Source organism: Scomber scombrus, chromosome 13, assembly GCF_963691925.1.
Source record: "Scomber scombrus chromosome 13, fScoSco1.1, whole genome shotgun sequence".
NCBI lineage: Eukaryota > Metazoa > Chordata > Actinopteri > Scombriformes > Scombridae > Scomber > Scomber scombrus.
The window spans coordinates 24,643,720-24,708,550 of record NC_084982.1 but is presented as its reverse complement, the minus strand read 5'-3'; the positions used below and the strand labels follow the sequence as shown (position 1 = coordinate 24,708,550).

Here is a 64,831-nt window from a genome sequence, read left to right as displayed (position 1 = left end):
GCAGTAGTGTTGACACTGGATATGACTGTATTTGAACACAGAGATAGGGTCAGATTTTAGTGTTGGAATTGTGTAATTCTTCCCCTTTCCGCTTTGATAAATTCAGAACGCTTTTGTGACAACACTAAACATCTCTTCATCATGCTGATTGCTGCATTATGTCCCAAATCCACAGGGGCTCCTGTGAGACAGTTGTGGCTATTCCAGAGTAAAATTGGCTTTGGCAGGGAAACAAGAGCCAAAGGGCAGTAAAAATGCTCAACTTGAGCTTTGTTCATACTCAGATTGTATCTTTTTTTTTTTTTTTATTCCCTTCCAGCAACCCCCTGCTGTCTGGAGATAACAGTGAAACAGTTCAGTTTTTGAAACGGCTATGTCACCGGGACAGGGGGAGGTGAGGGAGAAAAAAAATCCAGGGTTGCAAAATTTACTTCAGTACAGTCAGCATATATCAGTGACTATTTTGTCTGAACAATATATAGATGTATATATGTGTGCGTGTGTGTGTGTGTTTGTGTGTGTGTGTGTGTGTGCGTGTGTGTGCGCACGCATGTGTGTATGTGTGTGCGTGTGAGAGACTGTCTTTTGAAATTCAGGGTACTTTCAGTGACACTGCATTGAAGCTGCATTGAGAAAAAGGCTGAATGAGATCATTAGGAGGGTGACATGCTTTATGACCATAGACAATTGGCTAACATTACAGTTACATAAGAACAACCATTTCTACACCAAGTGTTTCAATGATGACACCAGACAGGACAGGAGAGGGGAGTCAGATTGTGAAATGAGCGAGGAAGCCAGGCCAACAACTCACGACATCACCTCTTGTCATTGGGGAACAAAACATTTGGGAAAGGGGAGGAGGGGTAGAGAGGGGACTCACAAACAACGTACACTTTTTTTTTTTTTTAAATTGCCGCATCGTATTCAGTTCCATACAGAGATTCTGTCAAGTGCCATTATTGCCTCCAGCCTTGTAACATAAATGGACTGTGCTTTTGGTGCTCATGCTTGATTCAAGGGCTTCTACTTTAGACATCCATTACACACACACACACACACACACACACACACACACACACACACACACACACACACACACACACACACACACACACACACACATACACACACACAAATGTCTTTTCCAAGTAGTCTAACTTTGAAATAAACACAAAATATGACATTAAAAGGCTACATGCACTTCCCATAGGAGCAATGGGCTTCAACATGAATGGTGCCACTGAATGAATACATAGTTTGAATAAACTCTACATTTAGCAACCTGGACAACTTGACAGTTGATCTTCATGGTTTATATGCCAAACATGCAGGACTGCAGGCAGCTATGTCAAAAGTGCCCTGTACTAATTCATTATGTAGAAAACTATTCAGTATTAAATGTCTCAGATGGGCACAAGTATATATATAAAATAAGAGAATCATATGTGTTTTCCTGCCACTCTATCTCATAATACTTACAATCCTATGAATATACCATGTCATCAAAAGGAAAAATACCTTGAAATCTTAATAATGATACAGTGTCAATTCAGGAAAGTAAAAAAAAAAACCCAGCATAATCAATCCTGAGGTGCACACGCTAGGATCATTAAACATAATTTTTAGTGCCTTAAGACCCAAATGATTGCATAAGTCAACTAAACCTTAATGCTCCATGATTAATCAGAGACCAATCTACATTAAATGAGGAGAAACAGACACAGTCCTGCAGAGAGGGACCATGCACTTAATCCACAAATTGAAATGATTGCCATCTAACATTATTTATGCCTTGTGGCCTCATACAGTACATCAAAAGGTCAATATTCTACTGTACAAGTGAGGTCACCAATAAAGCATTTAATCCTATCCCATCCTCCACATGGGCATATTGCTATAGATAGCCTCATCTTCCTGACCGCTCAGTGCAACCCCTAACAACATTTGGCTCAATTAAACTGACATTTGAAACTTTGCCCCAGTCTCATATTATCCCATTTTGAGCCAGGGCTGCACGTACACACAATCATCTGTGTGCAGCCACCAATTTGCAATTTAGCCCCTTTTCTGTAGCTAGAAGGAATGATTTATTTTCATCATTTTCAAAGCCAAATGCTGCCTGTCTGCTTATTGTTTTGCTGATAAAACAGGGCTGGCTTGTCCTCAAAAGACTGTTTAATGTTCAAGCAATTTTATTTAAGCTTTAATCATTGGTGCTATATCATTTCTGTCTATCGTTACAGAAAGAGTCATAAAGCAGATGTGTTAAGAGTTTACATCCAGGAACCAAGCACGGCTCATATTATCAAACCCTCTTCTTTTCTGAGCCTTATCTTACTCCATACAGGTGTCAGACCACAAACATGGCAACTCAAACACATTATTCCAGCATGGAACCTGCTTCCTTTTATTTGTACAGCTGAAGCTTTCGTCACCTTGCTTGAAAGGCATTGATGATGCACTTGCATTACCAAACAGACCTTTGCAGCCAGACAACCATGAGAAAGTCTAGTAAAATAAACATGTGTGTCCTTGGCCTGACCTGTTTTGTTTTTCTGCTATTATATCTCTTACAAAGAGCTCTGGACTGTTTGACTTTCAGGCTCTGCTCATGATGCCCACACATACAGTAACATTTCCCATGACTCACAAGTCACCTGTCTCAGAGTAAGTTGATTTTTCCTTTTTTGTCAAGCAGCCAAGAACCTGACCTGAAAAGGACATAAATAATTATTAAAATGTGCAAACAAGTAGTCAAAGAAATTCAAAAATTCAAATTGAAGATAATCTTCACTTCTCCAACAAACATATTTTAACTCTGGTAATAGATTTGAGTTCGTACTTTTTGGGTGAATCTACCTAACATTCAAAGATGATCAAGCACACAAATAAACACATAGTCAACAGCCATCTGTCAAATGTGTGACTGAAACGAAGCGGGACATGAAAAACAAGCGAATGTCAAGAAACATCCTCATCATCAAAGCTAATCTCACATAACAGAAGGTCTGTGAAGCATTAAACCACAACAGACCACAGACTGAGTGAAACCCAGGATCCTTACTGAGCAGTTCTTGTGACATACATTGGACCCAGAACAGCATGAGAAACAGCTGCTCTGCATTTGTTCCCCAACCCGGAAAAATATTGAAAGACATTCCAGCTAAACTTTATAAGCAACGCTGGCGTTCTCTTCGCACAAGGGCGAGTGTTTGTATGCAATTTAGTCAGATGCAACAGGCTGAAACAGAAAGTTCCCGGTCATAAATCAATTTGTCGCTTTTTGAGGCTTTGAAACTATCAACAGCCACCTTTGATCTACCCAGTCTGCAGAGCACATGTCTTTTTCTTTGTTCACATCAAATCCTAATCCCTTTGTCTTTTGAAATTAGGATGTTTAAAACATCTCTTATGAAAGCAGGAGTTGTGCAATTACATAAATATTTAATTGTTATAGATGTTCTGTCATGCTGTACACATTTTCAGCCATGCTAGCAGTGGTTGTCTTGGGACAGCAGTGGTTGTCTGTTAAAATATCTCAACATCTAAGTGGCCTGATACAAAATCAGGTACGGACATTCATGTTTTTCACAGAATGTGTTGTAATAACTTTGATCCCTTAACCTTTCGTCACGAACCATCATCAGGACAAAATGTATGTTTTATACCAAGTACCTGCCGAATAATTACATATCCGCCTAATTGAGGTGTGAGGTGCTTCCACTGTGCTGAACTAAGATGGTGAACACTGCAAATGTCACCTGCTAAACACCAGCATGCTGACGGGCTCACAGGGCTAACATGCTGGTGTTGATGTTAGTTTTTAACTGTGCTAAAGTGCAACCCAATTAAAGCTTGTTGCTTGGCTGTAGATTGATAGTCTTATTCAAATGTTTGGTTTTTATTGTGAGCTAAGAACAAAACATCTATTTTGAGGGTCTCTAGCAATGAGGAGCTTATACAATATGTGTTATGACTATTGTCTTCCTGAAGTATAGAAAACACAACCTTTGTGTAGGAGAAGAGAAATGTCGGTCAAACATTTTTAATATAATACTCCAGCTATCCAACAGATGTCTTCTTGGATCTGGTGAACTTGGTTTTACTTTTTCATACTGTTGCTTTTACTTCTTGGGAGTTTGAGATTTTTCTTTATCAGTTGCTGCAGAGTTTGTCAGGTTGCTCCCTATATTTGGCCTGACTTCCTGCACATGTATGTCACTGGACTGTCTTCGAGACAGTGACCTCAGATTCCAGCATCTTGACCCCAAACCCTTATCACACATTAAACTAAGCCAACTGTAGCATAAAGTGTGCTGAATAACATCCAAAAAGTTGATCTTTTTCCTAATATGAATTATTTACTGTGTGCAATAGGGTTTCTTTTTTCCTGATAATATGATGTTAATGTAAAAAATAACTGCTTAGTTTTATATTATGAAAAGGCTTCAGGTTTGATCCTACGACTTGCTTACATTTCATTTCTGTCTGTGCAGGAAGGCATGAGCAGAAATTGTGATTCAGTACAACACTGCATGACTGAAGAGGACACGTCTGACCTTCCTCTACAAATATGTAAAATAAGGACAACACATTTTATCTCTTACTGTACAGAGATACACACTTCTGTCAGTGTACAGGCAAGTTTTGAGACATCGGTTTAGATTATTTATTTGTACAAGTTTGCATTAACAAATATACAAGAACTTGGCTTAGATCGATTTTCAGCCCTTCACATTTACTTTACATGCTTAAACATACAGCCTTGAGGTTATTGTTGCAGTGGAAAGAAATCACAGCACTTATAGACACATGCAGCACCAGTTTATGGACTGTGAGAGAATGAGAACCTATGGGTATATACAGTATGTGTTTAACACGTATGTGTGACACTAACAAAATGTAGGAAGTGAGATGACACTTGACACCGAGCAATCTCTCAGGGTATCCATGTCTACCTCTTTTTAACTCCAGGCTATTTCTGAACCCATTTACGCTAAGCGCTGCTATTTTGGGCAACTGGGGGACAGTTGTGCAAAGGGAGGGGGGTTGTGTTAGGGTGAAAAACAACGTGCTCCAGATTAAATGAGAAAATGGCATTTGTAACTGCCCTCTAGATTGAAATATAGAAGCATTTCGTGATCTGGGACCTGTATGGACAAGATATCACCATTTACCTTTGCTTCCAAAACCTCTACAAATCACTTGTGGAAAATAAATGAATATTCTGATATGACATATCTATGGATGAGGTTTGATTAGCTTCAGGGAATGATGATTGTTTGGATCAAAATTACAAAAGTGAAGTGGATTTTGAATTTATTTAGCTTCTGCACTGTGGCATATTTTCCAGTAAAACAGTGAGTACAGTGACAAGAGGGATTTATGTCATAGTCTTAAAGTGTGTGTGGCTTCGTGAATAAAGCGCAATGCAGAGCAGGAGAGGATGTTGGCCTCCACACACACACACACACACACACACACACACACACACACACACACACACACACACACACACACACACACACACACACACACACACACACACACACACACACACACACACACACACACACACACACTTCCCTCACCTGCTGTTAGATCAAGATGGGAAGGACTGAGGATAAATTAATGAATTGACCACATTCTTTAGGAAATGAAAACTGATATCCAAGCACACTCCTCAAGTGTGGTTCCATATGATGGATGCATTTCGCTTGTCACTAGTTTCTAAAAATGACTGTGCCCAGCTTTTTTTAAAGAAACTATATACTGTATTTAGAACTTATTTTTAAAGATTTACATCTTCAGTATTTTCAATAGGAACAACTTTCGGTCTCAGTGTTAAGACAGGATAGGGATGTTGGAAAGCATTGAGCAAACACATAAAAGGTGGAAATATTATTAATACGATTTAATATTTGACAAAGTGTGTACTACAAAATGTTCTCAGAATCATAAAATATTTTCTACGGCCCTGAGGCTCAGTGATGTATGAATGAAATTAAACAGAAGTCGAGATCAGCAAGCACAAAAATATGACATAATCATGGCTGTTATGCAGGTGTGTTAATAATACTACAGACAACCTTTAATAAAAGTTCATACCCTGCCGTACTGAGCTTGTCTAAAATTACTACGGATGTTATGACTTATGACCTTTGTGTGTGTGTGTGTGTGTGTGTGTGTGTGTGTGTGTGTGTGTGTGTGTGTGTACGCACATACTTGGGTTTGAGTAAGGTTAGGGTTGAGTATTGGCAGTGGTGGTTATGATACCTGCAAGCGTTAACATAACATTGACATATCATCTTATAAAGTTAATTGAGTGAAGGAGTTAGCAAACCGTTGCTTATTGACACATCAAGCAGGCACGGAACAATATCTGAGTCAAACCTGTGTCCACCTGATAAATGTAGCTCCAGTACTCACCTTTCTTTTAGCTCTGCTTGGTGATATCTGGCTAATCAGCAGCTCTGCTAAATGCACCAGCTAGTTGTGTACAGTGGGTTTATCAGAGCATTATCTCTGAAGGTAGCAACTAAAGCAATAAACATATTGCAACGTCATTGTGTGTGTATACTTTCTTATGCTTGGAGAAAATACCCCATACCTTACAAAAAGACAGGCTAACTTTTAACCCTCATCCTACTAACATATTTAACATAAAAGGACTATTAACTGGTGTCCCTGGGGGCCCCGATACATTGGTATTTTTTAAAAAGCACTAAATTAAACAATGATATAAAGTCATTTGGAACACATTGATTGCCTATGACAAGAAATATATCTCCAGGTTCTGCGGGGAACCCCGGTTGGTAGATTAATTTCACTAATCCAAAGAGTGAGGACAAACTACGGCTCACTTATAAATGCCAAAACATTCATTCTGACTTTCTCTTTCCAAAAGGCCTGTGGCTTCTCACCTTAACACAAGACACCTCCTAGTTTGTCAGTAACTGTACTAACAGTAGTAACATACTTGTATCAGTATGCTTCTTCCTACAGTGGTCCTTGAAGACATCAAACAAGGTTTTACGTTTACATGAAAATGTCTAAACACTTTTACCATGGCTCTCAGCACTGTGAGCTTCGGTCTTGATAACATACAGTCTGAATGAATTGAAAATCCAACCCTTTATCTCTACTACATTGGAAGATTTTTGACATGAATGGAAAGACTTGTACAATACACAAGACAAGTATGCCTGCTAAAAGCCTGCTGTTAAAACAAATAGCATTGAGCTGGCCTCTTGCCTGTTGTAACAGATACCCCCTTTTTCATCGACGGGTTGCATTCAATGTCTGGCCTAGCGGGGGTTCACGTTTCGAAAGCTTGGCAGTGCAGCGGCATGTGAAAAATGTCCCCCATGTTGTGATGGCAGGAGAAAAGTAGAACAATAGGGCATGCTAATGTATTCTGATGTTTGGTGCTGTGTTATCCAGCCTGTAATGCCACCGAATTCCATCAGTACATCATGACAGAGTGCTTCATTCATCAGTAGGTTGACTGATTGTTTTAACACATTTTGGTAGTTGTGTTTTTTAGAGTGTCATTAGAAATCCACAAGTGTGTGTATAATGTACGACAGTTAAGTTATTGTACTCTCTTAATCTTAAAGGCAACTCAAAACAGCCTTTGGTACATCTTAAAAACATGTTTTAAACTTTTTCTTCTTGATATTCATCTGTCTACATTTGGAGCTTGTGTTGTGATATTTCTTCATGTCAGATGATGAAGTGCTGTCAATAAATATAAACCTAAACCTGAAGCCTTGCTGTTACTTTAAATGTGTTTTGTGTCATTTTTGACAAATTCAGGAGTCCCAAAGCTTGATATAATTATGCCCCAGGCACTGTAAATTCTTCACGTATTAAACTCAAGTCTCATAACATAGACAGTGTACAAAAAACCCCAAAAGACTGAATCACTGTACCCCGTTTGGGCGCAGGCAACATACCAAGGTACTTAAAAACGCAGTTTTCCATGTGAATCTAACACAGCTCCCCCAACAAATATTTCACAGTTGGGTGATTTTGCACAGTTGGTTGATCCATAAAAATGCTTGAGAGATATATGGAAGTTAGGCAATCACACATTTCACTTCAGACGAGGTGTAAGAATGTGTTTGTCATTCACTGTCCCCCATAGACCAGCGTTAATCCTGCTGGCGTTTTATGATCTACCAAGTGCGTCAGACTGTTTCCATTCTGAACGGATCCTACGGCCACTTTACTTCTGCACTCTTACTCCACACATCCAAAGTTCCTTGGTCCAAAGCCAGGTACCCAAGGCCACATCCTAGGGTAGACAGCCAAGGGTGTTACTGCGAGTAAGTCAAGATTCATATTCACCTGCTAGTATTTCACTGTACCATCGTAGAGCACTTACATCTCATCACAATGAATGGTCATCCATTGTGAGTGCAAATCAACTCAGTTTTATTTGTATAACCTAATATCACAAATGACAAGTTTGCTTCCAGGGGCTTTAAAATCTGTACAGCAATACAACAAGCAATACTTATCCTTAGACCCAGTGATTAGTCAATTAACTGTATGGAAACTGAAGGCTTTCATTGGGTAACCTGACCCTGGTGGATCGGTGTTCAATTAAAGGTGATGACAGCTAATTTTTACAATGAAATCTAATATCCACACTTTTTTTTCTCTTCTTTTTTTTTACATTCAATATTTTCAAGTCCATCATAATTTAAATATGTTGCACATCTCTTCTCCAGTACACCACGCACCAAATGTGTTTGGCTTTCTCACCTTCATCAGGTTGGTGACGCTTACTCAAACTACTAGTTTGAATACAGGATTATGTTGACTGAACTGGGCGATAAATATGTTTAAGTACAAGTATATTTACTGGATAATACAGTGAAAAACTTAATGTTCTAAAATGTAGAACATCTAAGTTTGTCTAAATTATCAACATTTCTCTTAGAATCATTGTGTCAAATTTATATATATATATATGACAATTTTGTAGAAGGGATTGATTGTGGTGTTTTGTGTGGTACTTTTAGTGATTTATTGGTCATGAGAAATCACCAATATATATATGGGAAATTAAAGTGATCTTGAGTACCACCCTGATGAAGGTAATATAGCTATGGTGTACTGAAACACTGCAGGATTTTCAGCTTTTTCATCGTCATTCTTCTGATGAAGTTTAAAAAAAAAAAAAAGAAAATTCTGTTGCTCAAATAAAGGGTTATAATATCTGTGCTAAAGCTAAGCTAATGGCCACCAGAAACATTTGAAAAAAAATACTTTTACTTTGTTGGGAAACTTGATCTCTCGTTCAACTTTCCCATTCAGGATCAGACTCTGGTTCATAGCTTATATCTCCAGTGGCAACCATTTATTCAGGTAAACATGTTCGAGTAAGGCTGAATGATGGTCTGACTCTCTTTTACTGATGGTTCACAGAAGTTTATTTGACCTTTTCCTTGTTCCTTTTTTTCACATATGTAAGAGATCATTATTGGAATTTGCATTAGGTATTATGACTTGCTGCAGGTGAAGATGGGGGCCATACCTCCAGCCAATCGGAAGAGGTGATCATTAATGATGCTGATTTTATAGCCTGCTGCAAGATGCAGGGAATCAGGGCTGTAAGGAAACAACTTTTGATGAATAAAATGTTGATACAGTATGTTTACAATATACTCTATATACTAGTACATAGAAATTAGTCAAAAAGGCCATAATACCAGATCCTTAAAACAGAAAATGATCAAATGTAAGTTTTGGAGAAAGACAACAACATATACAATGGTGGATATCTTAAGGAACTGATGGCCAGATAATCTGAAACTAAATGACACCAGCATGCATAAAAACTTAAATGAACATTTGGGTGGTGGGGTTTCCACCGAGGTTAGTCTTTTAGTTATCTCTGCTCCCATAGTAAATACTCTGTAAATCAACATGTTAGTTCCGACTGTCATGCTACATAGAATAAAACATTTCAAGCATACACTGTTGAATACTGCATTGCTAGTTACAACTCTGGCAAACCAACAATTAGAAACAAAACTTGGACAATTGTGACCTCTAGTGGTTGGACCTAATTAGTGATGTGTGCAGCAGCTCATTCTAATCCAGTGGTCACCAACTCTGCTCCTGGAGAACTAGTCACCTGCATGTTTTACGTATCTCCCCATACTTACACACCTGATTCTAATAATTAACTAATTATCAAGTCCTTTGACGAGCTTCAGCTGCTTGAAAATGAGCTCATAATTAGAATCTGGTGTGTTAGAGTGGGGAGATACCTAAAACATGCAGGGCATTAGCTCTCCAGGATCAGGGTTGGTGACCACTGTTCTAATCCATTGGTTTAGGATAATTCAATCAAAATTGGACAGATGTGGCCTATTTTACCAAGCTGGTCAATCAGAAAACTGGGATATTTATATTTCCATAAAGGAGACCACACATACATATGAAAACATTTGATTAAATGTTTTAATCAGTGTTCTGGGCCAAGCACTGATGTAATAAGGAGACAGGAGTGTAGGTTAGAAATAGAGTTTTATTTACCCAAAAGAAAGGAAAAACTTTTACAAAACCAAGAACTTAATAACTAGGCCTATAAAAGAGGTCTTCCTCAACCCGGAAGAGTTCTCCCCAAACCACAGTAACCCAAAGACAATGAAATGTATTATTAATATAACAGAACATTTTGCAGAACCCTACATTTAAGAATGTGTGCACTTCACTTAACAATGCAAGGCTCAAAGTAAATGATGCAAAAAAGCATGACATGTATGTTGCTCATGACCAATTCTTTGTCATTTCTATGAGCTTTGGGAAGGTTGCAAGAACATCGGGCTGCTTGAGAACCTCAAGAAACTGAGAGCAGGACTCTTCACCATTATCAAGCATGTGATCGATCAGGTCGATAATACTTTCTTCTGGCTGTGATATATGCATTAGTTTATCATATTTTCTCTTGGTGATGACTTTTTCTTGTTGCATATGCTGAAGGATGTAGACGTGATCTGCCATCAGGCACTCAGTGATTTTCACTTTGTGCTCAGTGATCCTTTTCTCAGCAGGACCCTGCAAGAGTGGAGCAAGTTCTGTACATCAAACATAAATTAACAGGTTTTTTGTCTTTTTATTTACTTTTGTGAAAATTAACTTTTTGTCATTGTGGGACAAATGCATATTTCTTTGCCCTGAATTAGATAGGCAGCTCTCAACAGTTATGGTAGGATGAGTGGTAAGCTATCTTAGTGTCATTCACTTAATGAATGAACGATCCTGAGCTGGTGGCCTATCACCCTCAAACCATCTGACTGGATTTTGTATGTTGGCCCAATTGTGACACTGCCATATTACATTCTACTCTTTTTAATTTAATTGCATTTACCATACCCATACATTGGGAGAAAATTGGGGTACATAGCTTTTGCAGTTTCTTACCTTAGCCTTAAGACTGTAAACTACTAATCGAGTACAAACGGTCAAACTGTTCCTTAAAGATATATTCATAACTGCAGTTTTTAACTGAATTAGAGAGAGATTTTTTTTTAAATTTCAATTTCTGGATTAACCTCACAGTTGAGCATCATACTGCCAAAATAAATGTAAGAAAAGCATTAGTGATAAGAGATAATTTCTTCTTTATTTATTTATTAGGCTAAATTCAAGTCCAATTCAGTTTACACCAATGTGTTGAAAACCACAAATGTCTTTTTTTCAATGTCTCATAAGGCTTCCTGAAGGATAATAACATCATGCAGTCATCAAACCATCATCTGTGTCACTTGTATTGTTACTGTTACCTTTACATATGTTGTGCTTAAATTAAAACACATAAATGCAACTAAGAGAAAAACATTCTATACATAGAAATAAATCAAATTCCAGTTTAAATTAGGTTTAAATGAAGATCTAAACTTGAAGAATTTCCTCACAAGTGTGCCTGTTATTATTTAGTTTTGAAACCATTTGTTGGAAATTATAATGGAATTTGACCTTTTGCTTGTTTTCTTTTTTTAATTTAACCACAAGATGGAGCTATAGTTTAAAGCTAACAAAGATGACACAGACGATAGTTTGATTACAGAATCATGCAATTATCCTGCAGGGTGCTTAAGGTGTTTGATGTTTAACCCTTAGATGCATGACCTACTGATACCTACACTCTTCCATGAGTGGGGTCAAAAATGACCCCAATTAGAATGAATGCGTTTTATGCTGTAAACTTAAGAAATATATTTCATTTTGGTTAAAGATGATGATTTGTATTATATTTTGGTCAACAAAAGAATGATTTCATGTTTGACAAGCTCATTTATCACTTTTTATCCCAGCTTTCAAAAAGGTCAAAAACGGTTAACATCCAAAAAGTGTCCCAATTAGAATCAATGCATTTAATGCAATATTATAACACAAGAATGATTTCATGTTTTCCATGCTATCACAACTTCAACATTCATTGTTTGTGTATCCGTCTGTCTGTCTATGCATGTACACACACGCGTCTTCTTTCTTCTCACTGTGAGCAGCTGTTACAAACTACTTGTTTCTGGCTGTGAGCACTGCACACAGGGTCACTGCATTTCCAGCAACTATTGGTGGCTTTGCACACATCTTACACCTCTTTCTCTTCTGTTGGCCCTGTCATAACCCTTACCCTAACCATCATAGTGAGAGTCTGCTTCTCTACACAACAAATACAGTAATGTTAGCTATCTTAGTTAGCTAGTGTTAGCTAACTAGAAAGTAATTTGATAATAAGAATAATAATAATAATAAAAATAGGTGCGATTTATATAGCACCTTTCACATATCCAAGGACGCTTTACAATTTGATGATGATAACACAACACTATATCACACAAAAATCATGTATGTGGAAATTAAGTTCATATTTTATAACAGCATATATATTCTGAGGTATACAAATGATGATAATACGTACTAACAATACATGTATGTTGCTGTGAAAAAATAATCTTTAGGGGTGGTGAGACTGCTGACATTAGATGTGTGGATCGACAGTAAATATACCTGACACTCACAGTTGATAAAAATCAAAGGTTCTTAGGGTTAACCCTTGAAATTCCATAGAAAATGATTGGGGTCATTTTTGACCCCACGTATGGAAGAGTGTGGTACTGATGCAAAAAATGCAATTACTTAAAAAATATAACAATTAGATACAAATCCAAATGGCCTTGTGTCAAAGACAACCTATTTGAGGAATACATGGAAGATTAAACAATAAAAATTTTAAATTACAAAGATATTGCAAAAAAACAACCGCTGGGGTCATTTTTGACCCCACTTATGCATCTAAGGGTTAAAAAGTGTATAAAAAGTGTATTTAAGCCATTATTCCTCTTTGGTCTCTGATGAAGATGTAAGCTAAAATGTCAGACTTCTTCAAGAAAAGACTCTTCCATCAAGCAGTTAAGAGTTTGAAAGCCACAAGCACCAGTGTAAATGTGATGTGGTTGAGGTACCATTTCATTTAATAATGGCAATTAACAATAATCCCCCATAAAACCTAACTAACCTATCAACGTGCATCTTATTGTGTTAGGATTTCTGCCACTATTGTGTGTGTGTGTGTGTGTGTGTGTGTGTGTGTGTGTGTGTGTGTGTGTGTGTGTGTGTGTGTGTGTGTGTGTGTGTGTGTGCTGTACCTGAGTGACCCGTACCTGAGGCAGTGTCTCTTTTACCGGCCCTGGAAGAAAAGCAGTGGTAAGATTTGCTCTTTCCAGACAGAATTGTGTATTTTATCAGCACAGTTTAAAATATTCACTTTCTTGCAGAGAGTTATAGTAGATGAGAGGACTGACACCACTCCTTATCTGTTCGTTCAATATTGAGGTTGATAGTTTAGTTTTGCATAACGACTACAAACAGGAAGAACCGGTTAGCCTGGTTGTCATGTCTGTTGTGTTTTAGTTTGTCTTATTTTGAAAGTGTGTGTGTGTGTGTGTGTGTGTGTGTGTGTGTGTGTGTGTGTGTGTGTGTGTGTGTGTGTGTGTGTGTGTGTGTGTGTGTGTGTGTGTGTGTGTGTGTGTGTGTGTGTGTGTGTGTTATTTTTACATCCTGTGTTTTATCGCCTTAGTTGATTTCCTGATGTGTTTCACCTGTGTCTTGTTTGTAATCACCCCTTGTCTATATAGGTTTTTGGTTTTTGGTTCAGTCGTTGTTGGAGTCTCTGTTTAATTTGCTCCTGTGTTGGTTTGCATCTGTCTGCTTTGTACATGTTTTAGTCTTGCCTGTTTTTGTATGGTTTAGTTTAAAATAAGATTTATTTTTTTATTTGGTCAGCGTTCTCTGCCTTTGGGTCGACCCACTCTACTCCCCATATGTGACACAGAAAAGCCAGGAAATAGCCCAGCACCACTTGTTCTTGCACTCCAAGGGTGTGGTTTCCTGTTATTTTCATACTGTAAACTGTTGGATCCTAAACAGAGTCAAAGGCCCAAAACTGAACACATGCATGCCATATCTCTCCTTCTTGTCATAGATCACTTATACATTTCCCTCTGTGTGCAACTTTTTTAATGTGCATGGACATGTGCAATTGAGAATGAATTAATTTGTGGTTTGTTTTTATTATTTATAATTTACCATATTATTCATCAACTGTGATGTCCACTGGATTATATTAATTATCAATTAAGCCTAATATCTTATCTTAAAATACTCAAAATGCTTCTTCTTCCCAATGAAGACATCCTTGTTATTCATGCATGCTCACAAATGGCCGTACATTCTGTAGTCTTTGTTGTTGCTAAAGTTGTTCCATTAGTTGTTTTCATTGTCCACACACATATCTTGGACTGTGTAAAGGATGTGTTTTGGATATGTAAAGAACAAGAAATAAGGTGAAATCCTAATACTGTTTGTTTATAAAGAAAGCCCTCCTGAGTCGCTGTAATTCTGTCCAAAAACTGGCCAATCAGAACAGAGTGGGTTCATTGGGATGCAGGCCTTCAAAAGACAGCAGCTAAAACTGTCTTTCAGACAGAGGCTGAACTAAAGCCAGCATAAAGAGCCAGCCAATATATGTTGGGTTTTTATAAAATAAAAATCAGGCAAAGATATTCCATTAGAGCCCCAGAATATTAATATAGTTCTGGGAATATACGCAATATGTCCCCCTCAAACAAATGAGATATGATTTGTAACTGTGGGGGCTTTCATGGTGCTGGTAGGCAGATTTTGTTACTTTCAGACAGAGCTGAGCTAGCTGTTTCCTCCTCCTTTCAATCTTAATGTTAAACTAAGCTAACTGGCTGCTGGCTCCAGCTCCATGTTAAACAGATATGAAAGTGTCAGTCTTCTCATCTAGTTCTTTACAAAAAAGCGAATATAGGGTATTTCCAAAATATTACCTAAACATGCTGGTTGTCCCACACACGCTGAAAAGGTTAAGTCACCCTCAATCGTAGAACCTATTACTTTGTCAGCCATTATTATACTGCCATCCCGTGCGTCAACATTAGCTTGACGAACCTGTTGAACAGCATTCCCTGAACAAAATGCGAAAAAAAGAAACATGTTCAAATCATATACCAAAATATTTGTCTTCAACCATAACCCAAACAAAAATAAATGATTTTCTTCTACACAGAATAGTTAAGAGATAACAATGCTTACCAGATGCACTCCTTCCTGGCTGACTCACTGTTTTAGCCTCAAATTTGAGAGATTGTTTTACTTTTGTATCTCTTACTTCTCCGGTGGTGACAGCACTGTTAGCATCTGCGAACACTGTTGGAGTGGAGGAGCCTGCAAAGATTAAACAACATAAGTTGTTGCGACTTTTATAACAAGCTGTAATAAACTTGTGACTTTATTTTGATGGAGCTTATTTTATTTCATAAGTTATTAATGTGAAATATGTAGTTAAAATGATATTAGTCCTTTTATTTACATTGTATATTTTATGTGTGAAAAGGAATCATTTAGACTCTAATTATATAAAAATAATTACATTGTTACAAGTGGTTTGATTATCCATGATGAACTATGTGTAGATTCAACAAGAGAAGAAAAACTCAACAGAAGAAGAGTTGAACAAGATGTTTTGTTGTTAGCAGTCAAGCTGTTTAGCCTCAGTTGAACTAACGTGTACAACCTTTTTTTGATTCACTAAAGAAACATGTCTCATTTAAAGTCCAAAATCTCGTCTGGTCATTTTTTGAAGTCAGACTAAGCTACAACACTTACACCTCGGGTCAAAGGTCAAAGTACACATTGTGGAGTATAGACAATAGCTGTGTATTCATTACCTTGAGCTCCTGATTTGAGCTCCTGTTGCAGTGATGGATAATGTGCTTGATGTTCCCTCACAATGTCACAGAATTTGCACACAGTAGCCTCGTTTCCCTTAATTGTTTTCAAAAGCAATTTCATTTTGCCCAATGGACTATTTTGCTTTTGTATCTCTTTACCCTCCTTCATCGATAAAATATTCTCACTCTTATCAAGGATGAAATCAGTGTCACTTGAAAGCAACTTAGCAAGTTTGTCCTCGTCTGACATCAGCTTTTCCATGGTCTGAAATGAAACAGCAAATAATGACAGTCAACAGAGACTCAAGTTGTGTTCAAAGTTCAAGGCCAGGTCTATTGTGTGGATTTGTAAAAGGACAAGTTCACAGTTTTTCATGTGTGTCTTCAAAACAACAGTCAGTGCTCATATGAACATTGAAAGGAGGTTTTCCTCCCTGTAATCATCCCTCCTGCTCATACTGGCTATTAAAAGAACCCCCATCAAATGTGCTTTCAGTGTAGTTGATAGGATCCAAATTTCCTAACTTTTTGATTTGCCTTTATTTGATAGTGACAGTAGAGAGATGATAGAAAATGGTAGTGGGGGAGGGGAGCTAACATGGGAACTGTCTCTTTAGAGATTAGAAAAGGGGGAGAGGATGGAGCTATCTGATATAAAACAAAGCAATGTTCTGAAGAGGAACTTGTTTAGCGGAAATAGGTTTGTCTTAAAATGATATGTTAACATTTTTCAGGTCTGACTTAAAATAACAGTCCATTATGAACCATATCGAAAGTGAAGGCATAATTATTCCTCCTGTTCATACTGACTATTAAAAAATCCCCTTCAAATGTTATTTCAATGTAAATGATGGGGCCCAAAATACACATTTAAAAGTAGATGATCAGCTTATATTCAGCTTCAGCAGTCTGAGTTAGTCATATCAAGTGATATCTGCCACATCTACAGTCTTTTTAGCATCACATTTTCTTTGTGTTTTCTCTGACAATTTTTCTGTCAGTACCTGTGCTGGAAGTATAGTAAAAAAAAAAAAAAGAGGGACTCTAAAAAGACTAACGTTAAAAGTGAGTGTCATACATTTCTGCAGTTTTCCTGACAAAGTACTCTGATGCTTTAATTTTCACCTGTGCCAACGCTTCTATGTAGCTTGTAGATGGTTGTCATATCATTACCCATTAATAAGGAATCTATTCAAGATACAGTCCATGAGGGATTCAAAGGAAAGAAACAGATCAAATGAGAAATTACATCATTTTTAATCATTTAAATGATCACTTTTTACCACTTCTGGCATAAATATGCACTGCCTCAAAATGCTCTTTAGTCACTAAAAAACTTTAACACAGTATAAAAGGTCTACATTTCTTCATGCACATACAAGCACAAATTTCCAGTAAAGTGAAACCAACATCTGGAAGAGAGAGAGAGAGGCAAAAAAAAGGTGCCTAAGGGTTTTTAACTACTAACCAATAATGCACAAAGCTTACCTTTATGTGGTGTGACTTATCGTAGAAATGCAGGTTAAAGTTTATTTTAAAAGGAGAGAATTTGTTTCTTTTTAAAAGCGAGACACCAAGTTCACATTGCGTGCTGCGTCTTATCGACTATGCAAAGTTAACCTAAACTTCCTGCTTCTTTTCCGCTGTCAGCTCTCTCTCTCTTTCTCTCTCCCTCTCGCTCTGTGTTTGTGCGTGCGTGTGTGTGTGTTACATGCAGTGTGCTGTCCATATTTGGTCATAACACAGTTATGTGTCTTTCACTGAAACTTGAACTTTAACGTGCCTGCAGCCTCTTGCTCTTGCACTGCTGGCTCAAATTACAGACAGGATCATATAGTACAATGTAGCGTCAGTGCATTATTAAGCACAGGGTGGACATATCTGAGGATTGTCTAGGGGATTAACAATTCAAAAACATTTCAGCTTTTTCTTAAAACAGTCAGGTCCCCTAATGAAAATGTAAACAGGTCGTTCTTGCCATAATCATACCATTGTTCCTACTCGCCATTAAGAGCTCTTACATTTACACTTACAAATAAATAAATAAATGGTTCCCCTTATTTGTATTGATAGTTTATGTTCAGAATACAGATCCATACTTTACACATTTGGATACCTGTGTGTATGTGTGTTTGCTACATGTATGACAAAACTTTAATGCAAACTGTTCTGCCCTACACACAGAAAAAGCAAAAAGAACACAACTGTTCATTATGTATACTATCAGTGTGTTGTTGGTGCTTTGTGTCCTTATTCATATGATGGTTTGTGTGCACAGTATTGATGCAAAAACACAATAAAAAAAAAATAAAAATTGGTGTTTCTCCCCTCATTTCCTATCATCTCTCTACTATCATTATTCAATAGGCCAAAAGGGTAAGACACTGCCAAACACCTACAAGTAAAGATACCTAGCTGCCTGGGAATGTTAATGGTTTATATAATTAATCAAATTGTGTTTAAATGAGTTCACTAAAATGCATTAAGGTAGTTTTATAGTCAGATTATGTATGTTCTTCTGCATTTGTACTGTAACAATGAACAAGGTAATAATCATATAACATAGTTTCATGTACTGTACTACAAGCTAATAAAACATTGACAAAACCAAAGTCAGTTTTTGTAATAAAATGTAATGAAATTATTTACTTCATGACAAACAAATATGTACAATCCAAATCAAACATTTTTAATATAACATAGATATTCAGTCATGATTAGTTAGTCGTGGTATTGTGTCCATGAATCTTGAGCAAACGACATATTGCTGTCTTTGTAACATTAGAAGTGGAAAAATAGGGCAACTGCAACGACTGGAGAAAATATAAATCATCATTATGAAATGTTTTTGGACAATGTTGCAAAATGTGTTATGTGTTATTTCTGGATAAATAGAGCAGTGAGGAAAGGAATAACAGGTAAGACAGGCTGTGATAAGCAAAGTAAATATGAGTCAGATTTGGCTTGTTATTTTAAAGTCACAATAAGCGACTGCATGCATGTTGTAAACTTTCCAAATGCACAACAGTTGGATAGCAGACTATAAACTCTGATGGTAGACATGGGGCTGTACACCAATCTCATCTTTAACATGAATAACATTTGAGAAACAAGGTGAATAAGTCATTAGTCACAGATAGAACAGATACTGGTGATTCATCAGCTTCTGTTGGACATGGAGGCTGTCAGAGTTTTTACTACAAAGGTGCATGTTTGCTTTTGATAAAAGTAGCATTGCGCTCCAGTGTTACAGCCCTCCTTCCAGATGTCTGGTTCAGCTCGCTCATATCCACGCCCGAATCTAAACTGGTCTCTCGACTCTCGACTGGCCTTCGTCTCCTCTGCTGCTCTGACACACTGTAATGGATCTCAGCTGCGGGTTTACCCTCCAATGAGACAAACCAGGCCCGAGGAGGCTGAGGTGAGGGGATTTTAGAAAGTTCTGCCAAGGCATGCATAGAGTGTCTGTTCCCCCTTATTTTATTTAATGTTCCTGGGACCGACACAGACTCTGGGAGGCCATATTGACTTCTGGATGTGTTGGAGGTTGATGCCCGACAATCCTCTAAAACTCCAAGCTGGTCTTCAGTTTCTACCGCCTGGTTCTGGGTGGCAGAAGGACTTTTGGGCACAGTCTGGGTGAAGTTGTTTTTGCCCTGCGGCTCTGTGACAGCGCTGTTTGAAACCCCTGCTCGAGGCAGAGTGGCTGACTTGCTCCACTGTGGCTGCTCTAGTTGCTCTTCCAAATGAAAGAATGCTGGGGCATGAAGAATGGCAACAGGTTGGTTGTAAAAAAACAAATTATCTGTCAGAGATACCGGAACTCTCATCTGCTCTGTAGTGAAATCATTAGGATCAGTGTTGAGGTCCAGCTCGGCACACTCAAGCGCAATGGCCACAGCACTGGGATTGGCAATTACATTGCCATTATATATGGAAACAGCGGCATTGTGCTGGTTATCCCCTCGTTCTGTAAATGATTGATTCAGTCCATCCTGTGAATGAGAGGTGTCGCCTGAAGATACATCAAAGACTTTGTCGTCGCATGTGGAGGTGGTTTGGTCTTTCGTTGTCACTGGAAGGATCATCTTCGCCTTACTTGGGGTACTTCTGTGGTGGACAAGACAGAAGATTTACCTCAGTCAGTGAATAGCAGCATGACAGATGATTCATATGTCTGAAAGCTCATCCTGCACAGACTACATGATTAGAGAGTGAAAATAATGAACACATTAATTTCACCAAATAATGTATTGGCCTTTGTAATCATTGATGCATTATACCATTTTTTAACTACTTGATTAATAAAGCGGTATTTAAAAGGATACTACACTGAAAATTGTCCAATTATCATGGCCCATAGGCTTGAAAAGTGGCTCTGGAAAGTTTGTAGCTTGCTCAGAGGGCAGCTTTAGATTGATTCATTACACACACAAAAACAATACAACACTCACTACAACAAATCTCTGAAATTAACAAATAATACTAAATAGTAACTACAAACTTCAGTTACATATTGAGTGTTATTTTGAGCAGCCATATAAACATCCCCCCAATTTTTAGACTTACGTCTGAGATTAAAGTCTCATTACCTGCAATAATGCAATAATACAACCGTAAGACTGATGACAATAAAAATCACTCCTCCAAGGAACACCATCAGGAAAGATGAGTGGCGCGAGATGAAGTCAATGAGGATGGCAAGTCCAAAGAAACCTAAAGAAGAAGATATTTTGTTTAAATAAGACTAATTAACACATGATGATGTTTTTTTTCACTCAATATAAGCCAAGAACTGTACACATCAAATCTAAGAGATTGTTTTTTATAGTCACTATAGTCACTTCATTTTTTCCCCCCATGTGTCTTGTGCAATTGATTTTTTAACCTTCGACCTGAATAATCTCATTATACAGTACTTTTACAACTACCAGAACAAAATCAATGTCTCTCACTCATAAAACTGCAATTGTAAAATGTTGTATTGATTAATGTAACATAGATATTTGAATGCTGACATAAACACTGTATTGTATTTATCTTATCTTGAGCACTTGCCTCTGGTGGACGGCAAAGGTGCTGCAATCCAGTAGCCAAGGTGAGGAGCTGTAAACGTCCATCTGAGCTTTTCATCAACCAACAACACCGTCCCTAGTCCCTTTCTCATCCATCCACCTAGATTAAACAAACAACAAAACAAACAAAGAATTGCTGTGCTTATCGCCTCCCAAAGTCAGTCAAGGTTAATGAGAAGTTTTCTAAACCCATAAAATGCTTTATGAGATTTTTAAAAAGTCAATTACCCTCATCTATCTCCCTTTGTTTGTTTTGACAGTTTTCTAAACCCAAAATGACCAAAACCCCACTTTTGAGAATAGGAGTGAACGTATGAATCAGCTCAACTCAACTGTGACCTATTTAGACTTTAAATTGAATTATACACCATTATAGGGAGATGCACAAGGCCTCATGTGCCTACACTGAAAACCTGTTCTTCCTAAAGCATCGTAGCCCTGCAATAAATCCTAACTATATGTGACATGTATCACTTTGTTTGTTGGGACTTTGTCAGACAAGAGTTAATTAATACCCAGTTTACAGGAGGGGACAGTTGCTTGCTCATTTCTTGTCATGCTGCTAGAATACTGTCTCAATCTTCTTAATAAAGTGTGACACAGGAACCAAAGTTAAAACTACCAAGAGAGAATTAACGGTTGCATCATGAACCAAACAAGGTAGTGAGCTTCCTTATCAGGGTTGAACAGAACAGGCCCTATAAAACAACCTTCCCTCAGAGGCAGTTAAATGAGAAGATCATAACACTAATAAGACATCGCCCTAAGCTTTACATTTAGGTCAAAATCTGCCCTGCAGAGCAAAGACACGCCTCTCCATATATTTTTTTTACTTAACATTTACTATGATAATATGACTTGATGTTCATGGCTGAAATGAGCCACTGGGGTATGAATGCTGAACAGGCGGTCTCCTTTAATTAAATGAGTGAGGTTTATTATAAGTCAGAGAGTGTCAGATAACTTATTTTCAACTGACATGACTGACTTTCTAAAATACAAATCGTCATTGACCCTTCTGTGATAAGGGTCAATGGCTATTTGCATTTTAAGCCTTTACATCATGTGACATGATCATTCACAGCCTCTCTGATTCATATTGTGACCTTTTTCAGATGTCACACCATAGGCAATAAGCCAGTTTGTAAATGGGTTTAGAGCTGTGTCATAATCATTCACTTTTTTCTTTTCAAATTGAAAGTTTCAGCTAGAAGCCATATAATTATCAACACTTTCTGTCTTTACTCCTTGGCTGCTGAACATGATTTCCACTCACCAGTGGTGCTGTTATATAACCATGCAGGAACAATGTTTGAAGTCTGAAGTCCACAGTTGTCAGGAAGAGTGAGGCTGATCTGTACGGGTCCACTGACATTTAACTCTACGTCTCGGTAGAAGAGTTGCACACTGACAGCCGCCACCGGACTCAACTCCACACTGACGTACCCTTGAAAAACAGGAGATTAATGCATCAGAGAAGCCTAATGATGTGTGCCCTGGGCAAATTCAAAATAAACACAGTTTTACCTTTTTCATGAATTCAATTTTCATATATAAACACCCCAGCCATATGATAACTTCTAGTGAAACTGAAATTGTAGTTTGCAAGACAATGTTGAGTTCTATTTGGATAGTCTGGTCAAATGTGCTTACATCAGTTATTATGGCAAATATGTGCAGAATGGGTGTATGTGGTACTGCAGCAAACGTTTTAGGCACCTTAGGTTTAGATTCTTATCCATAATGCAATACAATCAGGGAGGCATCTGATCGGTCCCAAATGTATTCTGCTGCTGTAAAATGACACCAGACATACAGTCAGAGTCATACAGAACTATCTTCATTGACAAAAGGAGGTCCTGCAACAGATGGTAAAGCCCCCACACAGCCCTGATTTGAACATATGGAGCCAGTATAGAATTACATAAAGAGACAGGAGCAAAATGCAAGAACAACCAACCCTTCAAATGCCCTAAAAAATGGTGAACAAGTGTACAGAGGAGAACTGTTGCTGTTTTAAAGGCAAAGCTTTACACACTGAATACAGAAAGCACCAAAACAAGGAAAAAGATAGGTTTGGCGTTTGGGAGATAGGGAGCATAAAAAGAGCCAGCTCTAGTTTGTTGTCTTCCAACTCCTCTCTGGCCTCTAGAAGAGATTTAGAGGCTGGAAGGAGCCTCAGTGGCCTCATTCAACATAATTACAAATAAACACAACAGAGACTCATCTGTTTTACATATTTCTACTAATGGTATATTTATTTTGTTGTTTATAGTTACATGCCCATTGCCATCTTTACACCACATTGCCAAATTAGCTTGGCTGTTATCTCCTTCTTGTAATATATATGAAGTAAGACTAAAAGAGTTCAACAAAAATGACTAAATAAACCTCATTACTTGATGTATAACTGAGCAAATGCTGTAGTTGAAATCTGCTTTCAGTTTGCCATTTGTTGCAAGCATGCATAGTTTGGAGGGCGTAGGCTAAGGAAACAGGATTGTAGGAATGAGAGATAAGTAGCAGCTTACGCTGAGATTGTTTGCTTTTCTTCTAGTAGTCGGAAACATCGGTTATAGTTAATTTAAAGTGACAGAATACTTTGCTCTCTATGTGCAAAATATACATGATTTTATTTTACTCATAGAAACTAAGAACTAGAATGTGTAATGAAACTGCTTCCAAATTTCAGACAGACTGTAGAAGAATATATATTGTGCAATATCCACTTTGCGGGTGTACTACTTCCTGTTTTCATGATATAATATGTGCTATGACCTAAGGTCAATTGACTTGAAGACAGCTGTCAGTATAAACACACCTGATTTACTGCTCATGACGCCCACAGTGTTGAGAAAGCCATCCTCCTCTGACGGGAGCTTGGGTATGGTCAGGTAAGCCTTAAAAGAGGAGATATCACTGCTGTCTGTCAGATTCAGCAGGCCTTTGGGGAACTTGACAACGGGCTGGAATGGAGCATCTACTAACAAAGCAAAACATGATTAATAAGTCAAAATATACAGCATGTGGGTAAAATAAAAATAGGTCCCCTATAGTGCAGCAACCTATGTCTTTTTTCTAAATAAATGCATGTGGCTCATACAGATGATCAGAGACAAAAACCAATAAAGAAAGCAAGAAAGAAACAGTTGTTTACAATAAGTACAATACCAGATGTTTTTCCAGTGATGAGGAAAGAATCTTCAAACAGCCAGATGTTCCCTTGATTCCGACCAAGTAGTGTCACAGTAACTGATGAAAATACTACAGCAATGACAAAACAGGTAGGAGAAACATGCAAAATTAGCTTTATGTGTTTCATTTAAAAATTCAACTATTCTTCCACTAGATGGCAGTGTGATTACATGTTTTGTCAGGTCAGTTATTTTACCCACATCAGAGACAAGAAGTAGGATAATTCACTGGAAGGAGCTTATCTAAACTTTCACCACAGCAATGGCTCAAGATTTAAGATTCAGTACATTATAATTAGTTTGAAATACAGAGTTACTATAAGTGGCGGATGAGCTACAGAGTCAGAAGAAGACACACACTCCAGATGTGGGTTTTAAAGTGATGCCAAATAGTTTTGCTTGGGGGTGTAAAATATGGCCTTGCAGGGCCATACAGAAAAAAATCACTTCAGTATATGAAGCACCATATTGTCAATGAAAGTACCCTGTCAGTGCAGATTTATTATCTTACTTCCTAACTATTTGTATATGTATTTATCTGTTTTAAGTCTCTCCTCTTTTCTATTTCAAATTATTAAGCACAGCTGAAGTTTGTTAATGCAGCATACGATATAAATAGGGTTCCTATTATTATTATTATACTGACTGATAAGGTGTGTCAAACAAACACACATACTGTATAACCACACAGCATGTGGCTCAAAGAAAATTGTAGTTATAGAAATAATGTCTCAGTGGTTAAAATAATGTCAGTAGTTGAGTTAAACCTCCCAGGACAGAACCACTGAGCACCATTTTCTGACCTGACAAAAAGGGTTCAGATGAAGTCTAGCGCTCTTGCCTCTCAATTTAAAAAAACATACATTTCAAGACTTGAATGATGCAACCATTTTTAAGTGGTGAATCATGTTCAAATCAATAAATATATGTGATACTAAAAATGCATTTCAGCAATAACAAGCCTATGAACAGTCTATACTCGCTGACCTTTCCATAATCATAGGAATCAATGAAGAATAAATAATGGCACTGCCTGTGTTGTCTTTATTAATTTGATAAAAGTAATTAACTGTGGTGATTCAGCTAAACAATGTCTATATCAAGCACATACTATATACACATTAAATGGCCCTCTTACTTGGCATTCTGCTGATTTTACAAGGCAGCAGTGTGTGAATGTAGCCGTTCTTGCTGGCTGCAAGTGTGACAGGCAGCCCAGTTTGGTAAGGTACATGAAGCAAGACACCACCGTCCTCCCCAGTAAGAGCTGTGTTGGTCCTGGTATAGTTGATGTAGACCTCCACCACTGCCTGGCTCAGGTACTGACGACTCAGCATGTCAATGACCTGGACCTTCAGATTAAAGGCAGAACCTGGGGAAAAATTAAGACCGGATTAAGATGAATGTGTGGTCAAAACAAAGGATTCACCAATCTGATCCATCGTAACCAATTGGGTAGCCACATTTGACTGATCCACCTTCAATATGATATTTTCTGGGCTTTGTATCAGTGAGTCAACAGCACGCATGGACAACATATATTATATGTGTAGCAAAACTCAATAAAGGAGACCAGTTTGGAAAATGAAGACTGATTACATCTGTCTGTTACATCTAATTAATGACAAACCTTTGGCAAGTGGGGTAAATAAAATTTAAAAAAAGCACTGCAGTGGAGCTGCCTTGTTATGGTTTTCATCAGTACTCATTATCAGCCAGTATCCATCAGATCATCCAGATAACCATCAATATAATGCTAATGACACTACAACACCATACGCATTCTCAAAAAATATACCTCTCTGACACACTCTCAACTAAAAGTAACATTATAGGTGCCACAAAATTAGTGTTTGTTGCTGGCTGGATTACATTACAAAGTTTATTAAGGTGTTTCTATTATTTGGCCAGTCTGTTTATGCAATACAGCCAAGCACTTTAATGCTTTAACAGGATGGAGGTGGCTGCAGATCCAATTAACCCAGGCAGGGACCCATTAACAACACAACAGGGAAACTAATTTACAGAATCTCTCAAGTATATCAATCAGTTAATCCCAGCAGATTTTTAAAGAGGTGGCCATAAATACAAATGGTAAAGCTGGGCAATTAGTACAGCAAAGCATGCAGTCAGGACAACATTATGCTACATCAGCATGCAGATAGCTAAGTACAGTAACCACGTGATTCTCTTGAGGGGGACCTACTCATTACATGTTTTCTACCAGAGAATCTAATTTAAAACCTAATGATGATGTGAAACCTTATCCACAATCCCAATTAGTCACTATCACACTGTGCACCAATACCACATAGTAAGTACATGACAACAAGAGTTAATTTTGTAGAGGTATAGAATTGCATAACAATGAACATCATTACTTGCCTATATGAATAAGTGGCGGTCATGCACATTCCACCAAGAATGAATACTTAACACAACAACTCATTAAAGCTGCATTAATTAACATTTTTATAGAAACTATTATTTGAATGACTGTGTTTAATGTGGAAAGGTGTCACTAGGTGTCAGTAGTGATTACCTCAGAGAAAATTATGACCCAACACTGCAGTTCTGCTCAGCTCTACAGAATGCTTTAGCCTTTTTTAGCCAATTATTTTGTTTTTTAGGCTGCAACTTTACTTTTTGTTTTAGGGCATGAATCAGTAAATTTGCTCAGTTGAATGTTCACTCCACTCATTGGTCAGATGTGTCTTCTTTGCAACCTAGCAACCTTCCCTGTTGCGCTAGTCCTAGTGCTAGCAACTACTGATTTCACTCAGCTGCATCCCAATATGCAAATGTTACCTGGCTTCAAGAACCCTTTAACTCAAACTCACAGACTACACCTAGACGTTGGGTCAAATCATGTTGCCACCACAAAAGAACCGCTGCAGAGTTTGTGTACGACAGGGCCATGACCACCTCATCAAAAGGGTCTTAGTTCTATTAATCCACACCTATGTGCAATTACTATGTTCAGATCTGCCCATAAAAATCACACCAAGGAGGAAAACAAACCAGAGTCTGATTCAATGAGACTAAAAATCACAGGTCAGAAAACACCCTTAGTCTCACCGGTCGAATCAAGCCTCTTTCTAGCTGTAGCAGGAAGCTGGCTTAAGTAAACAAGCTCTGATAAAGCAACTGTATACTACCTGCCAAACATCAAACAACAAACAAAGTAGCAAAAGTTGGAAGTGATCAAACCAAAGGTAAAAGTAGAGTGAATATTGTCATTTGTTAGGCGGACTGACATAGGACTCCAAATGAATGTTAATGTTGCTTTGTGTCAGCTTGATGACTATAAAGGCAACTGTGTATATTAACACATTCAACTTTTATATGGTGATAATATGTTAATGTTGTTTGGTTACAGCTCATTCTGCTCCAAAATGGACTAAACTAATTTAATGTAGCTTCTAATGGTGAGATTTTAAAATTCTAGTTCATCTTTCCAAACCTCCAGCATCAACTGAATAAATATTTGTCAATGTCTTGCTGTGAACAGCCAATGATGAATGTTGCTTTAGGTCAGAAAGGCATATTTAAGACAGAAATAAATCAAATGCATGATGCCATAGACCAGCTGGAAACCTGTGAGCACAAGTGTCCCATAATAAAGCATAATAAAGCCACTGAACAATGCTTCAAATATGTCCCAAGTGCACTGTGTACCGCTGCAAAACTCAGCTAGAATTGGTCAGCTGAGAGTATCTTCCTTTACCTACTGATCTGCTATAAATACTCTCAACTTTAGTGCACTAGTCCTGTACAGACTGGGCCGGAAAGTGAGTTTTGGGAAGCCATAAATCTCAGCCGCTGGCTTATTATCAACCCCTCCATTTTTGCAGTATATCATAGTAATTTTAGTGCTATGAGGTCATAAAAAAGGTCCTTCTTGCATTTTTTATAAGTAACTAAATCCTTGCAATATCCTTATAGCGCCAATCTCACCAGTGATTGTCATTTTTCTCAAATGGAGACATTTTACAATGACAGAAGCAGTGGTTGAATTTGCAAGTGTGATTTCTCATAATCCTGCTGCTAAAAGATCTGCCAAAGCTTTACTGAAAACTCATGAAGCCATGCCTCATGGTACCAGGTTCATACAACATTTCAGCAAGTGCCAAAGCCAGATCATCCCATATCAATTCCCCTAACAATTCGTTTGATCAGAGGCAGACACATGCCTGGAGCTGCCAGGAATGCCTTTTAGCCACAATGTGAAACAAACATCTTTGGCAGTAGCAGCAGCCTTGTTCAACCCACTGGGATACATACACCAGTGCAAATGGACAAGTGGATGCTTGTTTAGAGGAGGAAGCCTGCTAATGTGTGTTCTGCCATAGTGGCCAACACAACAGAAGGGGGTCACTATATCTGAAGTGGAGGTGTTTCATGCCAGATTACTATAATCTCCCCCATTTGGCGAACTGAAGGATGTTACAAAGAGGTTTATGAAGTGGATTGAAATGGGCCATCTGAGGCCACTGATGCAGATGAGAAATAGATCCCATGGTGTGTGCGATGTGGCTTGAATACTGTTATTATCACAAACACTAACAGAAAGAATTCATTTTCATTGGAGTGTCTTCCTAAAGCTTTCTATTTCGTGCACTTTTGTCTTTTTAAAATATATTTTTCATTCATAACACAAGGAAGATATTTGTCCTGATCAAAAAAATTTGCCCTAGAAATGAAGAGAGTCATTTTTATAACAGCAGCATATCATTATTGAAAACACCACATCTGTGGCTGAATGCATTTAAATTTGCTTGTGCTGACACATCAGGCAGCTGTAGCTTTTCATCATCATCATCATTTCACCAAATACCACAATGTTGCTTTATGTTTATTAAACCATGTTAGCTGGAGGACAGCAGATAACACAGTCTGACATGGCAAACAGGATGGAACACAAACATGGTGATCGGTCAGTTTCTGCAAGACCACCAAGCAGCATTAACAGATGGTCCAACAGCGACTTATCTCTCGTAACCCCACCCACCCACTCACCCTTCTTAAAAGAGCCGTGGGCATGCTTTTGTCTGTCCGTGTGTGTGTGTGTGTTGGATTTAGGCCATACATTCCACCGATGGAGGAAAGCACACATGCAGCCTTTGATATGTGGGCCAAATCTGTCTCAAGCGTAGGTCAGCAATATCATATTGAATTGAGATTCATAACAAAAGATGCAAACAACCACCAGCTGTGCTGTCAAAAAAACTACAATCCTCCCCAAGGCCAGATGATTAAATCTTTAAATCTATTGGCTCTAACATGCTGAAGGGGAAACAATGAAGATATTAATCTCAGAATAAGAGAAGTGACCATCTTATTCAATAAATTAAGTGACTCTATGCATTTCTATTTCTATGTTTTTTTCTTTTTATGTGGTAGAATTGGAAAGTGGGCAGTCATTCCCCTTGAGAGTTCACGCTGCACTGAGAGGACAGGGAGGCTGAGACACAGAGGAGTTTTGGCAGGACACAGCACACGCGAGCTCGAAGGGAATGGGGGCGGTGGGGGGATGGGGGACTGCACAACACCACGCTTGGGTACATTTCCAAGAGTTTGAGTTGACAGTGCAGACTGGAGGATCATGTGATGACAAAATGGTAATGTACTCCTACAGCAGCATGAATTAGTCATGAATCAGTTGATAAGTGAACAGGGTCACAAATCCCCCCTTTCAGTTGCTCTCCACTGCTCTGCTGTAAACAAGCAGACTGATATGAAAAGTGCCTGCGTCTCTGTGAAAGTTAGACTGACACACACACACAGGGAAGGACAGCATAGTTATACTCAGAAAATTAAAACAACCAGCTGGACACCTAATTGATATTAAAAAAAAAAAAGAATCTGCTGTAATTTGAGTGATGATTTGGATAAGATTATAATGCAGAGTGAGTGATATTAAAGGCCTTCTGATCAGCCACATGGATAATTAATGCTGGCATATTTTTCTTCTTCACAATCACATTAAAATCTTTATATATTGTCATAATATTATAAATAATAAACATACACAATGACAAGTAGCTGCCTTGTTGGTTGTGATGCAGTAAACAGGGACAGATGGAGACAGGGTTACTCATGAGGCGACAGCAGCAAGCTCTCTCATCACTTATTACTCATGATCAGTAGATTTGTGTGCAAATCCTAATACAGATGGTCTGGCTTGACTGAATTAGGGCATCTTAGTCTAAAAGCTGTTAGAAAACCCCCACAATATGATGGCAGAAATTAAAAGAAGTGTAAAAAAATACTGATATTAATCTTTATTCTCCAGCTTCAACGTCATTATTAGACTTTCACAAAGCTTAATAATAGCCTACTGACATTTTTGTGTTTTAGATTTTAGGCATCAAACATAATAACGTGGCTGAGATGAAGTGCTGCTGAAGTTCTGGGATACAGTGTGAATGCTATACAAACCTGGCAGAGGTTGGAGGATTTGCTGTTGGTGCTGAAAGGGCTCTTGTTTCATGTGATCCCGGTTTGGAAAGTTCCCGTCATCGACATGCAGAGAGTGTTCAGTCGGAGTGAACTCTCCTCCAGTCGCTTTGGCATTCTTGCATAAAATCAGTGCAGATAGCAGACAGATCAACAGGCGCATGACTTCACAGGAGATGTTGATCGGTGACCGGAGTGTCACTTTGAAAACCGAATTACAGTTTCAATTTTACCATCTACAAGTTGAACTCGGTCATGGAAGCGCACTCCATCCCCATCCTAAATGCTGTCAGAGCACTCTTCAAACTGCGCAGCAAACTCCTCCCCTTTAAGCTACTCCAGGGGGCCCACAGACGCTTCATCCATCCGTCCATCCATCTACAGCAGTAGTGCGGTGCAAGTAGCTCTTAGTTTTGTATACGGAAATATCTATCTATCTATCTATCTATCTATCTATCTATCTATCTATCTATCTATCTATCTATCTATCTATCTATCTATCTATCTATCTATCTATCTATCTATCTATCTATCTATCTATCTATCTATCTATCTATCCCGTAGTAGCCTATTACTGTATAAGTAGCTGTTAGATTTGTACATGGCATATATTTATTTACTATTTCGATCTATATCAATCGTAGTAGTAGTAGTAGTAATAATAATAATAATAATAATAATAATAATAATAATAACAACAATAATAATGATAATAACAACAACATAATCGTCATCATCAACAACAACAACAACAACAACAATAATTATAATAACAACATTATTATTGTTAGCTATAATAATAATAATAATAATAATAATAATAATAATAATAATAATAATGATAATAATAATAATAATCATAATAATAATAATAATAATAATAATAATAATAATAATTATTATTATTATTATTATTATTATTATTATTATTATTATTATTATTATTATTATTATTATTTCTGGGTGTGTTACTAGACCACAAAGTCTGCTTGAAACCTCAGTAGTATCCATAGTTGTGTATATAACAGTATAGCAGCACCACTACTCTTGGTATAATTGACTCCTCAGTATTCTAATGCATTAACCATACATAACATGACTATTTAATTACAAATTCCACTTTCAAAACAGGATTTTAAGATTCTAAAAATATTTTTAAAAGAAAATTAATTATGTAAAAATGTGACCAATGTTCCTGTAATCAGTTCAGTAATCATTCTAAACTGGGCTGACATGATTTGCCATTGGATGGTCCTGCAAAACGTGAGTGAATTCACTTGCATCAATCTCTTTCCACCACTAGATGGCGATAATGCAATACCAGTTGACCAACAGAAACACAAAACTTTCAGTTAGCCATCATTAATCACGTTATTTTCTTAACAAATTACCCAATGTTTAACCTCAAAGTTAGTTCTCAAGGAGTATAACTTGTATATTACACTTATATGATGTGTAGTGGCAGTAATAGTGAAGGAAGTAAGCCTAGAGGTGGTAGTAGAGTAGCCGCAGCAAGGGGAACCAAAGTAGTAAAAGTAGTATAGAGGTAGAACAGTAGTAGAAGCAGTGGCAGTAGCAGCATGATTGTATTTATATTAATTTGGTCAGTAACAGTACTACTGGTTTTGCAACTATATTGGTCTCTTTATTGCATTATTTATTTGATGTCAAAGATTAGTTGGGCATTTCAGGTCCAATCAAATATGCTCATTAAACATTCATTCTGCCTCTGGCCTTTTTAAAAAAACAAATCCTCTCTTTTTACATGTTTAAATCAGTGACTCTCAGAATTTAACCACCCACAGTCTACATGTTTGCATGTGAGTAAAGAGCTACCACCAACTGAGCTTTGAGGGAAACACACTTCCTCAGTCAGCCCTCTTTTTTTTCTATTTGTTGGTTTGCGGTGTAGAAATCTGGTGGGATTATGAATGGGCACATTCACAATGTTGTAGCAGTGAGTCTCTACAGATACCCTTTATTATTGGGCAAATACTGAAAGCTACAATGTCCTTCCCACCTGCTACCTCTAAAATAAGTTATCAGTTTTTCACCATATGGCTTTATTTTGTTTTTAATGTAGCTTCCAACATTTACAAGATGCTCAAAAATAAACGTTCACCTTCTTCTGCACCCTGCTCAATATCATTAGAGAGATAAATACACCCTGCTGAAAGTAAATCTACCATAAAGACTCAGTTGAGTTTTTGAGGGCCATAGCATTCACATCATTATCACACTCATCAAACCGACCAGTGAAGTATCTGCAGTAATTTATTTATTTTTTGTTATTCATTCATGTTTTCCCTTTAATTTATCACCCGCACACATATTTTTTACACTGCATCAACTCTAAGTGTAAAAATGTATCATGCACACACATCACCTGTAGGATAACCTGGTGGATGACCCCGAAATCCCTGGTGACTCAAAGAGTGTTGACTTCATTCCTCTCTGCAACCACACTGCAAATTCAGCTGAGCCCTTTGGTTTGACACCATGGAAAACTGAATAATTCATCAGATGTGTGAGCAACATGTGTGGCGAATTCCTGCATTGGAGTGAGCCATGTGTGTAGTTGATGCCCTCTACTGACAAAACCCATACATTTCATTAGAGATAGTGTTACGTTTGATTGTCTTGTTTCTTATTCAATATTTCTTCTCTATCCTCTAAAAGATTGTTTCCTGTGTTGTCTCTTTGCCAACTAACACATTATCTACTCCACTGCACTTTTATTAAGCTGTAAGTTTATTATACCTTTCATGTTGGTTTCTTCATGGTGATGTCCACCTGAGGAGATTTTCTGTTGCCAAAACACGAGTGAATCTTTCCTCAGCTGGCTTCTTTAACATCATAGCTCTTCTGTGAGAGGGCTCTCAGAGAGGCATTGAGCTGACACATCCATCCTCCCAGCTCTATTCCCCACTGACAAAGTATAAATCAGTATCCAAACACACAAGCGGGATGATGGATGACAGCCCGAGTCTCCGGGATCAATTTGCCACAAATTAGATACAGTAATGGTTCATTTCTCCACATAAATAGTTGCATCTACAGGGACTATTTTGGAAATCTGCTCCTTTTCACGGTGGAAATCTCTGCCTGCTATCTGCTCACCCGTGGCTGCTTTCTTCTATCAATCTTATCAGAGCACAGATAGACTTTTTTCAGTCCTAGTTTATAAGAAACTGTTAAAAAAAGTAAAGAAATGATTCTGTTATAATGTGTAGAAGTTTTTTCTTTTCTTATCATTCAGGTCAATTATTGCACTAGGCATTGTTTCAGTGGCGATCAAAATTAAATTGACCTGCCTGCTTTTTCCTAAACAGGCTGAATGCTAATGAATGTTAAAAATAATTTAATGATATTCAATATCAAATGAATACATTCTTATACAGAAAACTCATGCAGAAAAGCACTTGATAAAGTACAGACCTCTGCCATGTTTGCTCTGATGCCTTTCACTTGGAGAGATCATGATATGTTTCTTCCTCTTACATCAATGCGATCTCGACATTTCCTGCCAGATGAGCCATTACTGATCGAAATCTGTTGGCCAGACAGGTGGAAAAAACATCATATTTTGTTCATGTAAATAGTATCGACATCAGTGCAGGCATTCAAAGTCCCATACAGGTTAAACATAACTCACTGCTGTTAGTGGTGTCATGATATACCAGTAGTAACAATAACTGTGATATTTTAAAAATTGAATATTGATATTGTGTTAATAATGATAATAATGTGTAAATAATCTAGTTCTTTACATAACTTGTTTCTTTAGGTTCTCACTTTGTCTCACTTCCTCAATGCCACACACCCACACACACACACTCACACATACACCTTTGTGGATCTTTTGTTTATCACTTCATCTTGTTGCCTTTTCACAATCCATTGAGTGTAATTTATCTTTACAGATTCTCTCTACACCTCCATACACTCATATTTTGAGTGAAATTCATTTTCCTGGAAAAGAGACAAAACACACAATAAACAAAGATTGAATTAAGAAGAATGATTGATAACTTTTTTGTCCATTTTATTTATAGATACCATGTTAATATCGCCAAAATCTGATATCCTAACAGCCCTAAGTGCCATAAAATATAGTAAAAGGTTATACATGTTGCTAACTAGTTGTTTGACCAAATATTCTCACCACAAAGTGCCTTGTTGTACCACAAATATGATGTATAGTCTGTCAAAAATTCATTTTTTCAGCTGTACCTCAAATTTTTTATAATTAGACATGATCATAATTAATTAATTAATCAATCTAAAACTAGTATAACAAATATTCTCCTAACTGGTCTGAGTCATTTTGGAAGAGATAACAGTCTGCCAGGTGACGACTACTGCGGGTGGAACGGATTAAACGTGAGACTTTGCAGCTGTGCTCACTTTCAAAATACCAGAGATGGACCAGAGGCATCGAGCTGATGTGAGGGTGTAAGACAGGAAACATGACAAAGTGATAGACAATGTCACAGGGTGAACAAGTCCTTGCCCGGAGAGACAGGTGCATGGCTTACCATTAATAATGATAACATCAGCAAAGCTTTTTTTAGGGTATACGGACACGCCGTGGAATCTGATTGGAGGATAATAAAGACTTAAGGAAACATTTATAAGGTCGGGAAGAAAAGCACTGATTGTGGTGACTCTATATGGAGGAGATATTGCAGGACATTACATCAGGAATCTGTTAAACTTAAGACATTAAAGAATAATTCAAATGCTTTCTGCAATAGATACACAGTTCTTCACATGAGTTTTAGCTTTGGTTTTTGTTTAAAAAGTTATCTGCTGCAAAGCTACTGGATTTTATTTAAGTCCAGTTAAAAAAAAAAAGAGAAAGTTTAGTATTAAGCTGTAGGATAGTACTTCATACAACGTTTGCAAGTCCTGTGGCTTTGACTGTAATTGAGAACAAAATACTGGGAGGAATAAGTGCTTTTCTTCTTTTCATTTTAACAATTTGTAGGTACCAATACTTCTCAGACATGAAGATGTTTTTGAATTTTTCTTCTTGTAACTATTTGAGCAGAGCAGATCCAACTTGGTCCAGAATAACTAAATAAAGATTTAATGTCTTGAAATGTTGATATGTATGTGTATTATTTAAGTTGTAGTGGATGTTGTTGGTGTACTGGAGTGAATTATATTGAAAAAATGTTCTCAATATTTCACCACTCTTATGTACAGAACCAGTCAACCAAACTGTACTGTATGTTAACAGAGTGAACATTATTCAATTTAATAAATAACATAAAGTAGAATTATCACATTGTCAGCAAAAAAAATGTATGTGTAAGCTTTGTGAAAGTATAATTTATGGCAGAGCAGTTGTATTGGATTGGTTTTCAGACACCTCTTTATCATTAGGCTTAATTCAGATATATTGGAGCTTTCAGAAACATTGGAGTTTCCTACTCTTAATTACAGCTTAGATGTTGGCATTGATGCTGTTTACAAGTCAGAATCTGGTCATTATAAAAAACTCCAATATGTGGATAGGTATAGTGTCACAGAGCTGCTTGCTGTGCTGCAGTCTCATTTTATATTATACTTTTATATTATATTTCATTCATGGCAGTACCACAGAGAGTCAATTTACTATCAATTTACTGTTTACCTATTTGCTCAGGTGAGTTGAAAGTCTGTCAAACTCTACTGTCAGTGGAGAAATATTGCCTTGTGGTGATGGCCTCCAGAACTGTCTGTTTGTTCTCTGTGCCTCAACATCCTGAACTGTACCTCAAACAGTGGTTTTGCATGAAAAGAAAGTTCCCCTGACTCCTATTAATTAAACTGCAAAATCATTGGTGTTACCCTGCATTAAAAATATGGAGCCCTGCCAGCAATAACTACCGTATCATCACTTCCTATTGGGTAACACAAGCCTACGACATGAATTTTTTAACCTGTGGCAGTCTGGTGTGCGACAGGGAAGGATGTGCCTCTTCCTCCTCCTTACTTAATTTGTGGGTTGATATATAAATTATGGAACTAGTGCGGAACAGATGTAAGCATTTTTCTTAGAGAAAAGTTACGTTCTGCATGGTGGGTGTGTTGCAAAAAAAAAAAAAAAAAAAAGTGAATGTGTGTTTGAATGAGCAGAATTTAAACAGCACAGCACAAAATGAATGGATCTCTCTTTCCTGCAGGACATTGAGAATTCTGTACAAAAAGTTCATTACAGATACTCAGCATCCCGTTCTTACAATAATACTGTGGCTGCAATCTCAAAAAGTGGGCAAATTGCATTGGGCTTCAGTGGGGCTTTGTGTATTAAGATTAACCCTTTCTCAAATATGAAACCAATCGCCCCAAAAAGGTCTTTACTGATTAAAATCCTTGTTGACAGTTTGATAAACAGCTTTATTTCTCTCTCAGAATAGATGAATACTAAAATCTTTTCCACATTGTCTTCTGAAATGAACTGGATTTGAAAGTTAAAGGAGAGAAGATGAGGACAAGCAGAGTAGCACGATAATTGATGCAGTTTATCCTCGTGATGTTAATGCTGCTGCTCTAACAGTGCATTTACATCAGCGTTCGTACTGACCTCATGCTCAGCAAGCAAAACAACAGGGTTTACAGCATTCGTTTTCTGAATGATTGATAGAGTTGGTGTGGAGAGCATCAGGTGTGATGCTCCAGATTGGTATAATACATCAGCAGGCTCTCAGAGCTTACTTCCCAAGAGCAGAACCACAGTCTCATCCGATTTCATTATCGAGGACAGCTGCCTTTTTTTTACATAAAACCTTTGAGAAGATGTCAGTGCCTGTTTTGCTGTTTTGTTTTAATCTTTAACTGCCCAATAACTGAAGTTGCTTTCAAAAAGACACATTTTGTTTCATTCATGCAGTCCTTTATTTATACATCTATCATGTAGTGAGGTAGTGATCTCTTTTTTCAATAAACAGTTTAAACTTGAACAGACACACAGACAAATCACACATATAAGTCAGACATTAGATTCACATTAAAGACAGCACTTACACGTTTTTTTCAATTTCCACTTCCATTCATTTTATAATGTGTCTATTTTTATGATTATTATACTGTACGCTGAGGAAAATGAATGCATTGGTATGAAACTAAAGAACACATATTCATTTCTGTTGGATGAATTTATCTATCAAAGATATGATTGTTATTCTGTTTTGTGTGCAGTTCACCAAGTTCACTAAGCCCCTCACTTACTGTTACTACACCAGTGAACCTTTCATTCTCACACAGCACGGATGCAGTTTAAAATAATAATGCTTTTAGCCATATTTTAAATAACTGGTTCTTGATTTTCAGAGAGAGTGGGACAAAAAGCCTGTAATTTGTACCATGTGATTGAAATGACAACTGTCGCTGACAGATTTGATTGTACCTCAGGAGCAAAAAGTTGAAATCGTCTATTGATGTTTCATGTAGAGTACCTGGGAAAAAACGGAATCTCTGTTCTTGTATTGCAGTGCAGAGCCATTTGCTGATATCATAAATATGATCAAATGTAAAATCAGGCTACAGGTATTTTCACTCTAATTTAACTCTGTTTGGCTGCTTACCTGTTCATATTTGTATGTTTTCACTTTTAATGTTACAAGAGAAATGGTTTTGAGGATGTCAAAAACATTGTCCAATGTGACAAAGGTGGTATTCCCCAAATTCAGAAAAGAGCCAGAGGTGCTGACTTTACCTTCAAAATGCTTTTAGCATTCAGGACCAGCTTCCACACACTGGGGAAACACTACACAGGGGATAGTGCTAGGTTACTACTGTAGGTGGTAGTGTTAAACTAGTTAGCCAGACATGCTAACATTTGCATTTTATCTCGAAGGGGGAGGAAGCAGACTGCTAAATTCATTCTTTACATTTTCCTTGTGTTTTCGGTTTCAGACAGGCTGATAAAAATTCATCACCTGCCAAGCTCTTAAAATGCAGAGTACCGCTCTCATTGGAGCCCTGTGCGTAACGCTTCAGCGTATTAAGAAATCCAAAACTTGACTGGCCTGCTTTGACTATTTATGTTTGCTGAGAAGCGAGTGGAAAATCTTTTTTTTGAGGGAGGAGTTTGGCAAAAAGCGATATGTAATATACTTCTTGTGCACATATTTTTTTGCCAAGTCTTAACTAAAAACATGGACAATTAGTTTCACCCAAGTAAGGGGAAGGAAACAGAGGCATATAAGAGAAAAAAAGTTTAATTCTTTCAAAAGCATTATGATTCATTTTGGGCTAAGAGTCTGTCTGTGCAGCTGTAGGACACACACACACACACACACACACACACACACACACACACACACACACACACACACACACACACATACACACACACACACACACACACACACACACACACACACACCCACACACCCACACACACACACACACACACACACACACACACACACACCCACACACACACACACACACACACACACACACACACAATGACCTCTGACCTCTGACCTAAAGGCATGAGGGTGTCAAGGAAACATTGGACAGGACTGAAATCCTGTGCTTTCCTCCACCAGCCACAGGAGGAAAAATTGACAGTTGGAAATAATGACTTTGTTTTTCTTTTCAAACACAAACAGAAGGCACCAACTGGAGCCCTCTCCCTCACTCCACAGACAACCTGGATGAACTACTCCCCACTGACTCCCTTCCTTCTCTTAAGTCGTAGATTTAAGAGAAGTCACACTCCCTTTCCTCCTCTCTAACCCTTACCCTAACCCTAACCCTTGTGTTATGCATCACAACTGTCTGAATTGGTGGGAAATGCAAAAAAAACGATGTGTAAACATATCTGGACTGTATGTATAATGTCTTTTGAACAATTGATTTCATTTAACTTTCATTTAACTCGTCCAGTGTAAGCGTATTATTTAGCTATGGTTCGATTGCTAAGATAATGCTTTCTTAACAGATTTAATTACAGATTAGGAAATTAAGATTTATTGATTTTATTCTGTGTTTGATTTGCATAATCAATATTACAATTTCTAATTGTTTGTAACTGCTTGTCATGAAATGTCAGCACTGATGACAGAATGAGTGAGTATTCAATTTCCGCTTGTAGTCTTTACATATTTAGAGGAATAGAATTATTTTCTCTTTTTCTCTCTACAGAAAGAAATTAAATAGTATAAATGTGGTCCATCAAAAGTGTGTCAATGATCCTATTTCTTCCAAAAAGAAATGTATAGACTATAAAAACGTATAAAACTTAATGTATAAAAGCAACTCTTTTTCAGGGAGCTGTTGCTCTGCTTTTTACTCTTTGCCTCACTTTTTCAGGGGTTGTTCATAATCTCCTGTTTTTATAGTGTAGTTTAACTTTTTAAAATACTTTTTCAGTATTTTTCAGTATCTTTTTTTCTCTCCTGATTAGTTTAGAGCTTCAGGCATCCAACTCTGCAGCCTGCTACTGAATGTACCAAGACTGAGACGCCTCCCTGCTGTGTGTGTCCACTATACAGCCTCAGCTAGTCTGAGACTGAATTCATCCTCCTGAGAAGCAGTGAACCAAACTTGTTTAACTGAACCTACTGCAATTTTCATCTGGCGACCCGAGGATAACTGCGTCTGCTTTGACTTTGCGGGAGTTCACCCATCATCACAGCTTTCATCATCACAGGCACAGTAGGGGAACCATCTACCATGCTTCTGTCTCTGACGCAAGCGCTATTCAAAATTTAAATTGTTATTGGCTGTAGTTAGATACTTTTGATAATACTCATTCATTAATGTATTAATTCTGTCTGCAATAATGTGTTATATTATTTTATATGGAGATGGATTTTATATGGATATCAGAGATGCAGCTCACTGTATTCAGAGATTTCATGACTTTAAGGGATGAGTCTCATACATTTAATTTAATTATGTTTCCCTCCTAATTCATTCATCATTAATTTATCAATCAATCCAGGTGGTACTCCTTGGTGTCAACTTTACACATGCTTAATATTCATATCAAGTGTAATGTTATTCCTGCAGCCAGCTATTATACTGATCTGTGAGTGCACAGCATATAATTTCAAGAAAAGCCACAATAGTATCCAGTGCTACATAAAAACTGAGCAATATTAATAAGGATGAATTAAATACTTCCTTGTAAACAGTCTCTGATCTAGCTGATCTTGTGGGAATTAGCAGTCATGCCTGATGCCTAATATGCAGCTTATAGCTCATTTTTACCTCTCTCTCCACCATGTAGTTAGATCCCAATGCTTCTGACCAACTCCTTTATTTAAGTTTATGGGCAGCCTCCCAGCACATAAGCTCACGCATGTGTCTGAGATAAATGAAGTTAAAAGTGTGCCTGGTTCTTTCTCAGGAGCTGCTGTACCAAATCAGGATGGAAATACTACTTAATACTAGACACATTACTTGTATTACTCACACTGCTAAAGCGACAACAACACTAGATTTTCTTTTGGCACCCCCTGTAACTGAGCACAATAGTTTCAGGGTTAATCAAAACTGACATTATAGCCATGACACTACCTTTCTTGTCTGTCATCCATCAGATTCTCAAGACACTTAGCAGTGAGGAATGTAATGTGTGGGAGTTTCACTAGATGCTGTTTTGCTCAGTGCAGGCAATCCAATCAACCAGAAGGAGCTGCAGGTGTAGCACCAAAGATGTGAGCTGGAAGAAATTGAACCCAGGTTCTCATTTGAGCTCAGTATGACAATCTATTGATTTAGTGACATTTGACCTTTTCTATAGCTCCACATTTAGCCCAGACGTCAAATATGTTGTATTCATACGGAAAAAACTTCAATTTCAACTTCAACTTTCTAATTAGCCTGAAGGAAATTTGGTCTACAGCAGGCATCAGACACGTCAGAGACATATAAACACTGACAGTTACAAGCATTAACATTATTTTGTTACAAGAGCTGATGGTGAAATAATGATGAGAAGAATCATCCCAAATACAGACACAAAAGATTGCTGGAATCAATTTTAAAGTTGATTTTTAAAAAGTTTTTACAAAACCTGTTCAGGAGCCAGATGAGGGGCTGCTGGAGCTTTTTGGTGGAAAGCTGGTAATGAGTCTCATAAACAGCCATTGTATCTTGAGGGACAACTCTACAGGCAGTTTTTAACTAATGTTTTTCTTGTGATGTTGCAATAAAGCAGCACTGTTATGTTATTCTGTGGTTTATGCTAACATTACCCACATGTACATATGAGCAAAATGTCTTCCTTTCTCCAGTCTATTCAACCTCTCGCAGGTTCCTTCTCACCCCAAATTTGGCATCATCACTGGTTCACAGGAGATAAAGAAGATGAGGATGCTTTCATCAAAGAATGTGAAAATGTCATACTTTTCTTTCCATTAGACAGATATGTTTCCATGAGAGCTACTTTGCAATTGCATGCCTTCAATAGCTCAAATATCAGCATCATGCTCAGCCCCCTTTTACCCTCTCCTCCAGTGCCAATTTGACCCAAATGGGCCGTGTACCCTACACTGATAGTGAGAAATGTATTAGCATAGGAAAATTGCACTGCCCACCAACTGAGAAAGAGCTGACCTGCTTATTGAAAACATCCCTTTGAAATCAAACACTAAAGAAAATGAGCCGTAGCTCATTTCTGAGTACGAGCTGCCAAAACAGACTCTTATGTACACTAGAGAGGAAAAAATGCCAAGCCATTTCCTTGATTGCCAATTATTGAGCACTTAGAAATTCAAATGAATGCTTCTCCTTGATTTAAGTGTTGCTTAACAGGAATGACATAATAAAAGTAAATCATGCATTTGATTAATTTTCTCAATGAGTACAATGCAAGAGCAGACACATTATTTGCATTGTATATGACATAAAATGGAAAAACGTCTAATTGCTCAACATTGCTGCTCATCCCTTTTTTAACAAAAAGCCAAGCAACATTCAAAATATGCACAATCCTACTAAAGGAAGAGGGGCATGGGGGTGACCTGTCATTGGACATACCACTTGGGGGCAGTGCTGAGGCTGTGTCCTACTATTTGCCAAAGCTATGGCCTGTCAGCATATCAACAATGGCATGTATCCTGCAAGTTCCCAAGTACCTGCCAATTCCATGATCAGCACCATGGACAGCAATTATCACTGCTTACTTGGGTATTTTTCAGTGGCAACTAAAATACAGCTGAAGAACAGATTTACATTTTTTTTAAGTTTGTCTTATTGTCACCATCGTGATTTTTCCACGTGTCTTTACCTGCAAAAATGAATTTTGCAATTTCAGATGAAGCAGCACTTGAGTTATCCAAATGGTAGCAGTATGTCTGTGTAATGTTGTTGTTTTGCCCATCAAGAAACCTGTTGTGATATCAGGAAGTATGTCTAAAATCAGGCTCGTCATGGAAACAAGACACAGTTAGACTTTGGTACTAAAAAAGCAACTAAAACATTTTTGGAAGATACCTGCTTTATTTTCCAGACTGCTGAAGCGTCATTTTATTGTCAGCTGAACTTTAAAATGCATCTCCATTTCTTACAGTGGAGGCACACAACAAGTAATAATGCATTGAGACTGACATGAAAATAAATTAATCTGTCCTTTAATAGAGTTAGTTATTTGCTGGATGTGTAAAGCTAATTTCGTAGATCAATATTTCTGCAGACATTGTCTTTCTATAAATATTAATAAGGTAACATTAATTAGGGTTAATAAAGGTTCTAAAATGATTGTGGTTATCATTAATAAAAATGTCATGGCTGATAGATACAAAATATGAAGTATCTAAGCCTGCCTACTACGTCATCTTCAACAACCTTGCTTTTCACTGCCCTGTATGAACCACTCAATACATCTTGCACTGGCACAGCTGGATATAGTGTTATAAAGTCATTCAACAGTATTGGCTTGTCATTTCCCAGCCCTGTCAGGCTAGCATAAAAGTCAGTTTAATCTCTTATTATGATTATTTATTTATTTGTATTTGGCTTTCATCCAAAGAAACAGAAGGTGAGATAGAAGCACTTTAATAGCATTTAATTAAGTAAAGACATGGCTATTGTGTCGTGAGTTTGACCAAGCCATCAGATAACAGATGGAGAGAGCCTGGAAGTGTACCACAACTAATAACTCCACATAGAGACTTCACTGTTTACTCCACAATTCAGTAACCATTACAATCATCTTTATATATTTTTCAAACAGGGACAAACTGCTTCCCAAATGTTGTGAGTCACATCAAAGGAGTCACTGTAATATGTTATTATGTTAATCTTATTTGGAAATAGATGTCAACTCTGCTTATTATGTATTTGACCATCGTACAATACCCAGTAATCCAGAGGCACTGTTTTGTTGTTTTGTACTTGGAAAGTGAAAGAAGCTTACAGCAACAGCACAGACTTATTATGGTGAAACATCCTCACAAGTTCCCCAAGCTCTCATTATTTTTTAAATCAGTAAGAAAGTGAGTGAAACTGAGAGAACGACTTAGCGCTGGGTCTTTTTCTTTCTTTTATCTTTCTTTTTTTTTGTTCTCCTGAACTGAAATAGAGACAATGTCAGATACCGTAGGTGTGATTAATTCTACTCCATGCTAAACATTCTCCACACAGCCACACTGCACAATCCACACAGCAGGGGCCAGCAGCTGACATATGCAGGTATCACAAGCTGCCGATCCTCCCACAGGGAACGCAAGGCAGCGCAGACATATCTCCCCTTTCCTGCCTCAGTTCTTTATGGTGAGAACTTGGCACTATGTAAGTGTCTTTCCCTTTGTTTATCACTTCAAGGCTGAGAGGACTGGCTCAATAAATCCTCCCATGTGTATTATAAGATTGATCTTCCTTTTATCAGGAAACACCACAGCAGTTTTGTTGTGACACAAATCTTTTAGTTTCACTCTTCTCAAATGATAGGCGACATGCCAAATGGGGCAGAGAAACAGGTCAGCTGCAGGTGCTGCACAAGATGGAATCGTTCCAAAGTGACGGTCCGCTTGCTACGCGACACAATTAGATTGCAAAATAAGTGGACGTACTGTCATTAAAATATGTGTTTTCAAAAATGTGGCTAACATGAGGTCTTATTAAATCAATATTGGATGGCTAGTGTATCAAATGGATACACAAACAGAGCCACAAATGGCCATTTTGTTCCAGTCTATCAAAGTTTATGGTGCACACATCATGCTCACAACATCTGATATGAAGGAAGGCCTATTCCTGAATCTGTGGTTACATTAATTTCTGTCTTCCTATTGAGCTCAGGACTTTCCAGCTGGTCTGTGGAATTATACGTTCCATTTTTCTGGTCATTAATGGTTTTCTAACCTAAAGCATTTATTGACAAAAGAAGGTTGTTCACAGCAAGAAGTTCACACATTTTCTCCTGTTGACTGTAGAGGGTTGGAATGCTGAACACAAATTGAAAATGTCACAATTTAAAGCAGCATTAGCAAGCAGAACAAGCTGTAAACACAACTTTGACCTTAAAGTTTTCGTAGCAAACATGTTACTAAAAAGTTGCCCATTTATACATCCAGTAGACATTAGCATTCTTTTGGAGTCATGTACTTGATAAATGTAATTTCAAGATTCACTTTCATTGAACAGTTAGCCTTTGATTGAAATGGGTTTTTTTACCTAGCCAATAATAATAATAATACCTTATTAAATTATTCGCACAAAGTTATTATGTTACTGGTTCTGAAATTGTATTGGCTGCTAAAGTCCCTCATTGTTAATTTTCTATCTTCCCTAAGTCTAATTGTACACCTAAATATAATTCCCTGCTGTAAAAACAGCAACAATTAGATTTTAGCTAACATTACTCAGTCAGGAGTAAATAGTGCATTCATGCGGACTACTTTCAGCTATGCATTACTTCCATAAGGCTATAGTGAGTATTAATGGCAGCAGGTGACACAAAATAAACTACAGTGCCATTGTTTGTTGTTATGAAGGAACATTTCACACAATACAACAGTGTGGCTCAGTGATCTTTCTGGACAACAATGGAGCTCCATGGCACAGAAGAATAAGGCTTTGGATACACAGACAATACTTGCTAGCAGGATTAATTCAGTGTTGGTTTTGATATTTTGATTGAAATTGTTGAGAGTAAGGTACATCAGTTCCACAAGCCTTGTCCTTTTAGCTAAATATTCATGCACACTGACCCAAGAAGAAAGCCACTTGGAGGGAAAACAAACAACAAAAAACAGCAACCATCCAAAGACTAAACTGAGGTCTATATTGCAGTTGATATTCTTGTCAATATGTCCACATATACCACATCTATTCCCCAGTATATGATTATAGCAACAAATGTGTACATGTGTATTCAATGTATGCTATACATACTGAGGACGTGACTAAGAGACATCCAAACCGGAGAATGAGGAGGAGAAGAAGCCGTTCGAATTGAATCAGTATTTCAAGAGCATTGCCTCCAGGTAATACGATTTCATGCATCAGGTGAGCATCAACTACTCCAGAGCTGAGAATCCAGTCATCAGCAGGGATGAGTCCATATTGGGAATTTGAAGTGCTGAACACACATCCAGTATATGGCTTATTATCTGGATAGTCATTCGCCTGCTTAGGTTTATTGATTGCAGCCAAGGAACATGCTGTGACAAACATTACATATAATCACCTTGGAGTTTTGTGCTTTGTTTTATTACACGTCTAGTTTTTCAATTTTCTCTTGGCTATGGCCTTGTCGCTGTGGAAATATTTCTTTGTAATATAGTCATCAGAAGAGCAAGTTTTAAAATGTAAAGCTACAAAACAGAACAATCGGACACACAAATCTTAAAACTGTGCTCGGTGTCACTTGGATGTCCTTTAGCTTTGTGAGAAGGACATCTAAAAATAGCTCATCTGCCTCCTTTGCATCCTTTAAGGAGTTGGGCTTTTGCAGCTCGCATGAAGCACAGAGGTGATTGGATGATGAATATCAGGGTTAATCAATACTGCTGTCACAGCACCACTTAGGAGTAATCACTACAGTCACTGAGAAGCGGGAAGACCAAATCATTATCATTTTTTCACTGGGGATTATCGTCCTCTTTCCCCAACCAGCCGGTTCAATAAAGTGAAGTATTGTAGCTGCATGACGTTTTGATGTGTGACACTCTGCGTTGTGATTTTTCTTTTTTTTAGCTGATAATAAGAAACAAAGGGGAATTCATCATTTAAAGTAGACAGATGGCATTACAGTGTGGAATATTTATCTTTCACAAAATCAATTAGCTATTTAAAATATAATCTATCTTGCAGGTGAGTTCATATGCATCTATTGTGAGGAATCATTAAGACACAGTCTACATCCATGCTAGCAGCTCTGTGAGGCTCTAGTTTGGCACAGCGGTGATTTGAGCTAAATGCTGACATCGGCAGAGTACGCCCAGTTTGATCTTGCGTCCTTGAGGTGTTTCAACTTGGCGAGATCAACTTGGGAGTCCAAACTACAGAGAGAAGGAGGACGGGGACAGCAGCTGGGCTCTGGTGATTACATTTTTAAACTGCTATGTGGCAAAAAAAAAAAAAAAACTTAACTCAAAGATCCATTATCAGCTTTTCTACAAGAAGACGAAAAAATTCCATTACTGCATTGACTGTGAGATGCAACCGACGCACTACTTTATATAGAATAGAATATAGAAAAGTCTTTATTGTCATTGTACAAAGCACAACGAAATTGAGATGCCGTCTTTAAAGTGCAGAAACAAAAATAAATAAATAATTTCCATTATTTATTGCAGGCTTTAGCGCAAAAGCTGTTGTGTAATCTATGTGTGCGTACTGTCAATGTCCTGTAGCGTTTGCCTGAGGGCAGCAGCTCAAACAGCGAGTGTCCTGGGTGAGATGAGTCCCTGAGAATAGGCCGAGCTTTCCTGAAACAGCAGGAAAAGGTGTACAAACAAGATTGATCATACACCACACTGCTACTGTTCATTTTAGTTTTAATAGTTTTTGTTTAAATGTAGTGATATCTGTGTAATGATGTTTCACTGTGCAATAATAAAGTGTCCAGTACAAACATAAATTGTAAGTTTAAACCTCAGATAAACAAATATAATATTTCAATTCTCAGACCAAAGCGTATCTTCTTAAAATAATTATTATTGTTGCTATGCTGACATTGGAGAAACACCAAAAGTAGATTGCCAAACGGTTTGCCAAGATAAGACATGCCAACATGTTTTCACCAGGGCTGATGTTGAGATGACTGATCTGCCACTCTGACCACCCAGCAGCTCCTCATATTACCAAAAATGTTGGAACAAACTTTCAAATAAGCATTATTTCTGATAAATCGTGCACATTTTAGAAATCAAAATGGTTGTTTGTTGTCTCACATGAAACAAAACATCAATACTTTATATACTGTAGTGAAAATTATAACAGAAAGAAGATCTCTCATCATTTGGACTGTGGGCTTAGAATTGGAAGAATACTTGAATCATGATTGATGATGTTTCACAAGTCTACAAAACCTAAAGATAGAAAACAATTTAGACTGAGATGATATTGTCTTTCATAGTATCTTTGGACCCTCCCCTTGACCTGGAAAAACAATTACAACACCCTCCCTCCTATATCACAAAATGATATATTAATCACAAATATAGCAACATGATAAATATTTCAGCCACTCATAAATAAATGATTATTACAGTCTCTGAACTAATAAACTAGACTGATGGACTTGAGCTTTTTTTCCCCCAACTGCAATATATAAAAATAGAACAAATTAGTTCAGCTGATGCTATGTGATCAGATGTTTAACTGTCCATCATCATCACTTACATAATGCTTTAGTCACATAGTCACATAAACAGTCATGTTGGAGATGTTTCCTCCAGATGGTCCACATCACATAGTACCTGAAGTAGTCAACACATACTAATTCGGTGGTGAGGACCCGCAAACCTTCACCTCTTCTTCCTCAGGAGACTGAAGAGGTTTGGCACGGATAGAGAGATACTCTGCAACTGACAGATGCACCACTGACAGTCTCCTCTCTGGCTGCATGGCTCTGCATGTGGCTTGGTTTTGGAGCAAGTCCAAGCAGGACCACAAATCCCTGCAGAGAGTCATTAAAGCTGTTCAGCATATCACCAGGTATGAATTGCCACCCATGCAGGACATCTACATTCAGAGAGGAGCATGAAGAAAGCTGGAAAAATCACCAAGGACCCAAACCCACCGAGCTGCAGACTGTTTTCACTGCTTCCATCAGGCAAGTGGTCTAGAAGTGTCAGAGCCAGATGCAGCAATATCGGAAAGCCAGCAGACAATTACAGACATACATCAACAATTTTATCAATTTAAATATAAAATACATTTAACAGATGTTGAGATATTTCACTGGAAAAGTGATAATTTTGACTTGCTGGTGGCGTTAAAGAAAAAGTCAGGATAAAACAAACATCATTAGGATTCATCTTTTGCTGTCCATCAATATGGGCAGAACATTTCATTTGAATATAACAGTTGTAGAGATAACATTTTTGGAAAACTGACGTATCCAACTTGAAATGATTCAAATCTAGGAACAGTGTTTCTCTACAACTATCCCTGAAGTTGATTTACTATTGAAGATACTTGAGTTATGAGAGCATTTTGTATTTAGTGCTTTAAGAAACAAACTCCCACACACCCCGATGAAAAGCCCAGTCTCAATAAACCTGATGCTATTTCTTTCCACTGTCTTCTATTTTCCAATTTGCATACAGACAGGATCATTCAATGCTGCAAACACATATTTAAAGTCATAAGCTGCACTGAGGAGGATCCAAGCGAAAGCTCTGATCGATTCTCTCTCACATAAATGGTCTTAGGTTGCCCACAGTATAATTAAATATGCTTGACTGAAAATGGACTACACAGACAGCAAATGACCCGCCTTCCCCTCAAATGTAATTTCCACTGCTTTGACTATGATTTACGACTTCAGAGTGTGTCGGCAGTGGCGGAGAGTGTGATGTGAGCTCCGCCGTGGCCTTAATTGGATGAACATTGGCATGATGCAAAGCAGGCGTACTACATTTGAATACTCAAGGCCACCTGTAAGAGGCCGACAGCTGTTTGGAGAGATTGCTATCTGGTGGTAAATTGATTATAAAATGAAACATTGTCTGGCTCAGGTAAGTTACTGAAGCAGTTTAATATCACTTATTAGGGACCACATGCACATGCACAAGTGTGTTTTAAAGGTGTCAGCTTGCTCAAATTACAAAGAAAGGAAAAGGCATATTGCCTGTCTCTCTGCAATGTTTGCTTTCCAGTGAATAATGCTCACTGTGAGGTAAAAAGTGAGATTATGTAAAATTACTGGGTCATTTTTTTACATCTCTATTGTACTAGAGTGGCAGCAGACTGCAGAAGGCGGCAGGAAAATCAAAACGTTCTACATAGTGAGACACAAGTAGAGATTAAGAGAGCTGACAATGTACAGATAACTTTACAGGTAATTTTGGGAAAGCTGAATATCTTTAGCTATGCAAGCAGTTTAACAAAAAAATATTAATGATGATTCAACTGTCTTTCTGCCTGTCCAAAACCTTTGTTCCAAAGTGAATAGTTTCACACTGATATAATGAATCAAAGTAGGACACCCTACTTCTTAAAGAAGCATTTAGCATCAGCAGAAACCCTTTCTTTAAGGACCTGAAGGTAGTTACATAATGTTCAGAGCATTGGGTGCTACGAATGTGATATGCATTGATGTTCAATCTTATAGTTTAGGCCTTTTCAGTCTAATTAATGCAGCTGAACAATCCTGTTCCTAATGGTTTTTAAAGTAAGGAATAAAGGCATGTTTTGATGCTGTGATACATTATGCAGTATGTCTGCTTCTGATGTATTATTGGTTATGTTTCAGATTTGTTTTTCTTTGTATACTGCAGACTCTATGAGGTCTCTAATAGGAGGAATAGCATGCTTCTCTGTGCTGCAGCTCTTTTAACTGTTTTACTGTACTGTTTTTTACTATACAAGGACACTACCACAGAGGTAGATACAAGTTGTTACCGGATATAGGCCTTGTTTTACACAATCACATCAATTGCATCATCAGACTGATTCAAATTAAAGGACAACATAATAATTTCAGCTGAATGGCAGGCAGAGTAACCACATTTCTTTTGTCCTGCACTTCTGAGACAGAAGAGAGACCATCATAAATCCAGTCATCCTCTGAACATCAAATGCCTGTCTCCACTGTTAATTATATGTTGAAAATACCACATGGTAACGACAACATGAAAGCATGTAGCATGGGTGATGTTGTCATGGTGATAAAAATGACCATGTTAAAAGACACAAGCTGAGGGGGTAGGGTCGATAAATGCATGGAATCTCATTTACATTAAACTCATTAACTTTCAGAATTGGGACAAGATAATAGAGTGTAATATCATCATAACAACACAGATTATTCTTTTTTATCTTTTTTAACATCTTATAACTTCAGAAGAAGACATAAATATGTCATAAACTTGTAGGTCTTCTTTGTGCAGTTCTATCAAAACTGAAGGACACTATACAAGCTACAAAATTCAGAAACTGGAGCGAAATGGACTCCCAAAAGACAAATCATCAAAACTGGAAAAGATTTTGAAAAATGAAAGCAATGACAAATAAAGGTCTATGGAAATGAGTTTTCAGATAGAAGCTTCCTGAGCAACTTCCGACGGAAGACTGCCCTGAACAATTTATTTCTCATTATTGGAGGGTATAATTCAAAATAAGGTGAAAGGAAAGAGGGCACAAATGTCTTCCTTGTATAGGACTTTACAGTTTTATTGCTAGAGAAAAGGTGTTCTTTCACATTTTTAAAATTAATATCCCAAGTTGTTGAGAAAGGGAAGTATGTATAAGACATACAGACAGTCCGAGCCCACAATATCCACAACAAATGCCCTGGGGTGGACAGAAAAACATAAATGAGTAGAAAGATACATTCTTGTGTCACGGATGAGATGGTGCAATGTCATCCCAAGAATAATAAGAGCATGCCTTAAGCAACTCTTAATCTGGGTAAGGTGCAATCTTATCTGTCAGCCCAAATCTTGTCTATCTGTGTCCTTAACCTCACCAGCTGGACAGGATGAGGCAACTAAATGGGTGAGTTGAATTAGTTCAAACGTGTGAAATAAACTTTTATGTGGCTGAGGACCCTCTCAAAAACAAGATGGTGCATCTCAAGGGGTTTATCCGCTAATTCAATTTTGAAAAAAATAAAGCTGTCACTGAGAGGACCAAATGGTGCACATGTTTTACACAGCATAGATTACAGCTAAAAAGTTGGGAAAATGACATTAGAAGGGAGCCTTGCTGGATACCATGACTACAGTGGAAACCAAGTTATAATCATAAAAGTATGCACACTGCTGTACTGTTGGAGTTTTATGATAAATCACATTTTCTGTCTTGGGACTAGATGACATTGCACAATGCCCAGAAACACAATTCTTCTTACAGTGTTTTGCTTAAAAAGTGATTTAAAAAAACAAATAATAATAATAATAAAGTAAAACACTATAAACAATAAACAATAAATATACAATACATTAGTGGGAGTGGGAGGTACTGGGAGCTGTGGTGGTGTACAGTCTGATGGCTGATGGTATGAAAGAGCAATCCCCCCCAACATTAGTATATCACTATTATTAGACTTTGGAGCCCTTTTTAAAGAAGCCAACATGCCCAAACTCTTTATGGTGAAGGAACATGTCACCCAGTTCAACAGTGTGGCTCACTGATGTGTATTTAATAGTTTTTGAAGAACAACAAAGATCTACAGCGCAGACAAATCAAATATATAATGTTTTGTACACACACAGTACTTGTAAGTGGGGTCAATTCAATTTTGGTTCCGTTCAACCTGTATTATTTGTTGTCAATAAGATTAAAAATAGATTTAAAATAAAATTGCCAGCCATATCCTTTAAGGTCACTAGAAATTTAGAATATAGAAAGAAAACCCCACACACACGTTTCACTGACGAAAACAATTCTCAATGAGAGATTGCACTGAGTTACAGAAGCTCCGAGGAGGCTTCAGGACTTTAAATCTTTGTGGATCTCCATCATGGTCAAAAACTATTGGAAGCACATTAGCGAACCACGCCATTCCACTGGGTGACATGCAGCTTCATTACAATGAACACAAGCACTGTAATTTATTTTGAATCAATCCCACATGTACCGACCTGGTGCAATCATCGAATCCTCAATGACTTTCTTCTCCATCTTATATTTGCCAATGTAAATTAGGTTTATATAAATCTATTCTGTAAGAGCAAGGGTTGCTGTGGTGCGGTGATTGACGCCACTTCAGTCACTACACACTGTACTTTGATCTCACATTCGTCTCCTGGCCTGGCATCCAACACAGCTCTGGATGTCCCCATTTTAAAAATCCATTAACTAAACATTTACTCCGAAGCAGGTCACCTCCTTTATAAGCTACACTGAAAATCTGATTTACTACGATACCCTGCTTGTCAATTTTTACATCATGTTATTGAAACTTGGGTATTGATTTAAGTCCAATGCCCTCAAAAATTATCGAGTCATATATATGGATAACAATTATACTCAGTTAATAGCTTGCAATTCATCTCTGCAGGGAGAAAGTGACTGCTTGGAGCTGAGTGTTTGGAGCCTTTGAGACTGCACAGGAAAGTAATTTGTGGGAAAGTGAAATTTTCTTTTTTGTTTTCTTTTATTGTGTGTAGCTTAGATTGCCAGACATGCCCTAAAATCATAGAAAACAAATACAAATCAAACCCTTCATGCGACTGGAAACACATGTACACTACTCACAATTTGTTACTACTTAGAAATAGGAAGATCTTTTTTCATGAAGTCATGTGTAACAAGTCAAACATTGATATTAGGGTACCCTCTTGTTCATAAACTACCACCCACGTAGGTGGAAATGACGGTAAGTATAGTGTTTAATTAGTCTCAAAACCCATGCACATGAAAAACAGGTGTGTGCACGTGATAGTGCACAATCTCGGTGGTCCTCATCTGTCTGAGATTGCCCAAGTTTCATGCTGGGTGTCCAAAGTCCCGAAAAATATCTATAAAACACTAAAATATCCAAATTTTCAACATTAACTACCAAACAATTAGCCATCATGCATTAGACAGAAGTCTGTCTTTTCTAAAGAGCTCCAGGAGGCTTACTCCTTCCTTCATAAAATTCCCAGCAATGAAAATGCTGCATTCTGCAAACACTGCAAGGGTCATTGTGGGTTGTACATAGCGAAAATACTGATATTAAATATATAATATAAAAGATCATATTAAGATGGCCAAACATAAGCGGTGACTTCCCTTATAGCTGAGAGCTCCAGAAAAGAGACTCTAACTAAGAAGAAAGACTGCAAAGCGTAGGTACCTGGCAATCTTCTTAAAGGTAACTTTCTTTAAAGGTTATTACTTGGCGCAATTTTTAATGTTTTGAAGTATTCATTTTTGTGAAAAAAGAAGAAAAAATAGCTGACATAGAATTTAGTCAGCAACTTACTTTTGTACTGTTCATGGTGCTGAAAGGTGCGCTCTGTAGGTGTGCTGAGCGCTGAAATAATTGTCCCCCATCCTGATGAAAACGCCTATGGTGCGTCCATACATGCGTATATAAGTGTGTGTGTGTGACAGTGTGGTACACTTAAAGATCCCGGTTTGGGGGAAAATATCCTCACCCTATGCAAGTGGAGAAGCATCCTTGTGAGGAAGCATTTCTGCTCAGTGTGCACAAATGACATGACCGTGACAATTGACAGATATAAGTATAGAGGTTTTTGATATAATGACTCTCTTGAGTCTCCATGGTAATCTAGGTCTGATGTGGTCTGGATGGAGAAATGTCAAACAGAAAAAAAGCAATTTTTTCTGTTTTCATAAGCAAAATAAAGGTTTCACAAATCAGACAGTGGGTTTAAACAGGCTTTTGCTATGACACAAAACTTCCTCAGAAGTATACGAAAAGAAAAAAAGGAGAATCAGCTAAGTATCATTATTTATGTTTACCTTTGTTCCCTCAGAAAACTACTTGTCTTCAACTGTCAGGGATCAAACCAACGGCCAATCAAAGGTCATGGTCAGTAAAAGTGACCAAAGACTCAAAAACAAGCAGTTGTGAGAGTGTAGGGAGGGTCGTACTCTCGCTCATCACAGCCCCGAGCTTGCAGGACTTCATTCACACCCACTCAGCAGAGATGCTCCCATGAGGTTTGTGGACTCCAATTTTAAAGCCTCGAGTTTGCATTATGATTGTCGCCATCTTGGATTTTTGGAGCCAGAAGGGACCAACAGGGTGGAACTAGAGCTTGCTTGTTTAGCATGGTGCATTTACAGCTTATGGTTAACTGTGACAATGCTAATGCTAATTTTCCTGAGTGAAAAAAAGACTTAAAACCATTAAAACAAAATATATTTACCAGAAAAAACTGAACATCTGACTCTTTAGAGGGACTTTTAGTACAACCAAATGTTGAACAAGATTTTTTTTAGGCAACATAAATAATGTATCTTTTATGGACTGAAAACACAGTGGAATAGCAATGACTACAGCTAAACCTATACTCTGTGAATCTGGGGTTATAACATGGTTATAAGTAGCCTGTGATGGCACCCACCTGTCAAAGAAGCCACACCCTTAATTATGCATACAGTTAAGTCTTATTCAAATTTAAACAGGTGAGTTATGTAAATTGTCAGCTGCCCCGTACAGTTCTCATGAAAAAGGAAATTAGCTGTAGAGACCAAAACAGTTTTTTGTACCAGGATATAGATATGTTTATTTCTGCTGTAAAGGCAATTTAAAATGGAAGCTATGGGGATTGACCTGCTTTGGGAGCCCGCCTCAAGTGGCTATTCAAGGAACTGCAGGTTTTTGCAATTCAGTGTTGGTTTCATTTTTCAGCCACTGAGTATGCCACTTGCTCCAGACACTGTTACTCACAGGAACTGTTCTGTGGACTTGTATTACGTGCGCACACTTGGCGGGGGTTTTGAGACTAATTAAACTCCATAAAAGCAGCGGTGTGGCCGTTGTGCCAGCGGTCCTAGTTAAGTGTGGTGAGGGATTAATTGAACATTCCTCTGCTACCATTACCCGTGGAGTTGATGATTGTAGCTGTCAGAGTCAGTGATGAGCTCCCCCTGACCCTGTGAGGAAGCTAAATGCTTTCTCATATAAATGAGATTAATGAAAAACACTGCAGACATCCCCTTTCCAGTGCTCCCTTGTTTAAGTAACCTGCTGATAGGTGCAGTTTTAAAAAAAAAGCAGACAACGCTGTGCTTCATTATCTTTGGCAAAATTACAAATTTTTTAATAAAGCTTAAGGACTGTTAATAAGTTTTAAGTATAGCTTAAGGAAGACTATTAATATGATGCAGCAATGAAAAAAATCTCAATATGATGCATTGTTTGACTGCATGTGGCAAGATGCGTCTTATTTATCCAACTATGCAAATAAACTGCAATGCTGATCATGTCAAGGAATACAGGGTCATCACAGGCAATCCGTATTAATGTAACATGAAATAAGAAGTGAGAACCAACCACTTTATTTCAAGTACTGACAAAATTAGGAACCTCTGCTGTGAAATTAACTCAAAATAAAAGGTTTCCCTTGGTTTCTCATGCTGTACTTGATCATTTTTCAATTTCCAAGGTAACATAATTCCTTTTTTTTTAAACATAGATTACGAAAATAGTACTGTGATACCATCCTGAAATAAACCAGCATGTCAATACTCATAGAGGTGGACTGATTTTTGCATGTTGCTGGTTAGTATCGTCCTCAAGGACTACTTTGACTCATCTAGACACATTCACAATTTCAGGGACTTAAACTGTGACCGTCCTTAGCAGTGTCTCTGCCACCTGCTACCCACGCCCTCCAAAATGGCAAACTTACAGGCGGGGTTGAAGCTAGGAATGATTCAGGACGACCCAAACTGTCATGTGCTATAAATGGTTTTGTCATGTAAGGCCTGTGTTTCATTTTGACCTAAATGAAGCAAAGTTTTTCAATATAGATAAAGGTGTTTAAAACTGTTTTTATTTCTCAAGGGCATAGCTGAAGAAAACTTATAGTAAAAAGAAATGAACTTTTATTGATATTATTAGTCTAGTATAAGAAATATACTGTTGTGACCATTTCCTTAAAGCTTCATTAATCAATATTTTATATTAACAAAAAACTGACCGTGTGTACTGTCAAAGGGATTGTTCATCTCTAACTCAGTTATCTGCAGTTATCTTCAGCTCCTCTGTGTCATTGTTTTTGTTTTTCAAGCCAGAGATTTACTGATCTTAACACAACCTCATTTCCAGCAGCAGCAGTTAGCTTGTTTCAGTAAAAAAAAAAAAAGATGGAAGCTTATCTTCCCACCTGCACCGAACAGCAAACAGACAAAGTTAGCAATCACACTGTGCTCACCAAAAAAAGTATAATATAGAGCTAAAAGGTGATGTCATCAGCTGGCCAACGTGTGAATACTAACGCAACTTCACAACGACAATGACAACTTCATAGGGTTATCATATAGCAATTTATTTTTCATTTCTTACCAGCCCTTACATAGCAAAAAAAATCAATTAATGTAGCTTTAGTGAGTCTGGGGACAGACCAATGTACTGTAAAATAGGGTTATCATCAGTCTTCATTTTATTATGCTGAGTGTCCTTTGAGTGTCTTCTCCAATCAGAAAGTGCATATCTCATTAAGTTTTACCACCTTTTTATTCTGTGATATTTTCCTCTATTTAAAATATCATGAGAGCAGTTTACTCAAAACAATTTATGCTCTTACAAAACACATTGTAGACATCTTGTCATATGTTAGACAAATTATGTCCATTTAAATGTAGGCCTGTAATAACTGGTATTTCACTGCTGGAAGATGTTAAGTGATAGCAAAATGTATGCTGTCAGGTGATGAGATTACATTTGACTTTTTGAAATAACAAAGTTAATTTGTTTAAAAAATTGGAACCAGTGATAGCTCTTGAATTATTTCCATTACTGTGTCATTAAGGAGAGACAAATAACTGCTCTCAGTGAACTAATTTACAACTAATAACTATCTTTTGAATAAGGTGAGTTGAATTTAGGTCCAGGTACAGTATACGAGTCCACTCAATCATCCAAAGGAAGCTGTGATGAGTGCCTGAAGAACAACTTGATGTACAACAGATATCGAACAAATTCTGACCAGTGACATATTGCAGTCCTTCGCAATCTGAGGTTACTTATACAGTTTCAACTGAAGCTCGGATTAGTTAAATCGGATTAGAGTCAAATTCGAATCCCTTACACTTGTTTTTGTTATCTGTTATAAAGAAATGCAACACTCACTATTGCACGAGGGACACTTGATCTTCAACTGTATAAGGGTATCTTCAAACCTATAAGTTGTTTGCTGCAGTTTGATCAGTGGATGATTTGGTGAATTTGGTGTATTTTCCTGTTAGTTCTGGAGCAAGAACATAAACGAAGGAAGAAGGTCCTAAAGAAGATCCTATATCTGCCCAAATATTGAAAATGCAACATACTTTTTGTGCTATTTTTGTGCTAGTCCAGGTAGGATCTCGATTGACTCGCAGGCTTACTAACTCAAACTTGTGGAATACACCTGGTTATTGGGTCAGATCACATTCCCACCACTAATAAACCCGGCCCAGAATTTGTCTGGGATCATGTTCTCAAAGTGTCTCAGTATTGTACGGTTGTTTTGGTTGACAATTGATGAATGTAGTGTTCAGATTTGCCCAAATGAATCGCAATCAAATGTACTGAACACAGGTGTTCATATAAGAAAAAATGCAATTATTCAAATTGACACAAAAATAAAAGATCACATAGTAAATCCAGTGCTTTTGCCCAGTTCATAATGCAGTCATGCTGCAAGTAAAGTTGGTTCATCCGTATTACAAGAAAAACACAATTTCACTTACATCGATCGTGGTCTATTTTTGTAAAAAGTGTTGAATTTCCCTGTCTAGGTTTTGAGATATCTCTGAGATGTCTGCCTCCATTCCAATATAATAGAGATGAATATAATTTTGTTTACAGCACAGTAAAAGAACAAAACATTCAAAACCTCTATTACTCTGGAAAATACACAGCCATCGATATGAAGAAGTTTCATGAGTACATTTCTTGATTTTCAATGATTAGTCTTTTATATCTTTGGAAACTTTGGGATGTCCACTAGAATCGAAAATGAAGGTCTCGGAGTTTGATAAAAGTGTCACTAGCACAGCATCGGTTTGTACTCCCCGGCCCACTGTTGGGTCGGTGAGATTCATGTTTCTATTATTCCTTCTATTTGTTTGGTTTTTTTGCAGCTTGAAAGTTAGTGAGCTGTTTGTTGTTGTTGTTTTTTTTGTTTTAAAAAAAAGTAATCAAACAAATCTTTTCTTTTTTCATACCTCACTTTTCTATTATTACCTTATTTTGCTATTTTTAGTTTTTCTACTCATTCTTCCCGAGAATGATGATAGTGTTTTTTTGTGTTTTTATTATTAAATGCTTCATTAATTACTAAGTCATTCATCACCTACATTATACCCGGTTTTATTAAAGGGTCATACATTGTTTCAACCTTTGATTTGGTATAAAGGAGACCCAGAATAAATCTGATCAGTTAAGACCAGAGAATGGGTTGCAGTATGTAAATTTAGCTCCATGAGTGACTTTGAAGACTTGAAGACAAGAAAAAGTCAGCAAACTCAATCATTCTGAACAGGAAGGAATGGCATCTGCTTTCTCTTATCTTCCTTAAAAGAGAAGTCAGGTTCTTTAAATAAAATATTAATGATGTTTCAATGAGCAGATGGTGCAAAAGGGCAAACAGACAGGATGAACAAACACGGAAAGCCGAACGTGTGGGTCACATTCCAGCTGAGTGTGTCGTTCTACATGTTAATCACCAGAAGATAACAAACGATTACTCTCGGCGGCAGAAACAGTGCTTCAACAAAAACAGATAATGATGTCTAGGAAATAATCAGTGAGAGGATTGAGGACAGGAGGATACAGGAGATTAGTGTTCGCACATCGGTTGGGGCTGAAAACAAGTTTGAAAATGAAAATTGTGAGTGTGGAGGTAGAAAGAATTGAGGTTAACAGACCTCCTAATCCCTGTTTAAGGCTAGTGGCTCAAAGCTGCATTTGATTGATTTTTGACATCACAACTGATTTGGAGCCGGTCCTGGTTCAAAATGCAACTAGCCTCCAGCACACATACACTGAGAATGGACTTGTGGGCAATGTCATAGGAGACAGCTTGTGTCCAGCAGTTACACTTTTGTAATGAACAATATTCATATTCATACAATATTCATATTCATAGATTCCATATTTTTCAAGGAGGGAGAAGGAGCAGATGTATTTTTAACGAGCTGATTGAGCTTTTTCATGGAAAAAAACATATCAGACACTAATTATTATTCAAGGCAAAGTATTTTTAGAAGTCTTATACACGTCTGGAGGGGATCATAAACATGTCTGAACCATAATTTATTTGCCATGACCATGACAATCTTTCCCCAACATTAACCAGCTGTAGCTGCTATGCACAAACAATGTTTAAAGTGAGATTTTAAAAACTTTGGCATTGGACATAATCCGCGGTTTGCAGAAATGCCCAGTACTGACACTGTTGTCTGCAGTCTGCATATTCACACCTTCAGTTTGATTTTTTGTCTCTGCATGTGCACTTTTCACTTCAAAATAAGTTAAGGTGATTGACTAAGTACAGCTCTGCAGGTAACATCAGGGGAAGACAAGATTAATTTGTCACTTTTGTTGAGTCACTGCTTGCACATTTGACTCTTATCTCTTTCAGGTCTAGACAGAGCGCTCATGCCCCTGCTATAATAAGCTCACTGCTGACATCTGCATCTCATAATTATTAGCAAGGTGCCATCACAATCCAGGAAATCAACAATAAATTGCTGCTACGGTTTGTCAAACAGCTTTCGTGATTGCAACCTTTAAAATTGATGCAGCAGACACAAGTTCGTTTGACTCATTAAGTTCATCTTAGAAATGAATTCTCTTTTCTCATGTTCATTTTTTAAGGCCTTAAATGACCTTGTACTTACACACATCTCTGACTTATTGACCTGGTCTATGCTCTCTCAGCCATTAAGATCAATGGATGGAGTCCTGTTGGTGTCTCCCAGGTGACTACATGGATAATCAGGCATTTACTATTAGACGTCCCACACCATAGAAATCTCTGCCTATAAACTCAGACACACTTATTCGCTGGTTTCTTTTAATTCTCTTTGTAGCAACTTTTGGAAATATTTTATTATATGTTCTTATATATTTGATCCTATTCATTTAATTCTGTCTACTTTCTTTATATGCCTCGTCTGGTTTTCTTCTTGTAAAGCACTTTTTAACATTGTTAAAAGAAGTGCTATATAAATAAAAATGTATTATCACAATTATATTTTCATTTGCACTTGAAACAGCATCTTTAAATTTCTGGCTGGAGAAGTCAAGATCGTGCTCGACTCATAAGAGAATAAGCTGCTCTGGATGCCTGTCCTGTGAGGTGCAATATCTCAGAAGATTAAAAATCCATTATTTATCATGGTATGCCAGCAACCTCAATTCCATCATGAAACCCCCTCACAACAAAGAAATAAGCCAGAATCTTTGACAGCTGATAAGTCATCATAACAAATCAAATTCTTTGTTTTTGTGTTTTGTGCATGTCTTGCATTTTTTTCTTTGTCCGGATAGGAATAGTTCTGTCAGTGACATTTTACATCAACAGGGAGTGGAATATATATATATATATATATATATATATATATACATATTCCACTATATATATATATATATATATATATATATCGGCTTTCAAAAAAAAAGTAATTTGTCTTCTCTTTTTTTTCTGACGCTAAATTGTTTGTTGAACCCATGGAGTGTAACTTAATTAACTGAAAAGGCAAGGCCAGGACAATTCTTAAAGAAAGAGAGTGATGATAAAAGGGAACATTGTTTATAAATGTATTGTGTAAGGAGTCAAAATTGAATTAAAAAAACCTGTCAGGAGATTGGACTGTCTTGGAAAAGAAATTTTATTTTCAAATGCTGGTAAGGTGTCCATTGAAATCCAGTAGAACAAAAACTAAGTACACACAGTAATTACGAAAACAGATAGAAAATCTGTACGATTATCACAAACAAAAATTATTGGAGCCCTTTCATTTCCGTCACATAAATACACCGCTCACAGATCGATTCTTCTATACACATTGAACAATTACAAGTTATTAAAGACATCTAAACACTGTGACACAGTTTCAGCTAAAGACATATTCTACAAAATAACAACACAACAGATGGCATGTGCATTCCTTCAGGTTTTAAAAGTTGTGTACACACTGGCAAATATTGTTATATGACACGTCAAAACTGCATAGACAGATTGACACGCCTGTAACAAAGAAACCTACGGTTGTATAAAATAGATGTAAATACAGTATGCAATTAAAAACAAGTCTCTACCTACAGTAGGTCAAGTATTAGCTCAAAATAACTATTTGTGTTTTTTGAACCCGCTTACACTGCTAGATGAGTGGGAATCACCACAGGCGGACTGGTACAGTGAGCTGTCAATCACAGAAAAGCATGTAACATTAACTTTCAGTAACGTTTCTGTCATTGTCTTCTGGCACTCGTTCATGTCCCTTTTGGAAAAAATCCACCCATCTGGGTAAATTGAGTTGTAAAGGGCCTGTGTGCAGGATTTAGTGGCATCTAGTGGTGACGTTTGGAAACAACTGATAAACACTGTCCTTCCAAGTGTGTGTAATAAGTTTTGGTGGCCACAAAACATGAGAAAATGCAGAAGGCCCTCTCTAGAGCCAGTGATTGATTTGTCCATTCTGTGCTATTGTGGAAACATGGCAGTGCAACATGACAGGCTCCGTGGAAGAGGATATAAAGGTAATTCTGAGGTAAAGAAACCACAACTGCTTTTATTTTCATGGGTTAGGGTTATTTTCATGGGATTATATACACTGATTGAAACCTACAAACGACTATTTTATTCCATTTTATTCCAAGTCTGTTCTACTAAATGCCACTAAATTGTACACATTACACCTTTAACACCTTTATGACTCAGGTCCCCAGCCTCACACAGTACGCCTTAAACTACAAACTGGTTAGGCGTGTGTTGGAGCTGATTCTGAGTTCTGCAATGGCAAGAGTGGACAGGGAGAAGACTCGACACTTAATTCTCCAATGTAGTGCACAGTGCTACGGTGCAGAAGTCCCAGAGAGTAGGCACTTGGACACAATCAACTCCTGACCAGCAAATTAACCCTTTGAGAAATAAAAAAAAAAAAAACATGTTGAGTGTGTGTCCAGACAAACAGAGGTACACTACAATCAAATAAATAGTAGTAATGGCTATGGCATGTTGATTCAGCTATTTGCTTTTGTTGTTCACAAATAGCAGAAACTATGAATGCTAACATTCAACATAAATACATTCATACATCAATTTGGATCCCAAATGTTGCATTAATCAGCACTTTTTATGCTTGACTTCTACATGTTTACCTGTGTTGTACAGTAGTTGACTCATTCAAAATGTGATAAAGTATTTAGCTAAAAAGAAATATTCCAGTTTCTTTCAGCCTGATTTGTTTCCCATAAATGTGGCTATTGTGGCTCCATGTGTCATGCTAATTTTACTCTATTTGCTCTGTTTAATTGAATAAATTCAAATAAACAATATTCAAATAAATTGGAATTTGCCTTAAACCAAAATTAAAAACCTACTCTGATCTATGAGGTGCTGGAAAATACCCTTGTGCAAAATTGTGGTGTGGCACAGGAAGAGATGTGTTTTTTGTTTATAATAATAATGTGTTTCTCAAACAATTGTCACAATTCGCAGCAGACTGCTGGTGTAAATTTCTTTCCAGGGTCATGTAATTATGGCGAGTCATCACATAGAGCTTTAACTTTGAAGAGTTCAAATTAAGGAAGGGTCACTCATCGTGAACCCAGAGAGAATTAACACTTTTCGAAGCTCATTATTGTGATTTTAGCACAGCAACAAGCAGCCATCGTCAGCACTAATAGACTCATCATCAAACATATAAAAAGCTAAAAATCCACATATTTTATTACAGGAATTGGTCTGGAGTAAAACTGTGCTAAAAGGCCGAAATATTGGACTTACAATCATCAGGTGGCCATAAAATACGACTCCAATAGGATGGTTATTTCGCTGCGTGTCTGTTGTTGTGTTAAAAGGTTAATAAATTAGCTATGTGCATCAATTTATCCCAATGTGACAACATGCACAATGGAAATATTACATTTCACTCTGTCACCCTGTGTGAAAGATAGTTCACTCAAAGGCTTGGATGCTATGCTTGAATGGTGATACATGTTTACATTCTTTACATTTCTTTACATAACCTTGGTGATGAAAGCATGGCATGCTGAAATGTTGGTCTAGATTGAAAGTGTATTTCAACATTTTCTTATCTAAAGGTACTATATGTATCAATTTTAGTTTAAAACATTCACAGATTAACTAAAATGATTAACAGAATGTGAAGAAAGAACAGTTTAGACGTTATGTCAAAGATGTATTGTGTTGCAGAGATATCCTCTGAAGTTAGCATGCTAACCAGCTAGCCCCGGCCCGACCTGTCTCCAGTCTGCCCTCAGTCCAACATGAGAGGAAGAAGGAGTAGAGCTGTTTCTTCTATGTTACATTTGTTAAAGCAAACGTTGTGTGCTCAA

The 64,831-nt window shown here is 37.5% G+C and overlaps 2 protein-coding genes across 3 annotated transcripts; both read right to left on the bottom strand.

Moving 5' to 3' along the window:
* Positions 1–10,552: 10,552 nt before the first annotated feature.
* LOC133993108 (uncharacterized) lies at positions 10,553–17,919 on the bottom strand. 2 transcript variants are annotated; one of them, XM_062431968.1, is made up of 6 exons: positions 17,775–17,919; positions 16,284–16,551; positions 15,649–15,780; positions 15,384–15,521; positions 13,677–13,717; positions 10,553–11,079 (listed from the first exon to the last, which is right to left on the bottom strand). In XM_062431968.1, exons 2-6 carry the CDS (start codon positions 16,546–16,548, stop codon positions 10,792–10,794), a joined length of 864 nt encoding a protein of 287 aa, XP_062287952.1. In that variant the 5' UTR covers positions 16,549–16,551; positions 17,775–17,919; the 3' UTR covers positions 10,553–10,791. The 2 variants fall into 2 exon arrangements, with proteins under 2 accessions (XP_062287952.1, XP_062287953.1); XM_062431969.1 differs by having other exon boundaries at positions 13,692–13,717.
* A 1,435-nt stretch (positions 17,920–19,354) lies between these two features.
* Positions 19,355–31,064, bottom strand: LOC133993243 (protein FAM171B-like). The gene is made up of 8 exons (XM_062432136.1): positions 30,997–31,064; positions 25,694–25,927; positions 24,533–24,625; positions 24,183–24,341; positions 22,638–22,808; positions 21,345–21,461; positions 20,879–21,002; positions 19,355–20,396 (listed from the first exon to the last, which is right to left on the bottom strand). Exons 1-8 carry the CDS (start codon positions 31,046–31,048, stop codon positions 19,484–19,486), a joined length of 1,863 nt encoding a protein of 620 aa, XP_062288120.1. The 5' UTR covers positions 31,049–31,064; the 3' UTR covers positions 19,355–19,483.
* Positions 31,065–64,831: the final 33,767 nt, after the last annotated feature.

What these genes read in the sequence shown, in the direction of transcription:
- LOC133993108 (XM_062431968.1), bottom strand. Translation starts at nt 16,548, where the DNA reads ATGGAAAAGCTGATGTCAGACGAGGACAAACTTGCTAAGTTGCTTTCA. An exon ending in GCTCAAATCAGGAGCTCAAG is followed by an intron (nt 15,781 to 16,283) that starts GTAATGAATACA and finishes TAATCTTTGCAG; the next exon opens with GCTCCTCCACTCCAACAGTG. An exon ending in CTCAGGTACGGGTCACTCAG is followed by an intron (nt 11,080 to 13,676) that starts GTACAGCACACA and finishes CCACTCTTGCAG; the next exon opens with GGTCCTGCTGAGAAAAGGAT.
- LOC133993243 (XM_062432136.1), bottom strand. Translation starts at nt 31,048, where the DNA reads ATGAAACAAGAGCCCTTTCAGCACCAACAGCAAATCCTCCAACCTCTG. An exon ending in AATCCTCCAACCTCTGCCAG is followed by an intron (nt 25,928 to 30,996) that starts GTTTGTATAGCA and finishes ATTTTTCCCCAG; the next exon opens with GTTCTGCCTTTAATCTGAAG. An exon ending in CATCACTGGAAAAACATCTG is followed by an intron (nt 24,342 to 24,532) that starts GTATTGTACTTA and finishes CTTTGTTAGTAG; the next exon opens with ATGCTCCATTCCAGCCCGTT.